Source organism: Rutidosis leptorrhynchoides, chromosome 11 (assembly GCF_046630445.1).
Source record: "Rutidosis leptorrhynchoides isolate AG116_Rl617_1_P2 chromosome 11, CSIRO_AGI_Rlap_v1, whole genome shotgun sequence".
NCBI classification, from domain to species: Eukaryota; Viridiplantae; Streptophyta; class Magnoliopsida; order Asterales; family Asteraceae; genus Rutidosis; species Rutidosis leptorrhynchoides.
The window spans coordinates 211,321,310-211,393,398 of record NC_092343.1 but is presented as its reverse complement, the minus strand read 5'-3'; the positions used below and the strand labels follow the sequence as shown (position 1 = coordinate 211,393,398).

Here is a 72,089-nt window from a genome sequence, read left to right as displayed (position 1 = left end):
ATGCATTTTCCTCATTTTTAAATCGCCACCACCATTTACATAGTAGTGAGATGTTTTTGCTGAAAAGAGAGCCAATGTTTAAACCACCATTATCGTACGGTAGAATAATTTGATCCCATTTTATCCAATTAATTTTATTTTCAGAGGATGACCCACCCCAAAAAAATTTGCGTCTTTTGGCTTCAAGGAGGGTAAGGATGGAGGAAGGTGTGAGAAAGAGAGAGAAGTAATAGAGCGGTATACTGCTTAGAATGGATTTGATGAGTGTGAGTCGGCCACCAAACGAGACCGTTTTGGCAGCCCAGTCGGAAAGTCTTTTATCAAACTTTTCAACTATTGGATGCCAAGATGAGGGGTGTGATGTAGGGATGCCAATGGGGAGACCGAGGTATGTGAAAGGAGTGGTACCGGTAGAGCAATTGATATAATTGGCCATTTCATCGGTTTCAGAGGGAGAAGTACCGATTCCGTAAAGTTTACTTTTTCGGAAATTAACTTTAAGACCAGAGATTTTCTCGAAGCATTTAAGGAGTTTGGAAATGTTTTTCGCATTCCTTTTACTCCATTCCCCGAAAAAGATCGTGTCATCAGCATACTGAAGATGAGTGACGGTGATGTTGTCGAACCCAACTTTAAGGCCATGAATCTGACCATTAGCTAATGCCCGTTTCGCGAGGATGTTGAGTCCTTCGGCGACGATGATGAAGAGGAAAGGTGAGATGGGATCGCCTTGGCGTATGCCCCTACCTGGGGAGAATTCCTTAGTTGGGGAGCCATTGACGAGAATGGAAATGGATGAAGAAGAAAGGCATGCACGGATGAGACTAATCCATTTCAAGCCGAAACCCATGTATTGCATGGAGTTGAACAGAAAGTCCCATTCAATACAGTCGAAAGCTTTTTCGAAGTCGACTTTGAAAATTAGACCTTTGCGTTTTTTCCGTTTAAGTTCATCGATAATTTCGTTAGCAATGAGTACGCTGTCTAATATGTTGCGACCTTTGAGGAAGGCTGTTTGTTCAGCCCCGATGACCTTATGTATGACTTTGGCAAGGCGAGTAGAGAGGATTTTGGTAAGAATTTTGTAGTAGCTACCGATTAGACAAATAGGGCGATATTCATTTAGACCGATAGGATTGGGTTTTTTGGGAATGAGGGTGAAAAAAGATGCGTTACAGCCGTTCGAAATTTCAGAATTGGTCCAAAACCATTCTAAAGCTTTAATGAGGTCGTGTTTAACAAGGTCCCAATATTTTTTGAAGAATTTCATATTAAAACCATCAGGGCCGGGAGCCTTGGAGCTATCACAGTTAATGATAGCATCCCAGATTTCCCTTTCGTGTAGTTCGGACTCTAGTAAGACGTTATCTTGAGGGGAGATATATTGAAGGTGAGGAGCATTATCGAATGGACAGTGGTTGTTAAGATTGTTTGGTTTGAAGAGATTTTTGAAGTAGAGGAATGTTTCGTGTTTTATGACATTAGGATCTTCAATCCAATTACCATTAATGGAGATGCCGTGTATGTTGTTTTTGTTTGTTCTCTTTTTAATGAAGTTATGAAAGTATTTCGAATTTTCATCTCCTTCGAGGGCCCATTTAATTCTTGATTTTTGTTTTAACATGTTAGTTTTGGTTTTTTCTTTGTCGATGTGAGAGAGTTTGTCGTTTAACCATTTATTTTTCTCAATTTCGGACAGGGGTCTAGTTTCGGCTAAAGCTTCCCATTCGTTAATGGCATTAAGGTGATCTAGAATTTGAGAGTCGAGGTTATCGAGTTGTGAGCTGTGTTTTTTAAGTTCCATTTTTACATTTTTTAGTTTGTTACGGAATATACAGTCGGGGCGGTTACCGGTCGTAGGGATTGACCAAGCCCGAGCAATAACGGAATCAGCATCTTTGAGATCGAGCCATGTGTTGAAGACACGAATAGGTTTAGGTCCGGAATCAACGAATGTGTTTCTAAGGATAATGGGGCAATGATCAGAGAGGTCACGATCGAGGGTTTTGGAGGAAATGTTAGGCCATAATTTTAGGATTTCATCGGAGATGAGGAATCTATCAAGCTTACTAAATTTCATTCTTTTAATGCAGATTCGGGTGAATTTTTTCCCTCCAAGGGGTAGATCAATCAGGCCGGAGCTGTTAATGAAGTTGTTAAAGTTATTAGCCCATTGTTGATTAAATTCACAATTCATGCGTTCAAAGGTGTTTCTAACCTCATTAAAATCACCGAAGATGATAAACGGGAACGTGAGAGAGTTTACGAGGGAGGTTAATTCGGCCCAAAATCTGAGTTTTTTGGGGGACGAGTGTGGACCGTAAACATTAATTAATACAATCTTCGAGTCATAACCCGCCCATGACCCGCAGATAGCAAGAAAGAATTCTCCTTCAATAGCATAATCAAAGGAAAATATATTACAGTCCCATATCGTAATGATACCTCCTGATGCGCCAATCGAATCTTTTTGGACGAATTTATATTCAGAATTGTTCCAGAATGATTCAATGATGTAATCTTGGGAATGATCACTTTTTGTTTCTTGTAACCCTAAAATTGTAGGTTTTTCTTTAAGACAAATACGCTTGAGCCAACTAATTTTACCCAATTGCCCAATGCCCCGAATATTAAGAGAGATCGTACACATTTATAACAAAAAAATATAAACGAGAAAAAGGATGAGATGTTACCGAGCATTCCAGCGGATACCGATGCTTTGTCCGAATTCGTTTGTGTCAGTGCTTAAACCATTCGAGGAGCTCGTTGTCGGTTTGTTATTATTATGTCTAGAAGATGTCTCCGAGCCAAGGTTCTGTTTAGATGATTTATCTCCGACAATGGAAGAGGTTTTGCCTTGTTTTGTTAATTGTGAGAATCTTAGTTTTTGGCCACTCCGAGCGAGATGTTTAATGTATAGTATGTTTGATCTTGGGCGGTTTTTTGGGTTCGGTATTGGGGCAACAGGTGGGATGTGACTCACGGGATTGGTTTTGAGGATATCTTCTTTGGAACTCCATTTGAAAGGATGTTCTTTATCTTTCGGGATCAAGGTGGATTTTGTGCGCGCTACCGATTTTGGTTTCTTTTTGGATTTGGCTTTGCGAATGGAAAGTAATTCATCTAGGTTAAAAGGGTCAGAGGAAGTCGAATGGGTATGTGTAGGGGGTGGATCAGGCATTAGGCTAACCGGAGAGATATGGTGGTGTAGATTAGGGGATATAGGTGTACTTGGGTTCGAGTCTGGTATAACAGTTTCTGTAGGGGGAGAAACGTTATTTGTATTCGCATTTGGAGTAACTGGGTTACGGGTTGTGTTATAGATTGGGCCGCGAGGTGAATTGGGCTGGGATGGAGTGTTAATGGGCTCACTTGAGATGTGTGGGCTTGGTATTACATGGTCTCCGATAGGATCAGATTTAGTTTGGGAGTCTGGTGGGATGACATTGGGAGTGGGTTCAGGGTGTGTAGGTACAGGAGTAGAATCATTAATATTAGTAGGTATGTCTACGTTGGGGGTAGGACCGTTAGGGGAATTTATGGGGGAGGTTGGAGAATTACTTTGGAAATTGTGAGTTTCCATACGTTTAGAAGAGTGAGATGTTGAACCATTTTCCGAAAAAGAATTACCAGGGTTGTGATCCGAGGTGTTACCGGAGTGGATGTTGACGTGAGTATGTTGCGAGGGATCGTAATGAGGGTTATCGTCAAGAAGATCATCATCATCATCCATGTTTGATTCCTCATCGGAGATATGTTCGTTGATGTCCGAATCATAATCCGAATTGGATTCAGATGGTAAGTCATCCTGATAATTGAACATGGAAAAGTTTTGTACTTCTTTAACATAAACCGAGACATTCTTATTATCATCATGTATAATGACAGCTTGATCATCGATAGGTTTAAAGTTCATGGTCTTAATGATAACCGTACCATGCGATAAGTCTTGGTTGTTTTCGTTAGTAATGGAGCAATTAAAAGTTTCAACAATTTGGCCCCAATTACAAGCAATATCCCGAAAGGTGGACTCTAGCCAACAAGTGATCGGGACACCGAATATATTGATGCAAGCAAGACGGCCGGAAGTGGTATATTCTTCCGGATCCCACGGGTTAATATCGTCGAGCCAATTCCAAAGTGGGTTTTCCGGGTTATTAAGCATCTCAAGTGCAGGTCGTTTATCCTCGTAAATGAGCATTAGATCATGACCCCCGAGATATTTGATAGTGAACCCGGCAAGATTTTCACTTTGACAAATTTCATGAAAATATTCGAGATATTCTAAATCCTTGACCTTACCGATAACCGCGTGACCTAGTAAATCGATTAGGGGTTCGTTGACATTAACCTTGATAGTTGGAATTTTAGATTTGGAAGGCAGTTTGTTGGTGATCACCTCCATGAAACTTCGGTCGTCAGTAATATTAGAGGGAACAGGTTTGGGCTGTTGAACCTTAACTGGCTTAGTAGTCTGTTGAGTCTTGGGTTTTGGGTTATCAATTGAAGTGGTATCCCATGCCCTGTAAACCTTGAGGAGAAAGTCCCCGGAAACAACTAGACCTAAACGCCTAGCAAGTGAATCTTTGTCGAACTCCGGGACATCTATGAAACGAACAAACCCAAATTTTTTACCACTTTTAAGAGTTTTTTTAGGGATGTAAACTTCGTGGATGTTGCCATAACGTTTGAATATACCCCAGAAATCCACCGATGTCCAGTTTTCGGGGAAATTATGGAACATATACGAGGTGATGCGTGATTTATCAATCGGTTTCATGGATGGAGGGGTGTTAGATTTAGGTTTACCGAATTGCTTGATGAGGCTGACAGAGGCTTCACGTTGTCTAAAGTGATTGTAGATGAGATTTGAAGATGAATTTAGATTGGTGATATTAGATTTAGGGTTATGAGGAGCGGGGATAGAAGTGTTGGGTGGCGGATTGATATGAGATTTGGAAGGTGATTTCTTGTTATTCCGATCGACTGGTACCCAGATACCTTCGTTAAGGGGACGGTACTGGATGTGGTTGGCGGTGGCGCCGGTGGATGTTGGGCGGCGGTCGTTGAGCTTGGGGGTGAAAGGAGAAGTATGAAGGGGATACATGATACCAGAGGAAACAAATACAAAGCAACAGGATATAATATAATAAATTATAGAACATGAACGAATGAAATTAAAAAAAGCAAAAAGGATATACCGGAGTAGTACGCCGGCGGTGGAAAAGTAGAAGAGAGCCGTTCATATTCTAGAGAGCGTATGAGAGAGAATTAGTGAATGTTTTTCAATAATAAGCTTAATATAACTCGTACTACAATAATTATGAACAAAAACTACTATAATTATGCACAAATAACAAATACACATATAAATGCAAGTTTATTCTGTATTTTTCTAGTTGTTTTTGTAATCTGTACTAATTTCCGGTAGCATTCATCGCTTTGATGGAGTTATCGTGTTTTTTATATAATCCTTTTTTCGCCAAACAAAAAAAAATATAAATGGGATAGAAAACTTGCATTACAAAGTCTTAATGAGAAAGCATTCAAAATAATATCCTTATTATGCTTCACAAACATTCTAAAATAAACAGTCAATGTAACCTTTCCCGCTGCAAATTTCCTCAAGAATCCTACACTTAGCACTGAAGGACAACACACACAAAAAAAAAAAAAAAAAAAAAAAAAAAAACGAAGATTAAAATTAGTATATAATATAGAACAAGTCAACATAACAAAAATAAAAAATACATAATATATGATCAGGACAACAACACTTAAGTTTGTATATTCATATATGATCAGGAAACATAACAAAAATAAAAAATGTGTTAAGCAATAAAATCAATTAGCATAAAAAAATACATAATATAGATCCAGTCAGGTAAGAACATCTAAAGTGCATGAAGTCAGGTATATAACAAATAGAAATTCTAAAAGACATATATGAAAGGTATATTTATGTAGCCTGTCAAAACTTTCATTTAAATAAAAGGAAATGGAAGGTGCGACTATAGATAAAATTCATCTCAATAGTAGTTTGTCAATTTTGACCCGTTTAATTACAACAGAGTTAGTAATTATAGGTTTAGTAATAACCAGTAATTTGAAATGGTACCTTATTTTCTTGACAAATAACAGGATCTCAAAGCCAGACTACATCAATAAAATATCAGCTACGATCAAAACATCTAGACATTTCCTTCCATCACCAAACTCCTTACCTGGCACTTTTTATGATAATCACCTACCACACATAAAGAGGAAACAACGATGTAACCATTTTTGTCATACATATGATAAAAATATAGTTTTTAGTTTAAACATGCAACATGAAGTTTATTCAGGTAACTAAAATCAAAAGTCCAAGAATATAGCAAAAAAAGTTATGACTAAACTTATTGATAGAAGTATGATAAACTTATTGCTAAAAGTATAATTTTATGAAGCAAAAAGCAATTAGATTTGGAAGAGAAAAAAATATCACAAATAAAGTATACAAAAGTAAAAATCAATAGAACGAAATTATTAGTAAGAACAATAGAACGAAATGATTGAAAGTAAAATTACTTACAAATAATGATATAATCCGAAGATCAATCTGTATTAACACCTGCGTATAATAACATGAACCGTAATCTATGAACTGAAAATCACTCGTAAATAATAAATAATGAAGAGAAAATCAGAGAATATATATGATTTCGAAGAATTGCGATTCTTGTTCATGGTTTGGTTTGAGTTCATTTGAAATTCGGAAGTCAAATAATAGGAGGGAAATTAAAGGAGGATCAAAAGTAGGATAAGAAAGGATTAGACTTGATTTTGAAAAATACAGTTATTTAGGGGATTTGAGATTAAACTTTCGTTTTTTAAGGAAGGAATCGATTCAGTCAAATCCCTGAACGCGTAGAAAATAATCTTATAATTAAATCCCTTTCAAGTTACATTGTAGTTGCCAGAAATGCGGAAATCAAGAGATTTGACTCAATTGATTTTGCTATTATCTTTGAAAAAACAATTTAGGGCGAGTTTGCAAAGGGATCAACATTTTGAAAAAACGATTTAGGGCGATTTTATTGTTATAACAAATGACATGGAATTAATAAAATGTTTGCGTCTGATTTAAGGAGATATACATGGCGTGAGTTATCTCCAAAGGAGATTTTAATTTGATGATATATTTTTAAAAGGAAATTATTTGATGATATATTTTTAAAAGGAAATTACAGTATTTTTTACTTTTTATATAATGGTGGTGATATTTTCAAATACAAAAAGGATAGATCCACATGTATTTCATGCTATCTTCCAACAATACCCTCAAATAAATTTTAAAATAAAGTCTGTACAATATATCATTTAAGGGTATTTTAGGTATTTTAAGTTGAATTATCAATTAGGAGAGTGGATGTGTTTATGAATAAATAAATAAATATGAAGTTTAACCGCATTTTGCATAAATAAATAAATAACTAATTAATAAATATGAAGTTTAACCCGAATTTTGCATGTATAAAAAGCTTTTTATTTTTTTACATAAGTTTTGTTTAATTATTATTTAAAATAATTAGAAGTTATTTTATGAGAATTCATCACAAAAATTTCATTTGATCACGTTAATTTTTTTATTTTGTTTCTAATTTTCAAATTTAAGATCTAGATTTTACAAATTTATAACTTTTACCTTAAAAAATTATAAATTAACTAACAATAATAGAGTTGTAATCACTTGTATCCATAAATTTGCTTGAAAACAAAGGGACCAATGAGATGGCGACATGTGGCGCGAAAATCACATTTGATTGAAAAAAAAAAAATTCGAAAATTTTTTTTTTTAATTTTTTTTTCGAAAATTTTTTTTTCAAACTTTTTTTCCGAAATTTTTTTTTTTCGAAATTTTTTTTAAAAAAAATCATATGTGATTATGTAAACCCAATCACATGTGATTGTAAACCCAATCACATGTGATTGTAAACCCAATCACATGTGTTTATGCATGGCAAATCCAATCACATGTGATTGTACAATTCAATCACATGTGATTGTGCAGGTAAATCACATGTGATTGTAAAAAAAAAAAAAAAAAATTTAAAATTTCGAAAAAAAATTTAAAAATTTTTTTTTCAAAAAAAATTTTTTGAATTTTTTTTCCAATCACATGTGATTTTCGCGACACGTGTCGCACTCTCATTGGTCCCTTGAATCTCAACTTAATTTATGGACTCAAATGAATATTCCTCAACAATAATAATAATTAGTAATTAATAATAATAATATAAATATAAATAATATTCATTAATTATAGATTTATTGATTCCGTATGAATTGTAACAGTCCGATTTATTAAATGCATTAGAGAAATGAATTTAAATCATTTTAAATAATAACCTAAATTCCCTAATTTTATGGAGCCTGTTTAATGCATATTGTAATGTAATACTAAAAAGTTTTAAGGATATATAAGTCTTTCAATCTATATGTTTAAAATTTATTAGTAATTAAAATTCGTTATGTGAATGGATGGTTAGATTAGTGTGTCATATTTTGATCTAATGGCTAAGATTTAATTTAAAGACTTAAAATGAAAAATTATTTCACAATTTTGCTTTTGCTTTAATAAGAAGGGAGAAGGGAGATAATGTGTATAGTTGTTGATTGCTGAATCAGATTCGAAGAATGTACCATATTAATTGTGAATTTATATATCTCTCGGGTATTACCTACCCGTTAAATTTTTTTTCACAATTAATATTTTGTACAAAAGAATTTTATTACAGTCTTTACGAAAATATATATGTGTATATTTTCGTACAATTAATATTCTGTTTACAAGGTCCCTTGGCTTTATTTATTGAGGCAACACCAAACGTCGATTAAGTGGCGTCTTGACTGCCGCTTAGAGCCTAAATTGATTTTCAGGCAGGCTTTTAAACCCATGAAAATTTGATTCTACCATTTTCATGGCGTCTCATTTTTTATGTATTTATTTATTATTTTATTTTACTATATATATATATATATATATATATATATATATATATATATATATATATATATATATATTTTAAAAGGCCGGAGATCCACTCGGAAGCAATCTCTTTATCCGCCGAATAAAGAGAGGAATGACTTTCTCTACTTTTCTGGGTGGAGAAATGACTTGTTTTTATTCTCGGATAAAAGAAGGATTGTCTACATCTCACCTCCCCCATACACCACTCAAGTGGTATTGGGTACTGTTGTTGTTGTTGTTGTTGTTGTTGTGTTTCTTTAGATGTAACATAGATTTAATGAGTTAATATTAAATTAAACTCATCTGATATATGGTTGAAACTAGAATTGAGTAATCCCTAAAACTTTAGAAATTACATAAGTATTTCTTCAATAATATTATGAATCAATACTTCGTTATTTGTTGATACATGATGATGGTTTTTGTGAAATTCTTGTGAACTTCGCCAGGTACGAATGATGTTATTTGGAAAATTTCAAGTACATCGATGATGAAAGTGTAAAATCAAACATATATTTAAATAATACACTTGGTTTATTATGAGTTGGAATTTATTGAATTGAGACAGAAATTGTAGCTAACGATGGTTAAGTTGCGGACGAAGGACGTACCTCATTGCATATTAGTAATATGAATTAACCGAGTAGTTAAGATTCACGCATAATAGCTTAGTATGAAAAGATTTATTTTGATCTCAAAATTTATATATATATATATATATATATATATATATATATATATATATATATATATATATATATATATATATATATATATATATATATATATATAAAATATACATATAATTTCTTCAGAGGGAGTGAGTTAATACTTCATAACTCGTTGATACAATATACGCGTTATTGATTCGTAATGATGTCCACAGTGATTCTTGAACTGACGGAGTTTGTGATGTTATAGGTGCTGCTGATTCTGATGATATTGACGGCACTGACTGTGATGGTGATGCTACGGTACTATTGATGCTGTTGGTAAAACAAGTCTAGCTTATAAATCACACATCATTCTTGTCAGGGTTTCTACTCTTCCTTCTATCATTTTGATTCACTCGTCTGATATATGGTTAGGGTTAGAATAGATAATCTCTAAGACTTTAGAGATTACATAATCACCGCGGAGTGTTTCTCCAATGAAGTTATGAATCAACACTTCATCATTTGCTGTTGTTGGTATTCTTTGGTATCTACAGGGCGTATGACATTGGTGCTCGTGGGACAGATTGTAAAGTTGAGGTTTACGACGCGGTTGTGGTTGGGGGTGGTAATGGTACTGTTGGCGTTGATGATGGTAGTACTGGTTATGCTGCTGGTGCTGCTGCTGGTGTTTGTAACCTTTGCACCATATTCTCCAAAGCCACTACCCGAGCGCGAAGCTCGTTGACTTCTTCTATTACACCGGGGTGATTGTCGGTTCGGACGAGCGGATAAATAAAATCTAGAATTTGATGTAGTATATAATCGTGACGAGATACTCTGGAAATGAGAGAGAAAATGGTGTTTCGGACAGGTTCGCCGGTAAGTGCTTCAGGTTCTTCGCCAAGAGGGCAATGTGGTGGATGAAAAGGATCGCCTTCTTCTTGTCTCCAATGATTGAGGAGGCTATGAACCATCCCCAATTCATCCAAAATAGATGATGGCTGATTGGTTGATCCATTCCAGTCACACTGCTTTCGGACCTTGAGTGGGATTCCATATCGAAATTCGAGGGACTTGAACTAATGACGAATTACATTTTGTACAATTGAATAAAGGATTTTCTTTTTTCGATATGAAATGATTTTAAGCTATCGGATGATATTCTAATTACACATAATATCTAGATATATAGAGTAAAAGATTTCGTAGATTACGGAGGAATTTACGGAATATGTCAGACAAAGTTTACAGTAACAGATACGTTAAGATATGAATTAGCAGATACTCTAAGATTTGAATTTTCTCTATACACTATTCATGCAATCAATACAATAAGATGTGTCTAGACTAAGAATGATAAGCAGGCAATTTCTGACAAAAATGATAAGCAAAACTATTGATATGCAGACACGGTCGAAGACCAGACTCACTAATGCATCCTAACGACTTATCAGTTAGACACACTAATGCAGACCTGGTTCGCTAAGACCACCGCTCTGATACCAACTGAAAGGACCCATTCATATACATTATAAACGATTCACAATAGTTGATTACATCGTGAGGTATTTGACCTCTATATGATACATTTTACAAACATTGCATTCGTTTTTAAAAGACAAACTTTCTTTACATCTAAAGTTGACAGCATGTATACCATTTCATAATACATCCAACTATAATTGACTTAATAATAATCTTGATGAACTCAATGACTCGAATGCAACGTCTTTCGAAACATGCCATGAATGACTCCAAGTAATATCTTTAAAATGAGCTAATGCACATCGGAAGATTTTTTTAATTCCTGAGAATAAACATGCTTTAAAGTGTCAACCAAAAGGTTGGTGAGTTCATTAGTTTATCATAATCCATCAATTACAAAATTTTAATAGACCACAAGATTTCATTTTTCATAAACAACCTTACACTCACAAGTGTATAAAAATCATTCGTATGATGAACACCTGGTAACCGACATTAACATAATGCATATAGAATATCCCCCGCATACTCGCAAGTATGCCATAAATATTGGCAATCGCAATCACCATTTAAATCGAAGTATTAAAGCATTCCAAATTCCAGAATGGAGTTTGTTAGGCCCATATATCTATCTTTAGGATTCGCGTCAATTATGGGCTATTTCCCTAATTCTTAGGTTACCAGACTTGAAGGGGCGATATTCGGTATAATAATCCAACCATAGAATGTAGTTTTAAGTACTTGCGTCTATTTCGTCAACCATTTATAAAATTAGCGCATGTATTCTCAGTCTCAAAAATATATATTGCAAAAGCATTTAAAAAGGGAGCAAATGAAACTCACAATGCTGTATTTTGTAGTAAAAATACATATGACGTCATTGAATAAGTGCAAGGTTGGCCTTGGATTCACGAACCTATATTAATTATATATATTTATATGTTTGATCAATATCTGTCTAACAATTTAGGTCAAGTCGTAGTGTATCACAATCCTAATGCTCGAGACTAAATATGCAAAAGTCAACAAAAGTCATATTGACCAGAATGTCTTCCAAAATTTATACTCCGTACATGATTATTATATAGTTTAAATATAGTCGTTTTATATATTTAATTATTTTTAATAGATTTTATTAAAGTAAATAATATAGTTCTTTTATTAATAAATAAAATTTTATATTAAAATTTATATAATAAAAATATACTTTTATATATCTTAAGTAATAAAATTTATAAAGTTCATTTAATATCATAAAAATAATATGATAGATATTATTAATGTAATTATATTATACGTAGTAAAATATCTTTGTATCACATATTTATTTGATAAAATGATATTGATAATAATAATAATAAGTAAAAGTTGTATTATTTTGTAATAATTATTATTATTCTACTAATAAAAATAACAATAATTATATTTTCTAAAAATGATAATTTTTATTAATAATAGTACTAAAATGATAATAATAATAATGATGTTTCATATTAACAATGATATTTTTATTAAAAATAATAATTTTAGTAAAAATGATAGTTTTAATATTAATAATACTTTAAATAATAATAATATAAAAATAATGAAAACGGTATTTTTCCTTTAAATCAATATCTTACAATATCTTAATTTCATCATGATACTCATACTCATTATTTCCTAATCGCTTCGTTTAATAGCTTTTAGTCGTCTTTTATATCGCATTCATATTAATAATAATAATAATAATAATAATAATAATAATAATAATAATATTAATAATAATAATAATAATAATAATAATAATAATAATAATAATAATAATAATAATAATAATAATAGTAATCATAACAATTAGATGTTACTAATATTAGTATTAATTATAATAATACTAATAATAATATTAATATTAATGATAATACTAATAACTATTTGAATGATAATAATAATAATAATAATAATAATAATAATAATAATAATAATAATAATAATAATAATAATAATCGTAACGATAATAACGATAATAATAATAAAAACAACAATAATATTTTTTTATTAATAACGACAATGATAATAATAATAATAATAATAATAATAATAATAATAATAATAATAATAATAATAATAATAATAATAATAATAAGATTATAACGACGATAATAATAATCATTTTTAGAAAAATTCAATTGACTATAACTTCTAAACTGTTCATCGAAACCATTCGATATCTAAATGAAAAGTTCTCAAGTTTTCGCTAGCTTTCCAACGACATGCATATCATATACCTTATCTTAATAGCATATAATTCAAGATTCGACATAACCTATCTAATGACAATAACGAACGTATAAGCATGCATAATCCTATATACTCGAGCACTAGTCAGGGATACACTAATAATATATAAAAGTTAAGTTATGAGGGCTCACGTATCAATATTGAGATTCAATATTGCAGGAAAAATACGTAGACGTAACGGGAATGATAAACACTAGTTTGACTCACGAGCAATACTCCCGAACCATACCCATAACCTCCATAGCTATAACCCATAATTTCCTTACCTCTATCCCGCTCGAAAAACAATTTCAAAATCACTCGGACAGCACTCCGTCGTAATATTTTATGTATACTAATAATATCTTGAAATAATACGGAGTAAATATATATATGTAAATCGATTGAGAGAGTTTAGAGAAAAAATATTTTCAAGTTTCTATGAAATAATGAAACCTATTGAAATCTATTTATAATAGATTTTTGAATTATTAAAGTATGAATTATTAAAGTGAATTATTAAAGTATGAATTATTAAAGTGAATTATTAAAGTATGAATTATTAAAGTGAATTATTAAAGTATGAATTATTAAAGTGAATTATTAAAGTATGAATTATTAAAGTTAAAGTAAAGTAAAAATAAAGTAAAGGTAAAGTTTAAGTATAGTAAAAGTATAAAACTATGTACGTATAATACGCGTATAAATATATATAATATTAATTTAAATCGTTATATCTATTTAATAAAATAAAATATAAATATCGTTATCTTTATCATACTGGTTAAGTAATGAGTTGTCAAAAGTGGTTCTAGATATTTATAAAAGTTATATATGTTTTAATAATAAAGTTCTTTTTAAACTGAAAACGTTTTTGTACGTTTGAAACTAAATCAAATAAATATGATAATTTTGTTTTCCAAAACTAAATATATTTAAGAATCATTTTGTTTAAAGGTTAAAATAATGGAAATCGTTATATCATAAAACGTTTTAGAAAAGTAGAATCATATATATTCATAATAGGTTTCAAGTTTTTAAATTATAGTCTGTTGGTGAAGCATGAGATAAAGTTCAATGGTTAAATAAACGTATGATATCATCTTAATGAAAAATTTCGAGTTACTTAACTTGTCGATATCCAATATCTAAGTTATTTACACTCCACGTTCTTACTTATAAATCACTTTACTATTTTCCGAATGTTGTCAAAAAGAATAGATTTCTTAAATCACAGTGGACCCGTAATCATATCACAATGTATCTGATAAATCAATCATTTGATATTATCTTCTAATTCCATCGATAAACATATTGAAACAAATACGTTCGTGTAAAGTATTATACATTTAATACTTTATTAATATTCTCAAGTTATAATATATATACATATATATACATATCTATTTATATATAACGGTTCGTGAATCGTCAGAATTTGGTCGAGGTTATAATGAATGTATGAACACAATTTAAAATTCTTGAGATTTAACTTAATAAACTTTGCTTATCGTGTCGGAATAATATAAAGATAAAGTTTAAATTTGGTTGAAAATTTTCGGGTTGTCACAATGTGTGTTTCATAATGGGCAAAGTATAGAATTCATGTTGATCCATCTTTTATCGAGTTTCATCCTTGTTAGAATCCTTTTCATGAATAAGCACCAAATGAAAATGTCAATTTTTTGAGGAAATGCCTTGTTGTGTATAGTTCAACATTTGATCATGCATCTGCGAGCTTGATTTAATCAGTTAGTAGCGATAAATCCTTGGTTGTGAACCGTTTCGATACATCTAGACTCCAGTCACACGTGTTGGGCCTGTCAGTTAAAGATAAAACATTAATTAATTGGTTAAGATTTGATAGTTCATCAATCACTCGGCCACTAGGAGTATGAATCTAGTTGCAGCTTTCGATAAGTTGATTGTTATTGCGTGTGATTCTATCGAGCACCGTTGGGTCCTTATTTGATTCAAGATTGTATAGTCGTTGAAATGCAGATTTGAAGCTGCTGTTTCCTGCCATTACGTTGCTCCAGAAGCTTGTTTGCTTGCCTCTTTCGGTAATTTTCATGAATGACGTTGTGAAGTTAAAACTGGTATCATCCACAATTTTCCCTGTTTTGATGATATCTTTTTATAATGAGGTACCTGTAATTGACCTGCAAGGAGTAGAAACAACAAGCCTACCTCCATTTCCATATATTCTATTTATAACTTTGTCCCAGAAAGCATTAGGTTCGTTTTTATATCGCCACCACCATTTACAAGTTAAATAAATATTTTTCGCATTGAGTGATCCAATTTTTAAACCCCCTTTTTATATGGCAATAAACCCTATCCCATTTGACCCAATAATGTTTTTCGTCTAATTCCGACCCACCCCATAAAATGGCGTCTTAACGACACAACAACAACAACAAACCCAATCCCACATGCGTGAGGTATGGGGGAGGTGAGGTGTAGACAACCCTTCCTCTATCCTAGAATAAAGAAAAATCATTTCTCTGCCCCGAGTGAAACACTCACAAGAGTAGAGAAAGTTCTCTCTCTCTTTGTTCGACGGATAAAGAGATTGCTTCCAATAGGACATCCAGCCCAAAAAGTAGTAGGAAAAAAAAAATCGAGACGCCATGAAAATGGTAGGAGCGAGTTTCCATGATTTTTACATCAAGCCTGGAGTTCAATATAGGCTCTAAGTGGCGGTCAAGTCGCCAATAAATCGACGCTTGGTGTTGCCTCCAATAATAGGGCCGTATATATATGTGTGTGTGTGTATATATATATATATATATATATATATATATATATATATATATATATATATATAATAATAATAATAATAATACACATAGTACAAAAAAAATGTATATATATATATATATATATATATATATATATATATATATATATATATATATATATATATATATATATATGGGAACGTACCTTAGGCTGCTGAGCAAGGCTCCATACATATCGAGAAAAACAACACTAAAATAACATAAAACATACATATCTACAGACATAAACCTACATACTGACACCCAACCATACATACATATATACATACATACATACATACATACATACATACATACATACATACATACCCCCATACATACGTACATACAAACAACCGTATCAAACAATAAATAAAACATACACACAAGAAACAGTGCACGAAATAAAGAAAAGTAATATAAAGGGAGCTTACTAAGGATAGATTTAACCATGGTTAGCCTTCCACCGAAAGAGACCGTTTTGGATTTTTATTCGAGGGACTTTTCTTGGATTTGTCGATTACCGATTTCTATGACGATAATATATTCATGTTAGATCCAATTGGAATACTGAGATAAGTGAATGGAAATGATCAATCTCTTCCACTTCCACTTTGTTGACACCAACCCCGAAAAGATTTCTTTTCCTATAATTTACTTTATTTCCCGATATCTCTTCAAAATAATCTAATAATGATATTTGATGTGTTTCGTTTACTCCACTCATAAAAAAAATTGTGTCGTCTGCATGTTGAAGATGTGAAACTAGTATCTTTTCCTATCCAACTTCAATCCCCTTAAAGAAACCATTTGTGATTGCTCTTTTAGTTAAGTTGTTTAGTCCTTCGGCCGTAATGATGAAGAGAAGATGGGAGATCAGATCTCAATGGAGGATTCCTCTTTCCGGATTGAATTCCTCTGTGGGTGAACCACTTACTAAATCGGAGATGGAATACAAAGTGAGGTAGGCTGATATCCTTCGAATCAGTTTGGAACTAAATCTCATGCTATGCATTGTGTTAAAAAGGAACTTCCAATCTATACAAGCGTATTCCTTCTCCAAGTCAACTTTAAAAATGAGTCCCTTTTTCTTCTTTCTTTTGAGTTCATCAATTACCTCATTTGCTACTAGCACACTATCTAATATGCTTTTACCTTATTGAAATGCCGTTTGTTCATAGCCTACGATTTTATGGATTACTTTCGACGGTCGCATTGAGAAAATTTTCGTTATTATTTTGTAATAGCAACCAATGAGACATATCGGACAGAATTCGTTGATGCCAATAAGGTTCAGTTTTTTAGAAATTAAGGTGATAAAAGATGTGTCACATCCTCTTGAAATTTCCATATTATACCAAAAACCAGTCAATTGCCTTGATGAGGTCATCTTTGACTAGCCACCAATACTTTTTAAAGAATTTCATGGTGAAATCTGCCCAAGCGATTTAGAATTGTCACAACTTTGGGTAGCCTCCCAGATTTCCTTTTTCTCGAACTTTGCTTCGAACATCATATTGTTGGATGGTGATATATATATTCCAAGTGTACTTCTGAATCGAAAGGACATGTGTTATTTTAAGAGCCACCTTTGAGAATATTATTAAAAGTATCTCTAAGCCTAGTTTTTGATATTCATCGGAAACCCGACCAAATACTATTAACTTGTTAATCCTCGAATGTTGTTATTATTGGCTCTTCTTTTAATGAAGTTGTGAAAGTATTTTGAGTTCTCGTCACCCTCAGTGAACCATTTGACTTTAGCTCTGTTTCAACATTTTTTTTTTGGATTTTTTTTTTCAAACCATTTCCCTTTATCCCCCATCCATTGGTTTCTTTCATTTTCGGTTGATGATTAAGTTTCAACCAACACTTCCCATTGTGAAGTAACAGTACACAAATCTTGGATTTCTCCTTCGAGCCCATTGAGAATCTTGCGGTTACTTTTAATTCGATCTTGACTCTATTATGTTTATTGCGTAGGACACATTCTTGTCTATTAATAGGTGTGGGAGTGTACCAAGCAGTTTCGATTATATTATCTGCATATTTTAGCTCAAACCATAAATAAAAAAATTTGGTAGGTTTGGGTCCAAAATTCGAGAGGAATTCCTCGAGTATAATTGGACAATGATTGGAAGTCCACCTATTTAATGTTTTTGCCGCAAAATTCGGCCAAACTTAGGCCCATAAAAACGATCAATTTTGCTAAGTTTAAGACTGTCATCACTAATTCTGGTGAATTTTTTTTTCTCCGATTGGTATATCGAATCAACATGATGTGTTTATAAAATTGTTGAAGTTAATGGCCCAATATTTATTGAAGACGCAATTAAATTTTTCATGGCAATATCTAACTTCGTTAAAGTCACCACAAAGTAACGCTGGCATATTTTTGTAATTGAAAAGACTATTCTAAAATCTCACTTTCTTTTCATTGGCGTGTGGACCATAAACATTGACAATGGCAATTTTCGTGTTATACCCACCCCAATAACTCTTGACAACTATATAAAATTCACCTTTGATAGCCTCGTTTACGATAAATGAATTAGAGTCCCAAATAAGGATCATACCTCCCGAGTTTCCATTTAAATATTTCTGGATGTATTTGAAATCTGGTGATCCCCATATTGCTTCAACCCAACCGTCTTGACTTTCACGCATTTAATTTCCTGGGGAGCTAAAGAAGCGGGGGATTTTTACGTCGTAGTCTTTTAAGCCAATCGAAATTATCGTTTTTCCCCACACCTCGAACATTTAGTAAAATAACATTCATTGAGAAACATTTTAAATCGATGTCAGTAAGAGACAATTATCGTCCCTTGTTCCAACGAATACCCAATGACTTGCCAAAATATTTGGTTCCAACACTACTATTTTATGTGTTTTTTGAAGCTGCTTTCTGCTTTGAGTCAACAACTTGTTTTCTTGCTGCTACCGCTTGTCTTTTTTTTTTTTTGAAAAGCAAGAAGGACTTATATATCACCACGAAAAGATACACGGATGACCAAAGCAACCAAAGGAAAACCGAATTACAACAAAGAAACACGAAAAGGAATTAAATTACACTAAGAAGATTTAAACTACAAAAGGCCCTAAAATAGAAATTGCAAAGGTTGCAATTAACATGCTAAGGGGCAAGAAAACCATTGAAGCCAATCCAACTTGTGACCTTTAAACCGCCGCGAGATCCATTCGAAGGATAATATTTGAATCTCATTTAGTAAAGATGGAACAGTCTCGAATTTGTTCTTGAAAACTTTTGCATTTCTATTTTTCCAAAGAATGAAACATACAACCCAACCAACCGCTTACCAAATTACTCTCTTATTGTCGTGAGCTAAGTTCCCAAATGTGCCCTTGAAAATATCTTCGAATACGAATAAAGTCGAACTATATCCCCACCAACTTAAAACTTTTGACCAAACCTCCATTGCAACTTGACACGAGAATAGAATGTGTTCCGCCGTCTCAATACCTCCATCACAAATCGGGCATCTAACACTATGAAGATCAATACCCCGTTTATCCAATTCGAACCTTACCGGTATACGACTTAATCTTGCACGCCAAATAAAAACCTCAACTTTTTTCGGGATCAAACCATTACGTAAAGACTCCGAAGGGGTAGAATCACGCGTTAACAAAATGTTATCTAGTAAAACCGAACACGCCTTAACACTGAAAATCCCATTCGAATCCAGCGACCACCTCCACTCATCTTTTCTGCCTTCGACCAGCAAGCTGTTACGGGCCAGATCAGACAACGTGGATAGTTCACCTCTTGTTCGGCCCAACGGTTGATAGGCCCACTCACCATGCCCATTGATGTCGAATTCATCAAGCTTATTACAGATGTTAATTTCTTTGTTTACTTCAAGTCGATACAGCCTTTTGAACTTATCTTTGAGCCTAGCATTACCCATCCAAACGTCATCCCAAAAAGAAGTATCTTTTCCGTCCCCAATCTTGCGAATGAAGGAGTTCGAGAAAGGAACCCCTAAATGATCCACTTGTTTTCCTGCATCACAAATAATATTCCAAAGGCTACGTTTAGTTTCCGGGCAAGCCCGTTGCCAAGCACAAGACCTCCGTAAGTGCCATAAATACTACGGATAACGGTAACCCACAATTTGTTGGTTTCGGTTTTAAACCTCCACCATCACTTACAAAGAAGAGCTAAATTTTTGGATTTTAAAGACATGATATTTAAGCCTCCTTCTTCGTGAGGAAGAAGGATTTTTTCCCATTTAACCCATGACATTTTTTATTGCAACCCGACCCACCCCAAAGAAATTCTGTCTCACACGCTCAAGAGAGTTTAGCACACAAGGAGGGGCACGAAAGAGCGAGAAGTAGTAGAGAGGGAGACTAGAGAGAACCTATTTTACATTAGTTAAAAGACATCCGCTAACCGTTTGTTGAATTTCTCGATAACTGGGGACCAATCATTCAATTTCCTCATCTTATTACCCACAGGCATGCCCAAATACATGAAAGGCAAGTTACCGGCAAGACACGAGCACCAAGACGCAAGCGTTTCAACATCAAGTTTACTAATGCCGATTCCAAAGAGTTGGCTTTTGTTGTAATTAACCTTCAAACCCGAAGCCCTTTCGAAACACTCTAATAAATACATTAAATTTCTAGCGTTACACCGACTCCATTCCCCGAAAAAGATGGTATCGTCCGCGTATTGCAAATGGGAAATAATCGTTTTATCTTTGCCAATCTCCACACCTTTATACATACCTTTCTCCACCGCCACCTTCGTTAAAATATTGAGCCCTTCCGCCGCAATGATAAAAAGAAAAGGCGAGAGGGGATCGCCTTGCCTAACCCCCCTTTTAAGACAAAATTCCTTAGTCGGAGAACCATTAATAAGAATAGAAATGGACGCTGAACTTAAACACGAAAAGATCCACTTACACCATTTACTACCAAACCCCATGCAATGCATTACTTCAAGTAGATAATTCCAACTTAGCGAATCAAAGGCTTTCTCGAAATCGACTTTGAAAATCAAACCGTGCTTTTTGTTGCGTTTGAGATCATCAACTACTTCATTTGCGACCAAAACACCATCAAGAATGTATCTTCCACTCAAAAACGCACTTTGCTCCGAACTGACAAGATGAGGGACCACCTTACGGATTCTAAACGACAACATCTTTGCAACTATTTTATAGTAGCTACCAATGAGACTAATCAGACGATAATCGCTAAAGGATAACGGGTCCGATTTCTTTGGAATAAGCAAAACAAAGGACGCATTACAACCTTTCGATAACTCCCCGAACGTCTAAAACCAATTAATCGCGTTAACTAAGTCCTCCTTGATAATTGGCCAAAACTTTTTAAAGAAGCCCAAATTAAAACCGTCCGGCCCGGGGGCTTTCGAACTACCACAACATTTGATCGACTCCCAAATTTCATCTTCCGTAAAGGGGGCTTCTAGGATCTCGTTTTCGGCCGAGGATATAGATTTACATAACAGCCCCGAAAGGCTCGACCTATTATGGTCGTGCTCCTCAAAGATATTCTTGAAATGATTGTACGCCACATCTTTGATGGTATCCGAATTTTAACACCAAGCCCCGTTAACATTAACCCCACGAATATTGTTTTTATTGAACTTTCTCTTTAAGGAATTGTGGAAGTATTTCAAATTCTCGTCCCCATCGGTCATCCACCTTACTCTAGCTTTTTGTTTCAACATACCTGTTTTCGTTTTTTCTTTTTCCAACCAAGACTTTCTAGATTCAAGCCACTTTACTCTCTCGTCAACATTTAAAGACCCCGATTCAGCTTTGAGTTCAAGATCCAATGCAACCTTTTTAACCTTCTCAAGATCACAGTCAAGATTACCAAAGCGAGTTCTGCTCCATGTTCTGAGATCCTATTTTACTCTTTTTAACTTATTTCTAAACACACAATCTTTTCGAGTACCTGTCAGAGGATCGGACCAAGACTCGGCAATAAACTTTTCAATACCATCCACTAAAAACCACTCGTCAAATACCTTAAACGGTTTGGGCCCGAAGTCAATATCACCATCAGACATCATAATGGGACAATGATCCGAAACACTCCTATCAAGTGCCACCACTTTCCAGTCAGCCCAGTAGTTAAGGAAGTCACCCAAACCAAGAACCTATATAGCTTGCTCATTTTTAACCCATCGTCACTAACCCTAGTGAATTTTCTACCCCCCCAGAGGCAAATCAACCAAGCTATTTCTATCTATGAACCCATTAAACCTCTTAGCCCTTATGTCAAAGAATTCGCAATTAAATCTTTCCGATTTATCCCGAACCTCATTAAAGTCCCCGCAAATAACCCACGACACATCATCAATAGTTAAAATCTTATCTAGAGAATCCCAAAACTTACATTTGTTGAGATCATCAAGAGGGCCGTAAACATTGACAATAATCGAATCGTTTCCAGAGTGTAACCATTTCCCCCGAATAGCAATGAAAAAATCACTTACTAATTCACTAGTGGCCTCAAATACATTTTTATCCCAAGTTAGAAGTTGACCCCCCGATTTTCCCACCATTTCTTTTTGTAAGAAGCCACAATCATTGGAACCCAGAGCCCAAAAAACCAATTATCGGGCAAGGTATGACATTTAGTTTCTTGCAATGCTAGAATCGAAGGCCTTTCACTAAAGCAGAGGTGTTTAACATCCCCGAATTTACTATCTTTCCCGGACCCGAAACCTCTAATGTTCAAAGATATAATCTTCATTAAGCAAAAAAGATACGAATAAAAAAAAAGTGAGCACTTACAAACCATTCTTGGTCCATTTTAGGCCAAGATTAACACCGAAATCCTCCACTCCAATACTACTTTCAGAAATCAATTGATTGACCTCATTCTTTTTGCTGTTTCTTGAAGAAGAAGACTTACTTTTCGAATTGGATTTGGCCTGAGACACTGCCCTATTAGATTTTGCTTTTGATCTTTTACTACCACACGTCACACAATTAATACCCGCAAATTCCGAATCACCTTTGCCTTTCCTGTTAGCTTTTTTTGCGTGGAGAATTTTGGAAGAAGCTTTCCAATTGCCCAAAGAATTCCAACAACAATTTGAAGAATCCGAAGCATACGAACCTTCTTTCCTCACTGTAATCGAAGCCTTTTTCTTACCAGTAACTCCCGTATCAGTAGCCTTGTCGCGTGAATTTGATTGCATAGGAACATCGTGCCCAACGATGTAATCCCTCCCCGAATCACTATTTTCTGATCGGCCAGCACCAGGAAGCACCACCGGATTAATAACTTGAGTTTTAACATCAGGTAGCTGCCCAGTTGGGGGTCCACGAATTGGGCAATCGCACCCGTCATCATCAGAAGAACAATCTGTATGGCCCAAGTCTTTTATGGTAACATTATCTCTTGGATCCACCGGCCCAACAATATTATCATGGGACAAAGGCCCGTTACAATTGTCAACATTCACGAAAGTTGTGATGCCCCATACAAAACCATCGTGTACGAATCATCAATAACATGATCATTACAAGGTCAAATACTATATGCTGTTTCAAAATAAGTTTGCATTCATGAATAAAGGTGACGTCTTAACCAACGTCAAGTATTTAACAACCAAAAGTATGCTTCTACGAATAGCAAACAATAATAGTACGTGACCCATAGGTCGTTACAAATACATCGTTTCAAAACTAATATAGTTTGAATGCAAATTAAACGTTTCATGCGGTGATATCTCTAATAAGCGCAGCGGGAGTCTAAAAAACATGACAACTACAGCGGAAGCAAGCAAACCTTAAGCACCTGAGAAAAACATGCTTAAAAACGTCAACACAAAGGTTGGTGAGCTATAGTTTAAGTATAACAATAATGTAAGGTAGGCCACGAGATTTCAGTGCTTCAAACAGCGTTTCAAAACAGTATGAAAAGTATATGTTTAACCGTGGGCACTTGGTAACTAACTTAACGTAAATAACACCCCCTAAAAGTACATTTAGCGAGTGCGTAAGTTTACGAAGTATTAAACACCCGTTAAATGCTAGCGCTACTAGCCCGAGTGGGGATGTCAAACCCTATGGATCCATATCTAAGATTCGCATTCACCAGTTCAAAGACCAATGACTAAACGTTACCGAGCAAAGGGGAAAGTTTATGCCGTTGTATAACCCACACATATATAAAGTTTAAGTACTCGTGCCTAGTATGTAAATACGTAAAATGCGCATGTATTCTCAGTTCCCAAAATAGTTAAAGTAAAAAGGGATGCTATAACTCACAGTGGAAAGTAGTAAAAGTCGATACGCGGGAATAGTAAGCAAGTAGTTTGGTCCGGAAGGTCCTCAACCTAAGTCAAAAGTTACTAAGTCAGTAAATCATTCCAAAAGGTTTAAAAATATGTAAATTAGGTCTTAAGTACCACCATCATTCATCATTAAACAAAAAGTGTAAAGTAAGTTTTAAGTCAAGACTAGGGTTTGAAATAAAGGCTGATTTCATTCAGTCGCCACGACATCTATACAAACTGAAATGGGGTGAGACCAGTGGCCATGGTTCCATATATGAGTACCCTAGAGGCTGACCAATTTCCAGAACCAAAATCGTCTTCGTTTAACCGTGGTGACAGTTTAAGTGCGAGTAGGTCAGAAATTTCAGCACAACGTTAATAGGGTGTAGTGACTTTCGGGAGGCCATAGATCCTAAACCGTAACTCGGATTAAGATGAGGTCTAAATGAAAAATCATCTAATCGAACCGAACTAACTGAAAATAAACTTTCCAGTAGCCCAGGTAGTCTGATAAGTTCCAGAAACAGTAAGTAAAAGTGTTCCGGTGGGTTCTTGGTGCTTGATGCTCATTACGGTTCTCATCCTTGATGCGTATAGCTTCAAGTGTACAACTCGTTGATGGGTTTGCATCATAATAACCAAGGTTTGACCATCATAACACTAGTGTAAGTCTAAGATATGTAGCACAACTCACTTAAGAGTTGTATGTAGTTTGATGAACCAAAGTTACATCAAGATCTTAGATCCGACACATACATGAGTTCTACTAGTAATATTAAGCTACAAACTTGAAAGTAAACTAAATAATCAAGATCATAAGTTGTAGAACTTAGATCTTAGCTAGATCTTAAAGATCCTCAACTAGAAAGTCTAGATCTAGTGTTCTTAAGTTAGATCCTAAGTTACAAAATTTGGATCTACACTTTAATGAAACCATAAGTTATGAAACTTAGACTTTCAACTTGTAACATGTATATAAGCTTATAAGCTCTTGTTTACAACAAATTTAGAAGACCATAAGCTATAGAAACTTAGATCCAACACAAGTATATGAAGTTGTAACTAGAAAGTTAAACCTCCATGTTCTTGAACTTATAAAGTTAACTTTTAATTTCAAGAAATATGAGATCAAGATTAACTAGTAATACTTGACCAAATTAACAACATCACAACTTTAAAGTACATAAAATGAAGAGATAAACTAAATCTACAAGTAATAAATTCATGGTTGTTCATACTTAGAAAGATTCAAGCCAAGGCTTGATCCTTAAGAAAGTAAACCTTAAGTTTACAAACATGAACATAAGTATGATAATGAAACTTATGAACTTTAAATCTTTAAAACATTTAAGTGTAGAACCATAAACTAGAAAGTTTAGATTCTTTTTCTTGGTTCTTTACAAACAAAAGATGAAAGTAACCAAGATTACATGAAGATACAAGTTAGAAAACTTGATCTTTAACATAAACAAGTAACAAGTAAGTAAACAACAAACAAAGAACAAGTAAATGATGATGAAGATTTTGGTTTCATGAAAAAAGAAAGGAAAGTAAAGCTTGTTACTTACAAAGTTTGAGAGAAAATGTGAGAGAAAGAGAAATGTAAAGTGAAGTGTGTGTGTGTGTGGAATGAAGAATACTAGTGAATAAGTAATACAAAAATAAAAATAAAAATTTGAACTCCCCCCAGCCCTTCTTGGCCGATGGTTTGCAACAGAAAAAGGGGAATCAAATGGTGCTTTCAAGTGTTGGAGAATGGAGTGAGCTTAAAATGATATTAAAGTTAAATGCATGGGAGCTTGGTGCAAGCATGCTTGTGACAAGTCTTCTCATTATTAACTTAATTAATCTAAGGTTAACATTAATAAATTACTAGTAATAAAATGGGCTCACAACTAGTCCATTAAGTGTGTAGGGTGGGCTTCAAAGTCCATGTACATTAATAAAGGCCCAAACTCAAGTATGTAACAATTAAATAAGCAAAGCCCAAATAATTAACTAGTTACATTAGTTAACTAAAAATGATCAATATTAATTGATCATGAATGTAAATAATATTTGAAAATATTATTCGTGAAAAGTACGTGTGTCACAAAGACAAGTCGGACCATGAAAAGTTAAATACGGTAACAAGTAACACGTATAAGAACACGTTTATTAAAACACAAGCATTAATAAAAAATATTAATAAATATACGTTGGAAAATTCAGGGTCGTTATAAAAGTAACCGGGTCAGTGTTATCAACAACAACATTAGGCCCAAGTAAGCCATCCAGTGGTACAGTCCCAACAGGCCTACAAGGTGAAACCACCCCATCAATACCCACCGTCTTATCATTAACTGACCCTATTGTGTTACCTAAGACACCAACAGCTGCAGACACCTTGGGACCCAAAATCTTGGACTTGGACAAATTAGAAGCACTAGTTGTTTCTTGCACATTGGACGAGGTATTATCATCATTATTTGCTTTATCAAAAAGAAACCTAATCCCTATGCAAGAGGACCCGTCATCTTCCACCGGAAAAGAGGACCATCCCTGCTCACCACCACCTGTCGGACCAATCCTAGATCGGATTTCACCATCCTCAAGCTCATCAGAGCCCTCATCACCGGAGAATGTATCGGACACATCGTCGTCATTATAGGACCCCCAATCTGATGATGAAATATTCTCCAAGTCAAGTTCAATTTTCTCATCACTTTCAAGAACACTAACATGTTTGCACCAATCTCCAGCCACCAGTTTTACGACATCATTAACGTGTTCATCATTGAACGTGTGCACAAGGACTTTTCCACAAATTAAATTTTGTCTGCCATGATTTAGATTGCAATTTTTAAATTCAAAAACCATCCCCCACCATTTGGAAATCGAGTTAAAAGTTTTGCAATTCCAGTATGTAAATGGAACTCCTTTAATTTCCAACCAAATTAAACGACTCGGATTGAAGTAGCTGCCATCCCAAAATTTTAATACTTTAAAGCACTTTTTAAAATGGGAATTGCAACCACTCATAATGTTACCAGCAATACTAATATTATCACAAACCAAGAGCACATGCAGACCACCAATATATTTAATGTGAATCCCTTTATACCCATTTGCCAACCCAACGGTTGTAAGAAGATTTAACGTGCCAATATTCTTCAGTTCGCCGATGATAACCCGTTTCTTCATTTCCTCATTCGATGAGGTGCTATCGATCTCAATAGTACGCACCTTTCCAACTTCATTGGTTTTCCACACACGTCTAGTTTTTGTTATCTTTGGCCTTGAATCTCCCCTTCTCGAATCATAAGCTGCACCCCTCCCGGAATGTTGCATGAACTGTGCCGGATTAGAGTTTCTCGTGTTTCCATATACCTCCTTTAGCGCCGGAAAATCATCCCCCAGAATAGATTCAGCCTTATTTGATACCTTAGGCACCCAAACAGAACCTTCAACCCAGGTCACCGAATTGCTTGAAGGTCCGCCAGAGGTCGAAAATGCTCCAGTTGTCACCGAAATTAAAGAACATAAATGATGTTAGTCGTACACCGAAGAACCTTGCGTTAATCGGACCCCTAAGATTACCCTCACCACGATCTCTCTGCTCCGTCGAACGTACCCCATGTGCCTCAATCTCAGAATTTTGTTTCTCTCTCCTCACCTTTTCTCTCTCACACACACACATTTTTTTGATTTTTGAAAAATTAATTGCTACCGCTTGTCTTGGATGCAAGACCATTGATTTTGATTGATTGTGACTTATGGTTTTTTCTAATACTTCTTGTCAAATGTTTAACATGTAGAATCTTTGATTTTCCTTGCCAATTGCTGGTTCCTGCTCACTTTTTGACCTTCTTGTGTTCGATTGTTGTTTTTGAGATTATATTGTCACGTGCTACCCGTTTAAAACTTAAGTCTATCAATCTCTTTTCTTTTGTTTTTTGCTTCAACATGATTTTGGTTAACGATGGATCACTAAATATATTAGAAGGTTTGATCAAGGCTTTCTCAAAGTGTGAATTCGTGGGTGAATCTTTAGATTGAATTACGATGGGTAGAGAAGGTCTGGGATTTTGGTTTGGTTTGATTGCTCCATTGATAATATCAGTTGGGGATAAAGGTTTGTTTATTGGATCAATGGTATTTGTTGGGTTAGAATGATTATCATTATTAGGCTTCACATTTTTCGTTGGTGTTTTGGCATCGAACAATCCGAATCCAAATAATGGTGAAAAGTCATGAGTATTTATAAGACCACTTCCTATGGGTTAGTTATCCGTCATTACCCGCTCATTACCCGTAGTTACCCGTAATGAACCATAGGCACGGTTTAGTTACCCGCATTAGTTACCCGCACTCACCATGGATATAACGGATGTGTTTAGTTAGTTATAGGAATTGTGGGTCCCGGTGGCTTTTTATTGTTGGACTTGATGCTTTATTGCTTGTACGTTGTATATTAAGAGGAGTATTGTTTTAGCCATGATAGGGAGTGTTTAGTTATGAGTTAGTTATAGGATATTAGTGTTGATGTGGCGCTGATGTGAAAGGTTAAGAGGATGAATAGTTTAGTTACGATAGGGAGTGGCCTAAATAAGCCAGGTTTGTTGACTTGGTTTATTGAGTATTCAATCACAAAGAAAATTGTTTCCTTGGTTAATGTGAGGCTAGCTTTTGTCAGCTACTGTGACAGCCTAGTTATGGGCCTGGATGAAATAGGTATATTGTGTTATTTTTATTATTATAATTTAAATACGATATTTAAATTATGAGTAATTTATATGATTTAATTATAAGGAGTGAAATAATAAATTATGAGTTGATAATTTATTATGTGAGCGTAAGAATGTGCTCGTGACGATGATCACAGAAAATATTTGTTTGTGTGATTTGGACCTCGTTATGATTGCTTAATGAGGTACACTGTGTTTTAGATTACGAATATAATACATGTGTTAATTGAATAAAATGACTAAGTCTTACAAAAGTACACGTGTAATCTTATGGTTTAGTTTCCTATTAAAATTGCATGACTCAACCCTTGCTTTAATTTGATTTGATGTTAATTTTTGTCAGCAAACTATACATACATATACGTGGATGCTTATGGTTGATCTTATCATATTAAATAAAATAGAGACTAAATAATTGTGTTTTCATTTGACATCATTTTCCAGCTTAGGAAAATAATCACACACATATGCGACACACAGGGACCAACCAACTTAATTTGGTCTCTTGCTTCTTATACTAATTAGAACCACACACATATTAACACCCTTAATTTTATACTCTGATCTATAAGATTATTATTACTAAGGAAGAAAATACGTGCTTGGCTATTCTTGTGAATTAGCAATCTGAATCAAGGTACGATTTCTATTAAATTGACTTTACAAAATTTTAAGGGTTTTGTGATATTTGTCTGAAATAGGAACTAGTCACTTGAATCTTCATGTATAATGTTTATTTATCAGATTGATAATTGTTACAATTTGTATGTGAGGTATATATGATATATTTATGTTTGTTATGATTGAAACATGTTAAAATCATGATCTAGGATTTTATCCTAAAATTGTGAAAAGTGTTTTTGGTACTTGTTTGATGTATATGATTTAATTTTGCTATGAATTAGATTAAGAACTAGTGAAGATGGTAATTAAGTTTTAGGGTTCATGTGGGTATAAATTGGAGATTTTTGTACTTTGATCCTAAATCTTGTGTATAAGTATTAGATCTTAGTGATTTTGAGTAAGGAATATGTGTATATATGTTTTGTGAATATTTTCTGTTAAATGTGAAGCGCGATTCAACACTTGAACACTTTACTAACTTGAGATATTTGTGATGATTCTCAGGTGATAGACGAAAAGGTGAAGACTCAGTGATATAAGACAACTGAGTGCTTGTGCTTCCAGGTGAGTGGGATTATCTTTATGGATGTGATTATACAGTGACAAGTATAGTGATAAGACTGTGTAATGAGTATGTGACCAGTGCAGTGACTATATGTGATTATGTGCGCACCCAGTGAACGTCGAGGTGTTTTGTGCGACGTGCGTCGAGGTGTTTTGTGCGACGTAAGAGGTCAATGCTATTTACCTTGGTGTCGGGTAGTAGTATTGGGTCCAAGCGTTAATGATTGGTGGTATAGTGTGAATGACGAGTGCGTCACGTCTGGAAGACTATACCAGTGATTCAGTAATGGGAGCTATCTGTATATTCCAGCTTGATCAGCTACGGGTTGCCGGTCCTCTTGTTTATGGCTTTAAGTGATTAGTGACCAGTGCCTTTAAGTTGTGCTTGATGCTTGTAGTGATATCCACCTAGATATTTCCATTCACTTAGCGTTATGCTAATTCCCCCACAGTGTTTTGCCCTGCAGGTGTGTATTAGCAATTTTTTGGTGGGTTTTGCAAGGCAAGTGAAGATATTTGACACAGTGTATAACTCTGATGTTTTATAATAATCTATATGGTCAACTGGTTTGTATTAATAACGTAACACCTGTGATTTCGTGTAATCATATTACTATGTAGTAATATACGATGTGTAAACTTTAAAGTCTTCCGCAGTGAGTGTTAAAAAAAAATGTGTATGTAAAAAGTACGGTGTTACAATTTGGTATCAGAGCGTAGGTTTGGCAGTATGCACACTGTGTAAGTGACTTACTCCCAAACTTATGAAAGTGTCGTGTCAAACATCCGAGTGGGGAATAAGTGAATGTAGAGATATGTGCCTAGGTGATTGTGCTTAGTGATAGATGCTAACAGGTTATCAACTAAGATTTTGTGAGATGATATGTTTGCAGACAGGTATGGCTGACCAGACCAGAAATAACAATGCCCCTGTGACTCCCGGACCCGGAATATTTAGAGCGCCATCAGTGGAACATAGTCCCGAAAGTGATCCAGATGAATATGTTCATCAGCTAGAAAGTCAATTACATGAAACTCGTGAAAAGGTAAAGGAATTGGAGGCCCACATCAGGCATTTAGCTGTGGTGTCTGAAGCTAATGATCCACCGATACCCCCAGGGTTTACTGGTACTCAGTATACATCTGGCCCATCGGGTAGTGCTTCTCAACCATTCCAGTCTCAACCTCAAGTTATACCTTAAGTGCCATATCAATCTTCCCAACAATATCAGTACCCTCTTCAATATCAGTACGCTACAACGAATCCATTTCAAACTCCTATGTTTCAGCAAGTGGTGAAGGAGAAGAAAAAGTGTACGTTCAAGCAGTTTATGGACTGCAAGCCCTCTGAGTATACGGGTCATCGCGATCCGATTGTGACAATGAATTGGCTAAGGGAAGTTGAACGGGCACTGAAAGCCTGTCAATGTGAACCAGAATTGCGGGTAACTTATTTTCATAACCCGTCCTAATCCATCCGAACGAAGTCCATATCGATTATAAACGATTCATAATAGTTGATTACATCGCGAGGTACTTGACCTCTATATGATACATTTTACAAACATCGCATTTGTTTTTAAAAGACAAACTTTCAATACATCGAAAGTTGACGGCATGCATACCATTTCATAATATATCTAAACTATAAATGACTTAATAATAATCTTGATGAACTAGACGACTCGAATGCAACGTATTTTGAAATATGTCATGAATGACTCCAAATAATATGAGCAAATGCACAGTGAAAGATTTTTTTCATACCTGAGAATAAACATGCTTTAAAGTGTCAACCAAAAGGTTGGTGAGTTCATTAGTTTATCATAAATAATCATTTCAGATAGTATATTAGACCACAAGATTTCATTTTCATAAACAACATTCTCGTATCAGGCATTTCGCAAACTGCATAGAGATAAAAATCATTCATATGGATTGAACACCTGGTAACCGATGTTAACTTAATGCATAGAATATCCCCAAAACAGAACCTCTCGTCTGTATAATAATCTCGAAGTACTAAACCATTCGTACCCCGAATGGGACTTGTCAAGGTCCATAGATCTATCTTTAGAATTCGCGTCAATCAGGGGCCATTTCCCTAAATTCTTAGGTTACCAGACTTGAAGGGCGATATTCGGTTTAATAATCCAACCATAGAATGTAATTTTAAGTACTTGTGTCTATTTCGTAAAACATTTATAAAAGCAGCGCATGTATTCTCAGTCCCAAAAATATATTATGCAAAAGCATTTAAAAAGGGAGCAAATGAAACTCACCACACTGTATTTTGTAGTAAAAATACATATTACGACATTGAACAACTGAACAATGCAGGGTTGGCCTTGGATTTACGAACCTATATCATTTGTATATTTATTAATATTTATAGTTGTAATTGAACACATATATATATATAAATAAATGTATTAGTTATATCATTTTTATGTTAATAATATGTATATGTTTTTATATGTTCATTTTGTATATAATAAAAGTATTAAATTTTTGTTATGTTATATGTGTTAAATATATATATATATATATATATATCTATGTATTTCATTTGTTTATCGAAAACAGTAGTTCTATTTACACTAAATTAATATTAGTAAAAATCATGATAATAACATTAATAATATACTTATGTTAATAATAACTTTATTAGTGATAATAACAATGATATTAATAATGATACTTGTAAAAATGTTACTTTTACTGTTTAAGATAGTTATGATATTAATGATTTACTAATAATAATAATAATAATAACTTTATTAAAAATGATAATATTAATAATAATAATGATATGGTTAATAACGATACTTTTGTTTAATAATAATACTAATTACTTTAATAGTTACAAAAGTGATACTAATACTAAAATAATGATAACTTGTATTATTTTCATATTAATAATCCTAATCATAATGATAATAATAATAATACAACTATTAGTGATAATAATAATAAAAATAACCAATTTATTTATAACACTTAATAATGATAATACTATTACTTATAAAATGAGACTAATACTAATTTTAATGAAAATAATAATAAATTGTGTTATTTTCATAATGACACTAATAATAATAATCATAATAATAATAGTAATCCTTATATTACTTAATGATATTATTTAGTAATAACAAAAATACTAATAATATTAATCTTATTATTTATGATAACAACAAATATTAATACCAATAACAATAACATTAATAATCTCAATAACAATAATGATAGCAATAATCGATAAATTGAGAGAACAGAACTTTCTTCCTTTATTTTTCTATAAAAATCGATAAATTGAGAGCTGTAAAAGGTATTGGAAAATGATAGTTGATACTGTAAGGTGGGATGGATTACTTATCAATTGAATTTAGTCGATTACTATACAAATTGTAGTCGTCAATAATTATACAGGAAGTAGAATAAATAAAAAAAATATATAAAGTTGATCGTGAGTGCTAGCTGAATCTTGGAGTGTTCTGTTGATTGAATTGGTAAATGGTACGAATTCTAAAAAGCAGAAATAGTTCGACAATTATAGGAAACAGATTTTGGTTCCTAGTTCTTGTATATGGTTTTCTTTTATAATTGATAAATAAATAATTAAATAGATTAATATTATTAATAATAACTTTATAAATCATAATGATAATAATTAGTAATAACATTAACAATTATGATAATAATACTAGTCATCATTAACAATATTAATGACCAATTGTATTATTTATATGTTATTATTAATAATTACTTTAATAATAATGGTAATTATATTTTTAAAAAAAATAATGTTAATAATAATAATAATATTATAATATAATATTTATAATAATAATAACACCAAAATAATACAAGTAATGATGATATAATAAAAATGATAATAATTAATAATAATCATCATAGTACTATACTAATTACTAACGATAATAATATTATTAGTAATATAACAATTTATATATATATATATATATATATATATATATATATATATATATATATATATATATATATATATATATATATATATATATATATATATATATATATATATATATCAAGTTTCATATTAGTAGGTTATATTTATAATTACTAGTTTTTGATATTAATGTTGAAAGTAATATTACTATAACAACTATTTTTTTAACTTATACATATTATTATACATTATTATTTATGTTATATTTACTAATTATATAATATATTCATTTGAGTGTTACTATTGTGTAATTAATATCTTTTGAAATCATAAAATTAATATATATAAACACATTTTAAATACACGTTGTATGTTATTTATATATCTAACAATCAATATTCCATTTCACGTTCTTTAAAATAATTAAGTCCTTTTATATCAAAAAACGTTTTCAAACGTTTGAAATTAAATCCATTGATTATTATGAAGTTTAGTCTTCCACTAACCTTTGTCTAATTCTCTTTATTTGACACTTTGTCCTCATATATATATCACTTTACTAATTAGTCCAAATATCGTTTAAAAGGATCTATTTCTCAAATCAATGTGGACCTCGTAACAGAGACCCGTATTCTTATCATAATGTATTAGATAATTCAATCATTTGATTTTATCTTTTAAATTCCATCGAAAAATATATTGAAACAATTACATTCATATAAAGTATTATGCATTTAATATTTTGTTAATGTCTTTAATTACTACTTATATACCATATGATTATATATATGCATATCAAGTTAAATATAATAGTTCGTGAATCGTTGGAAATAGTCGAAGGGTAATTGAATACATGAACGTCGTTTCAAAATTTTCTAGACTCAACATTACATACTTTGCTTATCGTATCGAAATCATATAAAGATTAAGTTTAAATTTAGTCGGAAATTCCCGGGTCGTCACAGTACCTACCCGTTAAAGAAATTTCGTCCCGAAATTTGAGTGAGGTGGTCATGGCTAACAATAAAAATGTTTTCATGATAAATACGAGTTGATAATTGGAGTTTTATCATTATTGAGTAATGCAGATAAAATAATTCGATTATTCGAAGCGTAAGTGAAGTTATCACAAAAGATTGAGATAGAGATTTAACTTTTGATGTAGTCAGGGTTGAATTTAGAAAATAAGGTGCGTCTTAACTTTTGAAGTAGAGGGTTGAATTTCGGAATTCAAGGGATTCAAAAGAATATATTGGAAATCTATAAGATCTGATTCTTCGAGATTTAAGGAAATTAGGATCTCTTTCACTAAATGTGATGATATGTCTCGATTTTCATTATAAAATTATCTTTTCCGTTCCATTAGTTTTCACCACTTCTATACTCAATTCCTAAATTCAAAAGATTGTGAAAATGCTTAATCCAGTTCTGATCCATGTCCTTATCCTGACTATCGCAACAATCATTCTCCTTTTCCAACTTCCATCGAGGGAATCTGTTTACTTCTGCTTCGCCCTTGGGGTTATAATGCTTTTAATTCTCCTGTGTCTTTATGTTGCGATAAACATTGATATACACGGTTTGTAATTTATGTGTTGTTATCGGGTTTTATAGCTTCCATTATATTTCGATGTCCCTGCTTCTGTTTCCTATAATCATTGTCATCCACAGTTAATGCTCTCTCCTATTTGCTGTGATTTATACCCCCATTTCTATTTTGGAGCTTCATGCTTTTGTTTTCTTTTCCCGACTTTAAGTCAACCGAATAATGGTCCAAAATTCATAGATATAAATTTCAGAATGAACATAGTTAATGTTCTAAAAAAGAAATGGTAATAGCACAATCTGACTTGTCAAATTACCAGGATTCAAGGGAAAAAATAGAACTATCAAGAAAATATATTCTCGATACGTTTGGGGTTAAAATAGGATGTAAGATTCGTGTAACATGGCACATGATGACCTTATAGTATGTGAATCATCATGTTCCATTAGAAACTCAGCATGACTTACTGTAATATAATCACGTTGATCAAGTGTCATTATATTATACTAACTCATGCTTCAGCTCCCAACATTACTTCAAAAACATTCATAATTTAAACTTGAAGGTTTACAAAAAATAGAAACTAAACAGTTTCCTTTAAGGTGTAATACAGATGACGTGAAAAGATATCTGATTTCAGATAAGGATAGTTATGAAAATATCTTCAGAAATATCGAAGATATTTATGACGATATTTTGGAACTTCTAAGATCGAAGGTTGATGGAGAAAATTTATCCATAAGATTTAACATGCGTACGGAGCAAGATATTTTCTAAAGATTTCATCGGATACTGAATCATCTGGATTCTTTGAATATAGGGTTTGGTTCTTGTATTTGTCCTCGGCCTCCTTCATGGTTTGCTCAATCAGTTTTCCAGTTTCAAACTTTTTCTGAGCTTTACCAAAACACTATTCTTTATCATCAACTTTTGACGGTTTCGGTTGTCTACAATTTCTGCTGCTTCAATTTTTATTTTTTATTTTTTATTTTTTCAAAGTTCAATGTATTGATTCGTAGACTGGGTGCTTTTCAGAATTTCAGAATGAAAGACCATAATTCTAAGAGATAATGGTTATATGTATACATATAACTGTTGATGTAGATATGCTGTGAGTTTTCAAAGTACTGATTGCTGATTCCTGATAATTGGTATGGCAATTATTGTTACAGGGTATAGATGATTACATGATGGGGTTTCAATGAATATAATGATTTTTCGGAAAGTCCAAATTCATTGAAGTTGCTGGTAAATTTACCGCTCATGTGGTGGAATATAGACGGTTCCCCGGTAACGATGACGACAGGCAAACTTATATATCGAGGTTATAATAAGGTTGTTTCGAACGAGAAGTCGAAGTTGACTTGTTGGAGCTGTGACAAAACTGGCTACTTGGAAAGGGATTGCAAAGTTATTTTTGGCAATAACAACGCCGAAGGAGTTAGTACAAATATGTGTTAAACGTTTACTCAATTTTCGAGAGTTTTCAGATGCATAACTATATGCATCAATATCTTCTTACGTAGATGAAGTGCGGTTGGTTCATCCTCTCAATTGAGGTGTTTTCAAGAATCATGAAAGGTTTGAACGCAGATTGTAATCGTCGAGTTACAAATGAGGTTTAAGATGAAATCAAGTGGCAAACTTGAAGAATTGTTTAATTTCATATGTTATAATCAATATTTTAATTCATTTTAATTGTCCAATGTTGGTAGTCCTCAGTTGATAGTCCACAGTTAGCAATTCAATAATTCATATACAGTTTAATATATAATATTCGAATTAATTAATACGTATCGTGACCCGTGTACGTGTCTCAGACTCGATCATAACTCAAAGTATATATATTATTATAGAATAAACCTCAACCCTGTATAGAGAACTCGATCATTACTGCATATAGAGTGTCTATGGTTATTCCAAATATTATATATATATATATATATATATATATATATATATATATATATATATATATATATATATATATATATATATTTATGCGTCGATATGATATGTCAGAACTTTGTATACGTGTCCAGATATTTAAAGTGCGTAAAAATAAATAACATAAATTAAATGATGATAAATAAAGTGCGTAAAGTAAATAACAAAAATTAAATGACGATAAATAAAATTGCGAGAATGTAAATTGTGATAATTAAATTGCAATAAACAAAATGTAATCAGTTAGCTAGGAACAATTAGCTAGGAACAGTTAGCGTGGATTCTTAACAAAATTTCTCATAGTTAATTTGTTTGTTTCTAACAAATTATATTTTGTCAAATGTTTTCTTCATTATGCCACTTGTTGGATTCTGATAAATCAAAATCCAAATATGAAATTGGATGAATATGGTTATTCTGTGATGAACGGATACGTATATCGGTGGATATAAATAGGATAGTAAATGACCGTTGAATCAGATTTGAAAGAATGTACATTGTAACTTATTAATGTGAAATCTAAATATTCCTCGGGTATTACCTACCCGTTAAAATATTTTCACCATTAACAGTTTGTATGAAAGAATTTTTAATTACAATCTTTGTGAAAATATACTTACATATATATTTTCTTCAGATGTAATCATGGATTTAATGAGTAAATATAGTATTAAACTCATTTGGTTTACCGTCAAAGCTAGAATACATAATCTCTAAAACTTTTAGAAACCACATATTCTTCGCAGAATATTTCTTCAGTGAAGTTACGAATTAATAATTCATTGTTCATTTTTGTTGGTACTCCTTGGTATCTATGGTGCGTATGACGTTGATGTTCGTGTGACAGATTGTGAAGTTGAGGTTTGCGATGCGGTTGTTGTTGGTGGTGGTAATGGTACTGTTGGCGTTGGTGGTGGTGATACTGGTTATGCTGCTGGTGCTACTGCTGGTGTTTGTAACCTTTGCACCATATTCTCCGAAGCCACTACCTGAGCGCGAAGCTCGTTGACTTCTTCTAATACATCGGGGTGATTGTCGGTTCGGACGAGCGGATAAATATGATCTAGAATTTGGTATAGTATATAATCGTGACGAGATACCCTAGAAATGAGAGAGAAAATGGTGTTTCGGACAGGTTCGCCGGTAAGTGCTTCAGGTTCTTCGTCAAGAGGGCAATGTGGTGGATGGAAAGGATCGCCTTCTTCTTGTCTCCAATGATTGAGGAGGCTACGAACCCATCAGATGAATTGATGATGGCCGATTGGTTGATCCATTCCGATTATACTGCTTTCGGAGCTCAAGTGTGTTTCCATATCGGAATAACTGTCGGAATAACTATCAGAATAGTTATCGGAATCTGAAGGACTCGAACTGGTTGAGGGATTCATCTCGTACAATCAGATGAATGATTTTCGATAAGAAATAGATTATAGGATGTAGATTAGTACCCTGCAATACATAATTTACATATGCATATATAATACTAAAATCCCATAAGTTACGGAGGAATCTACGGAATATGTCAGGCAAAGTTACAGTAACAGATACGCTAAGATATGAAGTAGCAGATACGCTAAGATATGAATTTTGTCTATACACTATTCATGTAATCCAGGCAGTAAGATATGTCTAGATTAATAATGATAAGCAAGAGATTCCCTAAGAATGATAAGCAGGTAATTTCTGACACGAAATGATAAGCAAAACTTCTGACATGCAGACACAGTCGGAGTCCAGACTCACTAATGTATCCTAACGTCTTATCAGTTAGACAAACTATTGCAAGACCTGGTTCGCTATGACCACCTCTCTGATACCAACTTTCATAACCCGTCCTAATCCATCCGGACGAAGTCCATATCGATTATAAACGATTTATAATAGTTGATTACATCGCGAGGTACTTGACCTCTATATGATACATTTTACAAACATCGCATTTGTTTTTAAAAGACAAACTTTCAATACATCGAAAATTGACGGCATGTATACCATTTCATAATATATCTAAACTATAAATGACTTAATAATAATCTTGATGAACTCGACGACTCGAATGCAACGACTTTTCAAATATGTCATGAATGACTCCAAATAATATGAGCTAATGTACAGCGAAAGATTTCTTTCATACCTGAGAATAAACATGCTTTAAAGTGTCAACCAAAAGGTTGGTGAGTTCATTAGTTTATCATAAATAATCATTTCAGATAGTATATTAGACCACAAGATTTCATTTTCATAAACATCATTATCGTATCAGGCATTTCACAAACTGCATAGAGATAAAAATCATTCATATGAATTGAACACCTGGTAACTGACGTTAACTTAATGCATAGAATATCCCCAAAACAGAACCTCTCGTCTATATAATAATCTCAAAGTACTAAAGCATTCGTACCCCGAATGGGACTTGTCAAGGTCCATATATCTATCTTTAGGATTCGCGTCAATCAGGGGCCATTTCCCTAAATTCTTAGGTTACCAGACTTGAAGGGCGATATTCGGTTTAATAATCCAACCATAGAATGTAATTTTAAGTACTTGTGTCTATTTCGTAAAATATTTATAAAAGCAGCGCATGTATTCTCAGTCCCAAAAATATATATTGCAAAAGCATTTAAAAAGGGAGCAAATGAAACTCACCATACTGTATTTTATAGTAAAAATACATATTACGACATTGAACAACTGAACAATGCAGGGTTGGCCTTGGATTCACGAACCTATATCATTTGTATATTTATTAATATTTATAGTTGTAATTGAACACACACACACACACACACACACACACACACACATATATATATATATATATATATATATATATATATATATATATATATATATATATATATATATATATATATATATATATGTATTAGTTATATCATTTTTATGTTAATAATATGTATATGTTTTTATATGTTCATTTTGTATATAATAAAAGTATTAAATTTTTGTTATGTTATATGTGTTAAATATATATATATATATATATATATATATATATATATATCTATGTATTTCATTTGTTTATCGAAAACAGTAGTTCTATTTACACTAAATTAATATTAGTAAAAATCTTGATAATAACATTAATAATATACTTATGTTAATAATAACTTTATTAGTGATAATAACAATGATATTAATAATAATACTTGTAAAAATGTTAATTTAACTGTTTAAGATAGTTATGATATTAATGATTTACTAATAATAATAGTAATAATAACTTTATTAAAAATGATAATATTAATAATAATAATGATATGGTTAATAACGATACTTTTGTTTAATAATAATACTAATTACTTTAATAGTTACAAAAGTGATACTAATACTAAAATAATGATAACTTGTATTATTTTCATATTAATAATCCTAATCATAATGATAATAATAATAATACAACTATTAGTGATAATAATAATAATAAAAATAACCAATTTATTTATAACACTTAATAATGATAATACTATTACTTATAAAATGAGACTAATACTAATTTTAATGAAAATAATAATAAATTGTGTTATTTTCATAATGACACTAATAATAATAATCATAATAATAATAGTAATCCTTATACTACTTAATGATATTATTTAGTAATAACAAAAATACTAATAATATTAATCTTATTATTTATGATAACAACAAATATTAATACCAATAACAATAACATTAATAATCTCAATAACAATAATGATAGCAATAATCATAATAATAATAATAATAATAATAATAATAATAATAATAATAATAATAATAATAATAATAATAATAATAATAATAATAATAATAATAATAATAGAATTAAAAATAAAGAATATACCCTCTTTAAAAGTTTTTATAAAAAGAATGCTCCAACTCGGAATTGAACTCGAGACCTCTCGATCACCAACATCACTCACTAACCAATACACCATAATTGTTTTTCTGATTATTGTACCCCGTAATAAAATAAATACTTTATCTTTATCTGAGTATCTCTTTCATCAGACTTCATCGATCAGGAACCCGAACCATGATTTAAAACAAGGATTTTAAATTTAAAACAAGATTTGAAATTCATTTGTAAACGACCTGTATTAGATGCTTGTTCAATTAAAAAAAATAAAACCAAAAAAAAAGTAAACCTGCTGCCGTCGTGTGTTTATCAAAAACAAAACTTTGAATTTGAATTGTAGAACGTTTTACATAATTGTTATAACATGAAATAGGGTTGAAATCATTCATGTAAACTTTTTAAATCATTAATTTTAACATAAACCTTAAAATGAAGTCAATTTTGGGGATGAACACGTATCTTTGACTTTTTAGAAAATACCTTTGACTCGTGAATTCGTTCTTGTTTTGAGAAATTAAAACTTGAAACTTTGCAGATAGTTTTAGTAAGATAATCCTAACAAGACTGCATTTTTAATTTTTAAAATTGAAATCGAATTCGAATTTTGACCATACGAACTCAAGAACAGAGAACAAAACTTTCTTCCTTTATTTTTCTATAAAAATCGATAAATTGAGAGCTGTAAAAGGTATTGGAAAATGATAGTTGATACTGTAAGGTGGGATGGATTACTTATCAATTAAATTTAGTCGATTACTATACAAATTGTAGTCGTCAATAATTATACAGGAAGTAGAATAAATAAAAAAAATATATAAAGTTGATCGTGAGTGCTAGCTGAATCTTGGAGTGTTCTGTTGATTGAATTGGTAAATGGTATGAATTCTAAAAAGCCGAAATAGTTCGACAATTACAGGAAACAGATTTTGGTTCCTAGTTCTTGTATATGGTTTTCTTTTATAATTGATAAATAAATAATTAAATAGATTAATATTATTAATAATAACTTTATAAATCATAATGATAATAATTAGTAATAACATTAACAATTATGATAATAATACTAGTCATCATTAACAATATTAATGACAAATTGTATTATTTATATGTTATTATTAATAATTACTTTAATAATAATGGTAATTATATTTATAAAATAAATAATATTAATAATAATAATAATAATATTATAATATAATATTTATAATATTAATAACACCAAAATAATACAAGTAATGATGATATAATAAAAATGATAATAATTAATAATAATCATCATAGTACTATACTAATTACTAACGATAATAATATTATTAGTAATATAACAATTTATATATATATATATATATATATATATATATATATATATATATATATATATATATATATATATATATATATATATATATATCAAGTTTCATATTAGTAGGTTATATCTATAATTACTAGTTTTTGATATTAATATTGAAAGTAATATTACTATAACAACTATTTTTTTAACTTATACATATTATTATATTATACATTATTATTTATGTTATATTTACTAATTATATAATATATTCATTTGAGTGTTACTATTGTGTAATTAATATCTTTTGAAATCATAAAATTAATATATATAAACACATTTTAAATACACGTTGTAAGTTATTTATATATCTAACAATCAATATTCCATTTCACGTTCTTTAAAATAATTAAGTCCTTTTATATCGAAAAACGTTTTCATACATTTGAAATTAAATCCATTGATTATTATGAATTTTAGTCTTCCACTAACCTTTGTCTAATTCTCTTTATTTGACACTTTGTCCTCATATGTATATCACTTTACTAATTAGTCCAAATATCTTTTAAAAGGATCTATTTCTCAAATCAATGTGGACCTCGTAACAGAGACCCGTATTCTTATCATAATATATTAGATAATTCAATCATTTGATTTTATCTTTTAAATTCCATCGAAAAATATATTGAAACAATTACATTCATGTAAAGTATTATGCATTTAATATTTTGTTAATGTCTTTAATTACTACTTATATATCATATGATTATATATATGCATATCAAGTTAAATATAATGGTTCGTGAATCGTTGGAAATAGTCGAAGGGTAATTGAATACATGAACGTCGTTTCAAAATTTTCTAGACTCAACTTTACATGCTTTTCTTATCATATCGAAATCATATAAAGATTAAGTTTAAATTTAGTCAGAAATTCCCGGGTCGTCACACTTATGCCAGCCGACTGTTAAAGAATCGAGCTATGGTTTGGTGGGATACAATTACTGCTCCGTTGTCCGAAGAGCAACTCAATCAGGTCACGTGGGAACAATTTTCTGCAAAGGTCCAGGAGCAGTACTGCACCGCATTTGATATCAATCGATTGAAGCAAGAGTTCATGCAAATGACGATGACTGAAGAAATGACAGTCGATGAAGCGTTTGAGCAGTTTATGGACAAGTTAAGGTTTGTGCATCAATGGATACCTGACGAACAATCTAGAGTTCAACGGTTTGTAGAAATTTTGCGACCTGAGTATCGCACGGTTGCAAGACTTGCTACTACCTTGTCACAAGCGCATATGTTAGCAAAGGTAACTTAAAGTGACATAAAGGCGGCCAAAAGTGTGAAAATGAAAGTGTGTCACAAGTGAAACCAGTGGCAAGCCAGTCTAGCTAGCAATCAAAGAAATCAAGTCGATTTAAGCCAAAAGGGCAATCTAGCCAGGGTGGATCAGTGTCAAGTGGTCAGAAGACATGGTGTAGAATGTGTAAGTCTTCACATAGTGGGCAGTGTTCAACATTAACGAAACGGTGTTTGCGTTGTGGGATAGTGGGACATGAGCCTTAGGATTGTTCATTTAAGAATAATGTGTGTTGGAACTATCATAAAGAGGGTCACAGATCTGCAGAGTGTCCAGGAGCAAGAAAGAGTTATTCTGGGGTGGGGTCTGGGTCAGGGGTACGTGCTGTGTCAGCTGGGGGATCATCTGCTTCCTTTGTGGGGCAGAAGCGCAAGAATCCTCCACAACCTGAAGCTAGAGCCTTTCAGATGTCAGTAGACGCTGCCACTGCTACTGACGATGCAATCACCGGTATGTTCTTAGTAAATTTTGTACCAGCTCGTGTACTATTTAACTGTGGAGCAAATTGCTCGTTTGTGTCAACTACATTTTGTGCTAAGTTAAATGTGCCTGTCAGTGTAATAAATGAACCCTTAAGCGTCGAAGTGGGTGACGGTAGGATAGTTCCAGTTACAAAGTTTGTGTCTGGAATTACTATTGACATAGAGGGTAGTCTTTTCCCTGTGACTTGTTTAGTGATGCATATACCAAGCTTTGACGTAGTGTTAGGCATGAATTGGCTTAGTGACCATAAGGCCAGTATTAAGTGCGATAGGAAAATTATCTCTTTTCCGATGGCTGGTGGGAAACGAGTAGTAGCTCGTGGTGATCGCGGCGGGTTCCGTTTTCCATTATTGTCGATGATGAAAGTTCGAAAATCTTTGTCCAAGGGATGTGATTCTTTCTTAGCTTATGTGATCGATGTAAAGAAGGAAAAGAAAGTAGTGTATGATATTCCTGTGGTGTCTGAATATCCAGAAGTGTTCCCAGATGAATTGCCAGGCTTACCGCCGATCAGGGAAGTTGAATATAAGATCGAGTTAGTGCCAGGGGCTATGCCGATTGCTAAAGCTCCGTATAGATTAGCTCCTTCAGAAATTCGTGAAATGATGTCTCAAATTCAAGAATTGTTGGACTGCGGGTTCATTCGTCCGAGTTCTTCGCCGTGGGGTGCGCCAGTGTTATTCGTGAAAAAGAAAGATGGTACGCTTCGAATGTGTATAGATTATTGTGAATTAAATAAAAGAACAGTGAAGAATAAGTATCCGCTTCCGAGGATAGATGACTTATTCGATCAGCTTCAAGGAGCTTCGTACTTTTCGAAAATAGATATGCGTTCGGGATATCACCAGGTTCGTGTTGCTGAATCTGACATTCCTAAGCCTGCATTTCGAACTCGTTATGGTCATTATGAGTTCTTAGTGATGCCGTTTGGGTTAACCAACGCTCCAGCAATTTTCATGGATCTTATGAATAGGGTGTGTAAACCGTTTTTAGATAAGTTTGTTATCGTGTTCATTGATGACATCTTAGTATACTCCAAAACCGAACCCGAGCATGCTGAGCATTTAAGACAAGTGTTGGAACTCTTGAAACGTGAACAACTATATGCAAAGTTTTCTAAGTGTGAGTTCTGGTTACGTGAAGTTCAATTTTTGGGTCATATTATCTTTGCAGAAGGTATAAAAGTGGATCCGTCTAAAATTGAAGCTGTGATGAATTGGAATTCACCAAAGAATCCGACAGAAATCAAGAGTTTTCTAGGATTGGTCGGTTACTACCGACGGTTTATTAAAGATTTTTCAAAGAATGAAAGTTCTTTGACAAAGTTAACTAGGAAGGATGTGTCTTTTCAGTGGGGTAATGAACAAGAAACTGCGTTTCAGACTTTAAAAAGTTTGTTGTGTCAAGCGCCAGTGTTAGCCTTACCCGAGGGATCCAACGACTTCGTTGTGTATTGCGACACGTCTTTATCCGGTTTGGGCTGTGTATTAATGCAAAGAGATCGGGTAATTGCGTATGCGTCTCGATAGTTAAAACCTAGTGAAAAGAATTATCCAGCGCATGACTTAGAAATGGCTGCAGTAGTGTTTGCATTAAAGTTGTGGAGGCATTATCTTTATGGTACGCATTGTGTTATCTGCACCGATCATAAAAGTTTACAGTATATATTTTTGCAAAAAGAGATGAATATGCGTCAGAGACGGTGGCAATAATTAATTAAGGATTATGACTGTAAGATCAGATATCATCCTGGCAAGGCTAACGTCGTGGCTGATGCGTTAAGTCGTAAGAAATCCGCTCACAGTGTAAAATTTATGCGAATTGAGATTGTGTCTGATTTAGTGGATCGACTAAAGATAGCTCAACTAGAAGCATTACAAGATGAACATTTGAAATCTGAGTTAATGGTGAAAAGAAGAGTAGAATTGATGAATGATTCTCGAGGATTAAAAACTTATCGTGAACGAGTTTGGGTACCGTTACTTGGAGGATTGAGGGATTTAATCTTAAATGAAGCACATAAATCGAGATTATCTGTGCATCCCGGTATTACAAAAATGTACCATGATCTGAAAGTGTTATATTGGTGGCCAACTATGAAAGCAGACATCGCGCAATATGTGGAAAAGTGTCATATTTGCGCCCAAGTGAAAGCGGAACACCAGAAACCGTATGGGTCTTTGCGTTAATTAGAGATTCCAGAGTGGAAATGGGAACATATCACCATGGATTTTGTGACAAAACTACCTAGAACCCAGAAAGGAAATGACATGATTTGGGTAATAGTGGATCGTTTAACCAAAAGTGCGCATTTTCTAGCTACCAGTGAAATAGCTTCGTTAACCAAATTAGCTCAGTTGTACCTAAATGAAATAGTATCACGACATGGGATATCGTTGTCTATTGTGTCAGATAGAGATTCGAGATTTGTGTCCAGTTTCTGGAATAGTCTACAAGAGAATTTGGGAACTCCTGTCAACCTTAGTACAGCTTATCATCCTCAGACTGACGGTCAAAGTGAATGAACTATTCAGACTTTAGAGGATATGTTAAGGACTTGTGTGTTAGAATATGGTGGATCGTGGGATTATCATCTGCCATTGATCGAATTTGCTTACAACAATTTCATCATTCAAGTATTGGCATGCCGCCTTATGAAATGTTGTATGGTAGAAAGTGTCGAACTCCATCATGTTGGTTAGAGGCAGGTGAGAAACAGTTTGCGGGTCCAGAAATTGTGCAGCAGACTGCGAAAAAAGTGGCTATCGCACGTGAAAAGCTGAAAGCTGCTATAGATCGACAAAAGATGTATGCAGATCCTCGTCGATGACCAATGACGTTTATCGTGGGTGAACGTGTGTATTTGAAAGTGTCACCATGGAAGGGTGTAATTCGGTTCGGCAAACGAGGAAAACTAGCTCCAAGATACGTTGGTCCTTTTAGAATTCGTCAAATGTTAAACGATCAAACCGTAGTATTAGATCTTCCTCCAGAGTTAGCTGGTATTCATGACACGTTCAACATCTGCTATATTCGTAAGTGTAAAGTGAACGATGAAAATCAAATTCTTCCGCTCCAAGATCTGAAAGTAGACTCAAGTAAGAAATTGGTGGAAGAACCAGTGAGGATCGTCGACAGAAAAGTGACTAAGTTACGTAAAAAGCAGATTCCCATGGTGCGTGTGGAATGGAAGCATAGTTTAGGCACCAATCTGACATAGGAGACCGAGGAGTTGATGACCTCTAAATACCCTCATCTGTTTAACCGTGACCAGATTATCCGAGGACGGAATCTTCTTAAGGGGGTAGATTTGTGACTGCCTAGTTATGGGCCTGGATGAAATAGGTATATTGTGTTACTTTTATTATTATAATTTAAATACGATATTTAAATTATGAGTAATTTATATGATTTAATTATAAGGAGTGAAATAATAAATTATGAGTTGATAATTTATTATGTGAGCGTAAGAATGTGCTCGTGACGATGATTACAGAAAATATTTGTTTGTGTGATTTGGACCTCGTTAGGATTGCTTAACAAGGTACACTGTGTTTTCGATTACGAATATAATATAATACATGTGTTAATTGAATAAAATGACTAAGTCTTACAAAAGTACACGTGTAATCTTATGGTTTAGTTTCCTATTAAAATTGCATGACTCAACCCTTGCTTTAATTTGATTTGATGTTAATTTTTGTCAGCAAACTATACATACATATACGTGGATGCTTATGGTTGATCTTATCATATTAAATAAAATAGAGACTAAATAATTGTGTTTTCATTTAACATCATTTTCCAGCTTAGAAAAATAATCACACACATATGCGACACACAGGGACCAACCAACTTAATTTGGTCTCTTTCTTCTTATACTAATTAGAACCACACACATATTAACGCCCTTAATTTTATACTCTGATCTATAAGATTATTATTACTAAGGAAGAAAATACGTGTTTGGCTATTCTTGTGAATTAGCAATCTGAATCAAGGTACGATTTCTATTAAATTGACTTTACAAAATTTTAAGGGTTTTGTGATATTTGTCTGAAATAGGAACTAGTCACTTGAATCTTCATGTATAATGTTTATTTATCAGATTGATAATTGTTACAATTTGTATGTGAGGTATATATGATATATTTATGTTTGTTATGATTGAAACATGTTAAAATCATGATCTAGGATTTTATCCTAAAATTGTGAAAAGTGTTTTTGGTACTTGTTTGATGTATATGATCTAATTTTGCTATGAATTAGATTAAGAACTAGTGAAGATGGTAATTAAGTTTTAGGGTTCATGTGGGTATAAATTGGAGATTTTTGTACTTTGATCCTAAATCTTGTGTATAAGTATTAGATCTTAGTGATTTTGAGTAAGGAATATGTGTATATATGTTTTGTGAATATTTTCTGTTAAATGTGAAGCGCGATTCAACACTTGAACACTTTACTAACTTGAGATATTTGTGATGATTCTCAGGTGATAGACGAAAAGGTGAAGACTCAGTGATATAAGACAACTGAGTGCTTGTGCTTCCAGGTGAGTGGGATTATCTTTATGGATGTGATTATACAGTGACAAGTATAGTGATAAGACTGTGTAATGAGTATGTGACCAGTGCAGTGACTATATGTGATTATGTGCGCACCCAGTGAACGTCGAGGTGTTTTGTGCGACGTGCGTCGAGGTGTTTTGTGCGACGTAAGAGGTCAATGCTATTTACCTTGGTGTCGGGTAGTAGTATTGGGTCCAAGCGTTACTGATTGGTGGTATAGTGTGAATGACGAGTGCGTCACGTCTGGAAGACTATACCAGTGATTCAGTAATGGGGGCTATCGGTATATCCCAGCTTGATCAGCTACGGGTTGCCGGTCCTCTTGTTTATGGCTTTAAGTGATTAGTGACCAGTGCCTTTAAGTTGTGCTTGATGCTTGTAGTGATGTCCACCTAGATATTTCCATTCACTTAGCGTTATGCTAATTCCCCCACAGTGTTTTGCCCTGCAGGTGTGTATTAGCAATTTTTTGGTGGGTTTTGCAAGGCAAGTGAAGATATTTGACACAGTCTATAACTCTGATGTTTTATAATAATCTATATGGTCAACTGGTTTGTATTAATAACGTAACACCTGTGATTTCGTGTAATCATATTACTATGTAGTAATATACGATGTGTAAACTTTAAAGTCTTCCGCTGTGAGTGTTAAAAAAAATGTGTATGTAAAAAGTACGGTGTTACAGCTACTTTCTTTACTACTACTTTCTTCACGGAGTCATAGCAACCCAACAGTTTTGGTTGACTTGGTTTATTGAGTATTCAATCAAAAAGAAAATTGTTTCCTTGGTTAATGTGAGGCTAGCTTTTGTCAGCTTCTTTCTTTACTACTACTTTCTTCAAAGAGTCATAGCAACCCAACAGTTTTTATAGCTTTTATTTATATTATTATTATAATTATAATTATAATTATAATTATAATTATAATTATAATTATTAATTATAATTATCATTATTATATTACGAGTATTAATATTATTATCTTTCTTCGTTTAGTACATGTATATCATATTTTTTTTTTCATATTAATAAATTTTGGTATTATATGTTTATACTAGTGAAATAACCCGTGTGAAACAGTTTAATAATATGTTTTAGATCAGTGGCAAACTAGTTTTTTTTTTCACCGGGGGCAAAAAAATAAATAAAACGGTAGCAATTTTTTTGAACAAAATATGGAGGTTTTGGGGCAAAAAATTGAAGTTTTTAGGCAAATTATGAAGGTTTTTGGGCAAAAGTTAAAGGTTTTTAGACAAAATTTGAAGGTTTGAGGCAAAAGTTGGAGAATTTTTGGCAAAATTTGAAAGTTTTGAGGCAAAATATGTAGGTTTTGAGGCAACAAAAAAAATTCCACCGGGGACAAACTCGAAAAACTCAAAATATTTAGACTGAAAAAAAATCCACCGGAGGCAAATTTTTATGATTTTTTTTTAGGATAATCCTTATTTACGACATCATTTTAAAAAAAATTTATATGGTACTATAGATAGATGTATTAAAATTTAACATGTATAAGGGCCTATTTTCTTTTTGTCCAGAGTCTTCTAATAGTTTTTCGTTTGCGTTTTAAATTTTTACGTGTACACTTATTTTTTAATTTTACGTTTATTGTTTGTGTTTCCGTTTAAGTTTTACTTTAACAATTTAGGATTACGTTTACAGTAAAGCGTAAACCGTTAGCGCTGCACGTTAAGTAATACAGTGAAGGCGCGTATAATTTTAGTTGTAACTCCTACAAAAAAATATTAACAATATTATTACGGAGTATTATTATAATAATATTATTTATTAGATAAAGTATAACTTAAAATATTTTAAGAACCAAATAGTAATCTACGTATGGTTTGCATTCCTAAAGAACATCAAATTGATACGATAGTATTATATGTACAGATATTTATCTTTAAAAAATTTAGACGATAGTATAGTACGTTACATTATAACATAGATACAATCAGGGGCGGACCTATATAGTGTTTAGTGGTGACACGGGACACCACTGAAATACGCGATTTGTGAATTTTTTTTTGGGTTTTTAACTAGTGACACTACTGGATGGTGTACATTTTTTTGGGTGACACCATTAAAATAAGACATCTAGTAGAAATTTTTTTAGAGATATTAACCAGTGACACCAGTGACTACCCATCCTAGATCCGCCACTAGATACAATTTCCTATGGAAATTTAGTTTTATATATATATTTTATTTATAAGTAACATAATAATCTATTACTACCTAAATATTGACATCCTGTGTCATAAATTAGCTACATTAAATTATATTTCAATTATCTATTATTACCTATATAATCTATAAAAAAAAATACATATAAATTCAGTTTTTTTAAAAAAAAAAAAAAAAACCTTCATAAATAAATAATCTTAAAAGTGACCCCAAGAGTCATAACTCATAAATAAGCTTATTTAATCATGTTAGTGTATTAAATAGAATTCCTATTAAATTAGATTAAATAAATGAAATAAAATAATATATCTATATATAAAAAATGAATAATAAATAAGCTTACTTAATCATGTGTTAATGTATTAAATACAATTTTTAAATTAAATTAAATAATTGTAACAAAATAATATATATATATATATATATATATATATATATATATATATATATATATATATATATATATATATATATATATATATATAAATGAATATAAGATTTAATATTAATTTTATGAACCGGATTAAATCAATATTAGTAACTTACATATAATATATATTTATTATTTATTCAATATCAATTAAATGATAAATAAAGAATTAAATAGTAGTAAAATAAATAATAAATATATGGTAAACCAAAAATGAACAATAAATATACGAACCTTTCATCTTCTTACTAAATTAACTTATTTTTTACTAGCCTATAAATATGTATGTCATCTTCACTTTTCAATAGGAATCATACAATGGGAAGATCACATCATATTATTACTAAAAGATGGATATTCAAGATATGTATAATGAGGTAAATATATGTAATATATATTCAAATATGTATATGTATATATATACGTAGATAAATGTACATATATAACATTGATTTAATCATGAAGTATATATTTTCGGAATATATATATATATATATATATATATATATATATATATATATATATATATATATATATATATATATATATATATATATATATATATATATATATACTGTAATTTGTTTTGTATCCTACATCTCCACTTTTCAGTAGCAATCATACAATGAGAAGATCACGCCATATTACTAAAAGATGAATATTCAAGTTATGTATCATGAGGTAAATATGTGTAATCTATATTTTCTTTTATGATTTAAAATATTATTTAATATATATATATATATATATATATATATATATATATATATATATATATATATATATATATATATATATATATATATATATATATATATATATATATGTGTGTGTGTATTTGAATATGTATATATATATATGTGTGTGTGTGTGTGTGTGTATATATATATATATATATTCAATAATATATTATATCATATATATATATATATATATATATATATATATATATATATTAATTATAACTTTTGAGTTTCTCATTAAATTGTTATCATTCATCACTTATATCATTTTATATGTTTATATGAATAAAACATCACTTTATATTTAAATATACGGATCATCAAAAGTCTCTCATTGATTATTTTAATAATATATGTAGTATGTAAATTATTTACTATTTAAAATATTATTTAAATATATATATATATATATATATATATGTGTGTGTGTGTGTGTGTGTGTATAATATTGATATATAATTATATATACATATATATAATTAAATATAATGCGTGTTTGTTTGTTTTTGTAGCTACTGAAGAAACACTGAATTAAAAAAATGTCAAATGTAGACTTTCCAAGAAGACACGTGCTTAGTTCTATGTTGGATGAATTCGTTCGAAGATTCTTTTTTTAATGTTTATAATGTGATTATTATATTGTATAATTGTATTTATATATTTAAGTTAATTTAAATTTCTTATATAAATTTTCTTACAATTCTATCCTTTTAATTATTAAATAGTATAGTATAAAAATATATATGTTAAAAAAGTTCAAATCAATTACCAGGATTCTTAACCCAATACCCTAAACAAATCTATGTATTCATTCGCTTTTTGGAGATTCGTAGAAGATTAGCATACATTTTGTCTACGTCGGCACTTAGTTACCTATTTTGATGTTCGTGGAAGTTTTTGCTTATTTATTACGATTATTATGGACTTTTTTTTAAAAGCATTATTATGGACTGTTAAGAACTCTTTGTTTCATATGGTCGTTATTATATATGTCCTCCCAATAAGAACTATTACGTACGAGACAACCACATACTTTACTTTAAAATAAAAAATGCAAAGCGTAAAAATATTCGTGCAACGCACGGGCAATGCTTCTAGTATTATAATATGAGGGAAATCAAAAGGTATAATCATCATTTCTATAATTATGAAGTAATCATTACTAATCTATTACTAGTTGACTTGGTTTTTCAATCTTGCTACCTTTGTTTATTTATCTAAACCCAAAGTCATTTTTCGTAGGGTTCAGTCTTTTGGACCAAGGTGATCTAAACAAGTCAACTTTTTTCTAAAAATTCGTGCAAAATTTATAGGTGTTAAGACAAGAGAGAGGCTAAAATGTAATGGAGTATTTAGAAAAAATAAATGCACACTTCCAAAGAAGAAACTTGTTATTGTCACGTTACCGTTTTTCTTCTTTTCTAAAAGCAAATAATAATATCATTAAAAGGTAATATCACTATTTTTTTCGGAGGAGAAAATAATAATAGCATTCCCTATGTCGTGTATAATCTATATTCAAATAACAATGAAAAGAATAAAAATTACAGTATATTTAGTTTGTTATATAAAAATAATATCCTCAAACATTTTTGTCATGTGAACGGTTGCTTAAAAATTATATATATACACTATGAATTATAGTATAAATCGCAACCTAAAACGTATGTGTAAACGTAAAGGTGAAATTTTAACGTAAAAATATATTTTAAAAGTTAAATAAAACGTACACTTAAATTGTAAATATAAACGCAAAAGGTAAAATACGTAAACGCAAAAGGTAAAATTTAAACATAAAGTAGTATTAATAGTATTTAACTTTTTTAATATTCTTAATATTAGTTTTATTTATTGATATATTTATATTATATTCACATATTAATTATGAGGTAATCATTACTTTAATATATATAATATTTTAATTAATTTTTGAGTTATATCCTTTGGACCAGCTTGGTTTAAAAAGTAAATGATTAGTCAACAAAAAGTTATTAATTCACTCAAAATTTCAATTTCAGCTTTTCTATTCAATAAATGAATTTAAAATGGGGCCCACCTCTACATGGCACTCACACTATGTCAGTATTCTCTCTATTACGTGGCAGTATCATTTAATAAATTTTCTTTTATTATTTTTATTTTCATATTACTAATAACACTCCTATTTTATTTAATTCTATTTTTTGCCAATAAAAAATAACACACTCCTATAAATATAAAATAGTACATGTAGTTAAGTTAATATTGGTAATAAACATAAAAATCAACCAAATGCTTCATAATTCATGCAATAAGGTGTATAATGTTAACATACACTTAACTACACAATATTTAATTATGTACGTATATTATGACACGTAATTCCAGTTAGAAAAAGGGGAAGAAAAAATGACAAGCAAATAATAAACGAAAAAAACGCAAAGATGTAAACGTAAACATGTAAATGAAAAATGGAAAAAAGGTAAACGGAAAAATTTAAACATAAATATTAAAACGTAAACTAAAAATGTAAGTGTAATTGGACCGTGTGAAGTATGAACCTTGAAAAAAAAAATTGAGTAAATGAGAGAACTGAGTTGGGATAGAAAAAAAAAAAATTAATATGAGAGATAAAAAATTGGAGAAGAGAGAATCTCATATCAATTTAATTTTAAAATTGTTAATTATTAATTAAGAAAATAGTAATAAAAGACAATAGAAATTAAAAAAACATAATTATTACTACAATAATTAAATAGGGTAGTGATGGTCCAAAGAAGTCAAAGGTTCGTTTATTTACATAAAGCCTTTTTCGTATTGGTTTGGACATGCTTACGAGTAGAGTCTTCCTGGGTTGGGGTCACGACAGGCTCATTACTATTAGAGTCCACAGGATTAATGTTATTGGGTTTATCAGCATGATTTATTGTGCTAGAGAATTTTAAGGATTCAGTATTAGACACGTGTGTTCCAAACGAAGAGTCTTCTAGGCTTACTTTGTTTTTTTTTTTTTTTTTTTTTTTAACAACGATTGGGATCAACCGAGGGGGAATAAATCACTCGTTGCGATCATCTCCCATTTTCTACCTGAGTGGTAGTGGCCTGCCTCTAACACACTTGAGGTCAGGAGTTCGACTCCACTCCAGGGCAACAATTAATGCAATTCTATCCATGTCATGTAAGGATCCACCCATGACATCTTTCCCACATTGTGTTGGGGGTAAAGGGGAGGGGGGGTTTTACTTGACCGTGTCCTTGGATCGGTTCAAGGTTTCCTCCCGGGCAGCGATAGGGGACGGGTTAATATCACTGCATCGGCATAGTCAAAACGGGAGATGATCGTAACGGGTGGTTAAGTCCCCCTCAGGTATCCCAAAATCGCTGTTCTAAAAAACTTTGTTTTACCCGTCATTTTTACAGTGATGGTGAGGGTGTTGGGATTATTGACTCATTATTGACTCATTTAATGTGGGATTATACTACTACTGTTACTATTTATGTATTCGAAATATGGGGTTTTAAAAGTCAAAATTGAAGGCTAGTTGTTAATGGTACTACTGTTCATTAGTTATGTCATTAGTTATGTCAAATGAATATATTTTAATTTAATTTAATTTAATAATTTAATTTTAATTTAAGTTAATTTAATTTAATTTAATTTAATATATATTGGAGTGTGATGGTTACGTTTTTCTGTATATAAGACTACTCGTTACCTTGTTATTTTTTTGTCCGGACAAAAAATTGTACTTTTAAGAGGAGGGAAGGTTTTGATTATGGCGTGACAATGTTAAATTTTGAAGTTGTGTTATGATTAGTGTTAAATTTGAGTGATAATGGTTTTGGTGTTGTGATAAAATATGATTGAAGTTGAGTGAAAAAAGTAAATAAGTAAAGTGAAAATGAGGTAGGGTGTCTAAATTTATCATTTCCCATTATAAATAAAATTGACGATCTCTAAAATGTTAAATTTGACGCCTCGTAACAAGTGTTAGAGGCGTCAAAATTTGTCAAGTAACATACGATTCCAAATTTAACGTTGTTGTAATAATCGCTCAAAGAGACAATACACTATCAACCAACTATTATTTTAAATTTGATAAAATTTTGTCGTTGATCCTTTTAAGTTTGTATTAAACAGAATAGGAGAACTTAAACTTTTTTATTGATTTTGTTGACCTCGAACTATTATATAATTTTACGGATGATCCTAACACTAACGATCGTTAATATTTCTCTGTTAACTCAACACATGTGCAAACCATGTGATGGTATTTTTATCTTTTCTTTCCCAATATTTTTTATTTTTCACTCTTTTGGAGCTTTCTAACCATGAGTAAATATGTTCTTAAACAAAGTTCAAATTCCACTTACACATCAAATCAAACTAAATTGCTAATGAAATCAACAACCAAATTACTCAACTAAAATTACTCAACTAAAAGCATAATTAAAACCCTATAGTTAAAATCAAAACTAATTCAAAAAAGCTGGTGCTTCAACATTTGTAAAGTCACATTCTTTTCATCATCTACCCATACGCAATCGAAAATAGCGAAATATCATAATCAATATCTCATCGAACTATTCATAACATATACTCGTATATATTCTTATGATCAACCATCACAAACCCTAGATCTATCTTGATGAACAATCACTCCAAAACCTTAAATCGAACCCTAAACCATGACAGACTTACAAATTCACCTAATTAAACACAACATTATATGCATCATAATATGCTAATTACCAGAATCATAGCCCCGTCCATAAACCACCATCTTCCCCCCGCTACTGCCGCAGTTAACTATTCATTAGCACCACCATCTATCTCTGGCGCCACTACAGCTGCTCGATGTTGCTACTGCTTCTATTGAACCACCATCATTTTTCATGTGTATGTATGTGTTTATGTATATGTATGTATGTGTTTATAAGTTCTTTATGAATATGTATGTGCGTCTTTTTCATGTGCATCCGAAACCTCAATTGTTTATGAAATATACATGTATGTATGTATATATAAATATGAACTGTTGCCTGAGTTTCATTAATTTCATGGATTGAATAAGAGGGTGGTAATTGTGAGGATTTGGAGAGTCGTGAATTGAATCGGTTTATGATTAAAGACAAAGTAGAGAAAAATTGAGTAATAAGTTAGAAAAAACTAAGGATGAAATGAAAGTATACGCCGATTGAGAATATTGCACACAATTATGTGTCGTGTATATTCCTTATATATTGTACAGAGTAATAACAAACTACCTTAAAAGGTTGAGATACAGATAATCTTGAAATACAATAGATGATATACACAATCAAATAAAATGAAATAATATAAACAAAGATATGGGGCAATATATTCCGTTACCCCCGCAAGCGAAGAGGGGGGAGGCCCAACACGTAGCTTGATCGAAAGTCCTCAAAAAGAGGCCTCGGAAGACTCTTCGTAAAAATATCAGCCAGTTGCATATGTGTAGAGACAAAGTTGGTATTGAGCTTGCCGGAAAGAACTAATTCACGTACAAAATGATAATCAATATCAATATGTTTAGCTCGCTTGGAGAAACAGGATTGTGACTTAAAAATAAGGCACCGCGGTTATCACATAATAAGGTAGGACGTCCGGAAGGTAATACGTGGAGCTCACGAAGAAGATGTGTGATCCAAACGATCTCAGAAGAAGTGTTTGCTAAAGCCCGATACTCAGATTCACAACTAGAGCGAGATACTTTTGGTTGTTTCTTTGCACTCCATGATACGAGATTACCACCAAGAAAAATAGAATAACCATATGCTGACCGACGCATTTCAATACAATGCGCCCAATCAATATCAGAATAACCAAGAATAGTGGGTGCCGGCGCATGCAAACAACTGAGTCCATATGATAACGTGCCTTTAACATAATGCACTATACGTTTAATTGCCTGAAAATGATCCTTCCTTGGAGCATGAAGAAACTGACTAACCTGATTAACTACATAGGAGAGATCAGGTCGCGTAATTGTTAGGTATTGAAGAGCACCAACCAAGGATCGATATAAAGAGGGATCATTGAACGGCACTCCTTGACTCGTGAAGTCGGCAGATGTAGATAAGGGAGTAGCAACAGGCTTGATGTCCAAGAGCTTAGCGCGTGTAAGTATGTCATGGGCATACTTTTGACTCAAGAAATTACATGATGTATTATATGAAACCTCAATTCCAAGAAAGTAAGACAATTTCCCAAGATCAGTGACTTGAAACTCACTATTAAGTTTCGAGATAAAGAAACGAAGCAAAGTGGTATTGTTGCATGTGAGTATAATATTATAACACCCCAGATTTTTTTTATACAGCGGAAGACCAATTTAACTAGTATATAAGTTAAAAATGTATATATACATATATAATCCACTTAATGAAAACATGTTAATAAATAAACGACCGGGTGTTATATTAAAACGTAAATACAACTTTAATAGAAAAGATGCGACATCAGAGTTTCCGGCTTTGTCAAACATATCTTCCAACATCCCATCTTCGCCCTGATAACTAGCATACAACAAATCCATAACCTGCAGGGAAGATGTGGGGGATTAGCACGAAGCTAAGTGAGTGCAACTAACTACATGCAATAGTATACAGGAACCATCATACTAATCATGTCACATAGTCTAACACATAAACATCACCCAAGTGCCGTCTACAGAGACTCTGGCGGCTCGGCCAAACCATTAACCACCAGCTAATAGGACTGGGGGCTTACCAGAAGTTCCTCCACCACCGTATGTATATACATAATTCACACGCGACGGACGCGTCATTCACATATATATACACCACGGCTGTCTAGGCCACCACATGAGGAACCCAACCCGCAGGTTGATCTCTCCTACCGAGGCTACCACACAATAGGGACGCACTGGGCTCCAGTAGACAAGCATCAACTAACATGCAGTCATCACAACAACTAACTAACCACAACAATAAGTATATCTAACAAGCATGGCAATCATAATATAACATGCTTCTATATACTATATTCTTCAGTTAGTCCCACTCACCGATACCGACATCACTCGGTAGTCTAATGTCACCGAGTCTTCTCCTCGTCTGTATCACCTGAAAACAATACTCACAAGTTAGTTATAATATTATTATCATCAAAATATAAACGGGCAGCATAACGGCTAAAAATCAACACTTAGTAAAATTTTACACTTCCAAAGACGTCGGTCGACTGTCAGAGACAGTCGGCCGACTGTCTACACTCACTCGGCCGAGTGTCTAGACACTCGGTCGATGGTCTCTCACAGACACACTCAGCCGATGGTCGAGTCAGTCGGTCGATGGTCGCGTCGGTCGGTCGACTGTCAAGAGACAGTCGGCCGATTGTGTTTATCTGCAGAAGCTGAAGAACAAAGTGACGGGTTTCACCCAAAATCGACCAATTCTGGCTCTAGAGCTCGATTACGCCCTCAAAACTGACCAAATCGAAGATACTAAACATGTAGAAACATAAACCCACAAGATTTGGACTCAAACAACATCAAATCTAACCATTTTGACCCAAATTACACACTTTGTAAAAACTAACACAAAACTCCATTTTTCTCAAAGATTAAAGCATGAAGGCTTGTGATTCTTACCTTGTTAGAATCAGTAGACAACAAAGAACACGATTCTAAGATCAATTTGAGCCCAAGAACAAGTTTTGATGATTAGGGTTTGGTGAGATGGAGATGAACGTACGGAAGTAATATTTGGGGAAGAATCTAGAAAAATGAAGATAATTCTCCCCACCTACACACTTAAGGGTTAAAAAAACCCATACATCACAACACACGGGTATTTATCAGTTATCTGAATTCTTTCGTATCTCATTTGGTAACCCATACGAAGTCCAAATTAAATAAACAAACCTGTTCTGTGACCCTTGTCACAAACTGGTCCTATCCACAACATTAAAATAATACAAAATATAAAATTAGAATAAAAGCATATAATAACACCACACAACCTGAGGGCAAAATAGTAATCTAACAGCTAGGCCCGCTTCGAGGGTGTTACAAATCTACCCCCCTTAAAGAGATTCCGTCCTCGGAATCTACTAAGTCATAGCCAACACGGGTCACAGGTAACAAATACCAACACAATTGGTCACACCGGTAGCTACACCAAAACACATCCTAAGATAACAAACATTACCAAGGTTCATTAGTTTTTCTCATCTGCCAACCTATAAGCGAAAATCATTAATTTAAAAACTCACCGTCACTAAGTTAATGCTAACCCTTTCTGTTACGACCAACTCCAATCATGCAACACAACATTCAGATAATTTATCCCGCAATTGTCTATAGCATCACAATTATCGCTTGAAGTGGTAACCAAGTACCAACAATCTACTGTTTAACAAGGGTCGTGCACGTCATCATTTATCCTAAGCTAAGCTAAGAGGATAACGATCAAGCAATTCAACACTAGATGCAATCAACATTCATGCAAATACAAGACAACCCAAAAGTATTATATAGACCCATCATCAACTTAATTGACTTCCACAAAAAGTTTCACGTCAAATTGTCACTACACCCCACTTTCTGAAGATAGCAACGGTTATACACTGTCAATTTCATTGAATAGGACTGATCCATCAAATTTCGAGATTACCCATAAAGTTAACCCATTAAATCTTATATTCAGTTTATTCTAAGTCATCAGTGTGTTGTCAACGTGTCACATGAAGACGCAACTCAGTTAAGCCCACAATTCTACATCACTAAATCAACAAAGGTCATGGGTATTACAAACCACCAAAACGGGCCACAACGTAACCTAAGTCAAATCATGTCCTATGGTCATATGCCTTACAAAGCTCCGTCCATTCTCGTAGGTCAAAAGCTAACTTATCGGTCTAAGGCCAAACACATCATCTGATAGTCTACTATCCAAGTGTCGAGACCCGCTATATGCCGATCTGCAAACTTACTTACTTACATTACACGATATCCGAATCGTTCTTCACATTCTGGTCTAGAAAACAGTCTTTACCATGAGCTAAAGAAGTTCAATGCTGACAACCTACTGCTATCTAATAACTGAAAAAGTATAATTTCGTCTGAATTCCAAACTTGATCTATCAATAATCTTACGAAATACCACGAAAATTCCATCTCATGTCTAGCTTTTACACACTAACTCTCGAGTCACTACTAATGACCCACAACATTATATCTGTCAATCATGATTTGAGGTTATTCTCGAGTCACTTTCTTCGAATTTCCTAGATCAACTCACTTTAAAACACTGAATAATGGCTATCATTTACCTTAGAATACACAAACTTAGCTAATTTCATCACTACAACATAGCCAAATCAACTCGGATTACACTGATTTACCCAAATTCCGTAATTTAATACTTGTTTCAATCCTGATATTTAAGAATTTCGTTGAAATTCGCTTATCTGGTTCAATGTTCCCCAATTATTCAACGACTAAATCGTTATTCTGATCAACTCAATCATAGTAGAAATGATTACCAACCCAATTTCAAATCAATTCAATCATTACATCAAAAATCTTGAGTAAAGATTAATCGTCCACCCATTCCAAAAGTAGATATCTAAATTTTAATTTCCTTAAGTAACATCAATACACATGCCCAACACCGATACAGTTACATCAAATAGATCGTTACTTGGCTAAAGTGCTACCAGAACCCACAATTAAATACCTAGTTCAAAATCGATTTCTAAGGGTTTCGTCATAAATCACTTATCTAGGTCGATACTTACCCGAAATTCATCACTTAAAGCATGGCTTTATTCATTTCTTCATTAGAAGAAACACTTACAAATGCAATATTAAACCAACATTAATCATTCGAACATGGATTTCAAGTCAACGATATCCACTACCACAAACAATAAACATCCATCTAGCAATTAAGTCCGTCAAATGACATCAATACATGTGTTTGACACCGCTAAGGCTATCTCTGCATCATCTTTAATTTGCTTAGAACTTCATCAGAACTCAAAACTAAAGCTGATTCGATCATCAATAGCCTAAGTCCAGATATTGTTCAACTAGCATTACTATGTCGAAAAAAATCAACTCTCGGTCAACAGTCATCGAAAATCGCATTAATCATCAAACAACATCCGATCTAACACTTGTTACATCTCTTCCGACTCTCAAAACTACGGTATGATTTACTATAACGTATTTCCGTTGGCCAGACGTAATACATCATTCTAAATCACACTTTCATTTCGAGTATTTCGTAACAAGATCTTAATAGAGTTCATCAAAACAACACGGTCTATCTTCTTAAGTCACCGGTAGTTATAAATCTCCACTATATCCCAAACTAATAGATTTTACAATCTAAGGCTGTCAAAACTGCAAAAGTCTTGAAAGAAAACACCTAACTCGGTTCTAATTCGATCTTAATTCTACTAAGTCCTCTTTAGTAACCACGTTAGTAACTCTGATCCAACATCCAATAAACTATACCTACTTACTTCGTCTTATTTGCAAATGCTATTATTGTCCGTTCTCGACCTTATATTAAAATCTTCAAAAGACAAAATATTCACAATGGTCACTATCGAACTACCAGATCAATGCTTCTATCTTAACAGTAATATGATCAATGTTTTAATCTCGTCTCCCGACCTAGTCAAGATTCATCATAATTCAGCTTGAACTGAATTTCTATTCTCGTTAAGGTCTGCTCTACTTCCAAGAAAGTCACTAAACGAACGTCTTACATACTGACATCTAATGAGTCATATCAATTCACAAAAAAATCAACAACTTCTCGGGACAACTCTGCAGGTCCTACTTAGCTAGTCAGATCCTGCAACAGTACATCCAGGCTAATAATACTCCTCACATAACGACAAAACACGGTTTTCCTATTTTTCAGTCAAGACTACATGAAAAACTCCATTCAAACTTACTTCCAAAAGGTCACCACTAACTCACATTAGTCTATGGTAGGAAAACGATTCTTCAAAGTCTTACTACGGCCACAATCATCTAAACCAAAAGTCAACATCATATGTGACACGTAAACCACCTACATATGACAACAACAAACATGGTCCGGATCCTCTTATCAGAAGACAAGGAAACTACTACTCTATTTCAATCCTTAAGGACCACTACGTGTGTCCCGTCGATCCATGGGAAAGAATTACATTTCACCTAAGTCCAACACAACAAGTCCCGTCATACTATAATATCATAGGGTCCGTCATCTACTGGTTCAGTCACGGTCGCCAAGCATGAAGACTACACTTCACATAGTTACATAATAGGGTTCGAGACTTTCACTACTCATCAAGGGGTCACTACCCTAATCAGTCTTTATGGGTCACTACGTGTGTCCCATCAGTCAACGGTCAGGAAATGACTTCATATTCGTCTTGGTTAATACTACAAATTATTCACCTCAATTCTTCCAGTCTAGGCCAACAGTAGTCTCACGTATAGTATAACAGGCCATATAACAACAATTCACAAAAGCATGACACAATATTCCAAAGGCCATGTCTATAAAGTCTCATAGAACATAGTAGTCAGTCTAGAGGAATAAAATCCCGATAGTAGCAAGGGTAGTTCTAGACACAGTCACCGTAACTGTGTCCGTCAACAGTCATCTACTTCTATCTTACAAGTACAATTAATCAATCGCAACTTTAAACACTAATCGTCACAGATTATCATTACAACAGTAAACACCAAATTGACAAAGGCATGAACTCAATCTACAGGTTCAATAATAATAATAGTTATAGTAATGTAACAAGAATGTACCTTTATGAATAAGAAGACATCTTCTGTATCTATCAACACCTCGGTCGCACCCGTACCCTTAACCCTTATCAACTCTGCAACTGAATCCTCATCATTGGAGCCACGTTAACTAATACGCATCAAGTCCTTCATCCAAATTGGCATCAAATGCATCCACCGAAGTTCTGTCAGTACTGAGGGTCAACAGGGCACCAGCAGGGTGGAATCGATCTTCATACCTGTCTTAACACAACATCTCACACAAAAAGCTTAGTAGATAACCTGTTAGTTTCCGCTAACTAACTCGTCAATACCTTCTTCACTCACTTAACCCACCCCAATATATGTTTGACTCTACACACGGTTTGGGAACATGTCACTTCCATGCACATGCTGCCAAACCTACGCTCTGATACCAACTTATAACACCCCAGATTTTTTTTTATACAGCGGAAGACCAATTTAACTAGTATATAAGTTAAAAATGTATATATACATATATAATCCACTTAATGAAAACATGTTAATAAATAAACGACCGGGTGTTATATTAAAACGTAAATACAACTTTAATAGAAAAGATGCGACATCAGAGTTTCCGGCTTTGTCAAACATATCTTCCAAAATCCCATATTCGCCCTGATAACTAGCATACAACAAATCCATAACCTGCAGGGAAGATGTGGGGGATTAGCACGAAGCTAAGTGAGTGCAACTAACTACAGGCAATAGTATACATGAGCCGTCATACTAATCATGTCACATAGTCTAACACATAAACATCACCCAAGTGCCATCTACAGAGACTCTGGCGGCTCGGCCAAACCATTAACCACCAGCTGATCGGACTGGGGGCTTACCAGAAGTTCCTCCACCACCGTATGTATATACATAATCCACACGCGACGGACTCGTCATTCACATATATATACACCACGATTGTCTAGGCCACCACATGAGGAACCCAACCCGCAGGTTGATCTCTCCTACCGAGGCTACCACACAATAGGGACGCACTGGGCTCCAGCAGGCAAGCATCAACTAACATGCAGTCATCACAACAACTAACTAACCACAACAATAAGTATATCTAACAAGCATGGCAATCATAATATAACATGCTTCTATATACTATATTCTTCAGTTAGTCCCACTCACCGATACCGACATCACTCGGTAGTCTAATGTCACCGAGTCTTCTCCTCGTCTGTATCACCTGAAAACAATACTCACAAGTTAGTTATAATATTATTATCATCAAAATATAAACGGGCAGCATAACGGATAAAAATCAACACTTAGTAAAATTTTACACTTTCAAAGACGTCGGTCGACTGTCAGAGACAGTCGGCCGACTGTCTACACTCACTCGGCCGAGTGTCTAGACACTCAGTCGATGGTCTCTCACAGACACACTCGGCCGATGGTCGAGTCAGTCGGTCGATGGTCGCGTCGGTCGGTCGACTGTCAAGAGACAGTCGGCCGATTGTGTTTATCTGCAGAAGCTGAAGAACAAAGTGACGGGTTTCACCCAAAATCGACCAATTCTGGCTCTAGAGCTCGATTACGCCCTCAAAACTGACCAAATCGAAGATACTAAACATGTAGAAACATAAACCCACAAGATTTGGACTCAAACAACATCAAATCTAACCATTTTGACCCAAATTACACACTTTGTAAAAACTAACACAAAACTCCATTTTTCTCAAAGATTAAAGCATGAAGGCTTGTGATTCTTACCTTGTTAGAATCAGTAGACAACAAAGAACACGATTCTAAGATCAATTTGAGCCCAAGAACAAGTTTTGATGATTAGGGTTTGGTGAGATGGAGATGAACGTACGGAAGTAATATTTGGGGAAGAATCTAGAAAAATGAAGATAATTCTCCCCACCTACACACTTAAGGGTTAAAAAAACCCATACATCACAACACACGGGTATTTATCAGTTATCTGAATTCTATCATATCTCATTTGGTGACCCATACGAAGTCCAAATTAAATAAACAAACCTGTTCTGTGACCCTTGTCACAAACTGGTCCTATCCACAACATTAAAATAATACAAAATATAAAATTAAAATAAAAGCATATAATAACACCACACAACCTGAGGGCAAAATAGTAATCTAATAGCTAGGCCCGCTTCGAGGGTGTTACAAATATCGTCAACATAGATGAGTAAGTAGATAACATTGGAGTCCTTTTTAAACATAAAAAGTGAAGTATCAGCTCGGCTACAAAGAAAACCGAGTGTAGCAAGAAAGGAGCTTAACCGTTGAAACCAGGCTCGAGGTGCTTGTTTCAAGCAATAAAGAGCCTTTTTAATCTGCAAACATGATTCGGAAATTGAGGATTCATAAACCCCGGGGGTTATTCCATGTAAACCACATCAGATAAATTTCCATTTAAGAAGCCATTTTTAACATCAAGTTGATGCAAAGGCCACTTGTTCAGTACCGCAAGTGAAAGAATGATGCGTACCGTTGAAGCTTTTACAACGGGACTGAAAGTGGACGTATAGTCAATACCTGGAACTTGAGTGAAACCTTGTTCGACTAGACGAGCTTTAAATTTGTCAATCGAACCATCAGCATGAAACTTAGTTAAGACCCACTTAGAACCAACAATATTTGTTTGCTTTTGATATGGCCGAAATGGACGGTTTGTTTATACGATGTCGTGAGGCTGCAAGACGTCAGAATCAGCTTCCAAGAGGGGGAGTTAATGAAATGTCCCATTCATATTGATTATAAACGTTCCATATTAATTGATTTTGTCGTGAGATTTTGACCTCTATATGAGACGTTTTTCAAAGACTGCATTCATTTTTAAAACAACCATAACCTTTATTTTATCGATAAAGGTTTAAAAAGCATTACATAGATTATCAAATAATGATAATCTAAAATATACCGTTTACACACGACCATTACATAATGGTTTACATTAAGAATATATTACATCAAAAATAAGTTTCTTGAATGCAGTTTTTACACAATATCATACAAGCATGGACTCCAAATCTTGTCCTTATTTTAGTATGCAACAGCGGAAGCTCTTAATAATCACCTGAGAATAAACACGCTTAAAACGTCAACAAAAAATGTTGGTGAGTTATAGGTTTAACCTATATATTATCAAATCATAATAATAAACCACAAGATTTCATATTTCAATATACATCCCATACATAGAGATAAAAATTCATTCATATGGTGAACACCTGGTAACCGACATTAACAAGATGCATATAGAATATCCCCATCATTCCGGGACACCCATCGGACATGATAAAATCGAAGTACTAAAGCATTCCAAATTCCAGAATGGGGCTTGTTGGGCCCGATAGATCTATCTTTAGGATTTGCGTCAATTTGGGGGTCTGTTCCCAAATTCTTAGGCTACTAAGCTAAAAAGGGGCATATTCGGCTTCGATCATTCACCCATATAATGTAGTTTCATTTACTTGTGTCTATTTCGTAAAACATTTATAAAATTTGCATGTATTCTCATCCCAAAATATTAGATTTAAAAGTGGGACTATAACTCACTTTCACAGATTTTTACTTCGTCGGGAAGTAAGACTTGGCCACTGGTCGATTCACGAACCTATAACAAATATGTACATATATATCAAAGTATGTTTAAAATATAATTACAACATTTTTAATACGTTTTAATGATTTAAGTTTATTAAGTCAGCTGTCCTCGTTAGTAACCTACAACTAGTTGTCCATAGTTAGATGTACAGAAATAAATCGATATATATTATCTTGGATCAATGCACGACCCAGTGTATACACGTCTCAGGCTAGATCACAACCCAAAGTATATATATTTTTGAAATCAACCTCAACCCTATATAGCTAACTCCAACATTACTGCATATAGAGTGTCTATGGTTGTTCCAAATAATATATATACATGGGTCGATATGATATGTCAAAACATTTGCATACGTGTCTATGTTATCCCAAGATTACATAATATATTAGAATACATGTATAATAAAATATAAGTTAGCTAGGATATGGTTTGTATAGAATTGTTACAATATTTCCCGTAGCTACAACAATCAAAAAAATATCCAATCTTGTTTTACCCATAACTTCTTCGTTTTAAATCCGTTTTGAGTGAATCAAATTGCTATGGTTTCATATTGAACTCTATTTTATGAATCTAAACAGAAAAAGTATAGGTTTATAGTCCGAAATACTGGTTACAAGTCATTTTTGTAAAGGTAGTCATTTCAGTCGAAAGAACAACGTCTAGATGACCATTTTGGAAAACATACTTCCACTTTGAGTTTAACCATGATTTTTGGATATAGTTTCATGTTCATAAGAAAAATCATTTTCCCATAAGAACAACTTTTAAATCAAAGTTTATCATAGTTTTTAATTAACTAACCCAAAACAGCCCGCGGTGTTACTACGACGGCGTATATCCGGTTTTACGGTGTTTTTCGTGTTTCCAGGTTTTAAATCATTAAGTTAGCATATCATATAGATATAGAACACGTTTCTAGTTAATTTTAAAAGTCAAGTTAGAAGGATTAACTTTTGTTTGCGAACAAGTTTAGAATTAACTAAACTATGTTCTAGTGATTACAAGTTTAAACCATCGAATAAGGTAGTTTTATATATATGAATCGAATGATGTTATGAACATCATTACTACCTCAGGTTTTGTTGATAAATCTACTGGAAATGAGAAAAATAGATCTGGCTTCAAAGGATCCTTGGATGGTTGAAAGTTCTTGAAGCAAAATCATGACATGAAAACAAGTTCAAGTAAGATTTCCACTCGAAATATGATTGTTAAAGTTATAGAAATTGAATCAAAGTTTGAATATGAGTATTACCTTATATTAGAAAGATATCTTACTATAAATAAGAAAGATTTCTAGAGGTTGGATGATCACTCAAAGTGGATTTGCAAGATTGGAAGTAAGCTAGCAAACTTGGAAGTGTTGTTGGTGTGTTCTTGAGTAGTTATTTTGTAACTTGGTTTATGTATGGATTTATGAACTAGATTGAGCTAGATTTTGATGAAGATGATGAAGAACACTTAGAACAAAGGAAGAACACTTGAGAGAGAGTAATTTGATTCAAGAAAATTGCAAAGTGAATGTGTTTGTGGTGTGCCATATTCACGTGAAGTATGGAGTCCATATAGGCTCCATTAGTTTGTTGTTTTGTTAGATATTTCTTACTAGATGTTAAATGATGGTTCTCACATGTGTTAGGTGACTCACATGGGCTGCTAAGAGCTGATCATTGGAGTGTATATAACAATAGTAAATACATTTAGGAGCTGTGTATTGTACGAGTACAAATACGAGTGCATACGAGTAGAATTATTGATGAAAATGAACGAGGATGTAATTGTAAGCATTTTTGTTAAGTAGAAGTACTTTGATAAGTGTCTTGAAGTCTTTCAAAAGTGTATGAATACATATTAAAACACTACATGTATATACATTTTAATTGAGTCGTTAAGTCATCGTTAGTTGTTACATGTAAGTGTTGTTTTGAAACCTTTAGGTTAATGATCATGTTAAATGTTTTTAACCCATTGTTTATTATATCTAAAGAGATGTTAAATTATTACATTATCATGATATTATGATGTATTAATATATCTTAATATGATATATATACAATTAAATGTCGTTACAACGATAATCGTTACATATATGCCTCGTTTCGAAATCATTAAGTTAGTAGTCTTGTTTTTACAAGTTTTAACGTTCGTGAATCACCGGTCAACTTGGGTGGTCAATTGTCTATATGAAACCTATTTCAATTAATCAAGTCTTAACAAGTTTGATTGCTTAACATGTTGGAAACACGTAATCATGTAAATATCAATTTCATTTAATATATATAAACATGGAAAAGTTCGGGTCACTACAGTATCTACCCGTTAAATAAATTTTGTCCCGAAATTTTAAGCAGTTGGAGGTGTTGACGTATCTTCTGGAAATAAGTGCGGGTATTTCTTCTTCATCTGATCTTCTCGTTCCCAGGTGAACTCGGGTCCTCTACGAGCATTCCATCGAACCTTAACAATTAGTATCTTGTTTTGCTTAAGTCTTTTAACCTCACGATCCATTATTTCGACGGGTTCTTCGATGAATTGAATTTTTTCGTTGATTTGGATTTCGTCTAACGGAATAGTGAGATCTTCTTTAGCAAAAAATTTCTTTAAATTCGAGACATGGAAAGTGTTATGTACAGCCGCGAGTTGTTGAGGTAATTCAAGTCGGTAAGCTACTGGTCCGACACGATCAATAATCTTGAATGGTCCAATATACCTTGGATTTAATTTCCCTCGTTTACCAAATCGAACAACGCCTTTCCAAGGTGCAACTTTAAGCATGACCATCTCTCCAATTTCAAATTCTATATCTTTTCTTTTAAAGTCAGCGTAGCTCTTTTGTCGACTTTGGGTAGTTTTCAACCATTGTTGAATTTGGATAATCTTCTCGGTAGTTTCTTGTATTATCTCCGGACCCGTAATATTTCTATCCCCCACTTCACTCCAACAAATCAGAGACCTGCACTTTCTACCATAAAGTGCTTCAAATGGCGCTATCTCAATGCTTGAATGGTAGCTGTTGTTGTAGGAAAATTCTGCTAACGGAAGGTGTATATCCCAACTATTTCCGAAATCAATAACACATGCTCGTAGCATGTCTTCAAGCGTTTGTATCGTCCTTTTGCTCTACTCATTAGTTTGTGGATGATAGGCAGTACTCATGTCTAGACGAGTTCCTAATGCTTGCTGTAATGTCTGCCAGAATCTTGAAATAAATCTGCCATCCCTATCAGAGATAATAGAGATTGGTATTCCATGTCTGGAGACGACTTCCTTCAAATACAGTCGTGCTAACTTCTCCATCTTCTCATCTTCTCTTATTGGCAGAAAGTGTGCTAATTTGGCGAGACGATCAACTATTACCCAAATAGTATCAAAACCACTTGCAGTCCTTGGCAATTTAGTGATGAAATCCATGGTAATGTTTTCCCATTTCCATTCTGGGATTTTGGATTGTTGAAGTAGACCTGATGGTTTCTGATGCTCAGCTTTGACCTTAGAACACGTCAAACATTCTCCTATGTATTTAGCAACATCGGCTTTCATACCCGGCCACCAAAAATGTTTCTTAAGATCCTTGTACATCTTTCCCATTCCAGGATGTATTGAGTATCTGGTTTTATGAGCTTCTCTAAGTACCATTTCTCTCTTATCTCCAAATTTTGGTACCCAAATTCTTTCAGCCCTATACCGGGTTCCGTCTTCCCGAATATTGAGATGCTTCTCTGATCCTTTAGGTATTTCATTCTTTAAATTTCCCTCTTTTAAAACTCCTTCTTGCGCCTCCTTTATTTGAGTAGTAAGGTTATTGTGAATCATTATATTCATAGCTTTTACTCGAATGGGATCTCTATCCTTTCTGCTCAAGGCGTCGGCTACCACATTTGCCTTCCCCGAGTGGTAACGAATCTCAAAGTCGTAATCATTCAACAATTCAATCCACCTGCG

At 33.0% G+C, this 72,089-nt stretch overlaps 3 protein-coding genes across 3 annotated transcripts; 1 reads left to right on the top strand and 2 right to left on the bottom strand.

The window, feature by feature from the left end:
• Positions 1 to 19,510: 19,510 nt before the first annotated feature.
• LOC139875386 (uncharacterized) lies at positions 19,511 to 22,761 on the bottom strand. The gene is made up of 5 exons (XM_071862722.1): positions 22,409 to 22,761; positions 22,108 to 22,291; positions 21,898 to 22,041; positions 20,615 to 21,501; positions 19,511 to 20,288 (listed from the first exon to the last, which is right to left on the bottom strand). The coding sequence occupies exons 1-5, from the start codon at positions 22,759 to 22,761 to the stop codon at positions 19,511 to 19,513; spliced, it is 2,346 nt and encodes a 781-aa protein (XP_071718823.1).
• A 24,899-nt stretch (positions 22,762 to 47,660) lies between these two features.
• On the top strand, positions 47,661 to 48,047 carry LOC139875385 (uncharacterized). The gene has a single exon (XM_071862721.1). The coding sequence runs from the start codon at positions 47,661 to 47,663 to the stop codon at positions 48,045 to 48,047; it is 387 nt and encodes a 128-aa protein (XP_071718822.1).
• A 10,202-nt stretch (positions 48,048 to 58,249) lies between these two features.
• Positions 58,250 to 61,897, bottom strand: LOC139875384 (uncharacterized mitochondrial protein AtMg00810-like). Its single transcript, XM_071862720.1, has 2 exons — positions 61,776 to 61,897; positions 58,250 to 58,988 (listed from the first exon to the last, which is right to left on the bottom strand). Exons 1-2 carry the CDS (start codon positions 61,895 to 61,897, stop codon positions 58,250 to 58,252), a joined length of 861 nt encoding a protein of 286 aa, XP_071718821.1.
• Positions 61,898 to 72,089: the final 10,192 nt, after the last annotated feature.

What these genes read in the sequence shown, in the direction of transcription:
- LOC139875384 (XM_071862720.1), bottom strand. Translation starts at nt 61,897, where the DNA reads ATGGAATTTTCGTGGTATTTCGTAAGATTATTGATAGATCAAGTTTGG. An exon ending in TTGAACTTCTTTAGCTCATG is followed by an intron (nt 58,989 to 61,775) that starts GTAAAGACTGTT and finishes GAAACTTAATAG; the next exon opens with TGAGTTTCAAGTCACTGATC.
- LOC139875386 (XM_071862722.1), bottom strand. Translation starts at nt 22,761, where the DNA reads ATGGTGGGAAAATCGGGGGGTCAACTTCTAACTTGGGATAAAAATGTA. An exon ending in TTAGAAATAAGTTAAAAAGA is followed by an intron (nt 22,042 to 22,107) that starts GTAAAATAGGAT and finishes GATCTTGAGAAG; the next exon opens with GTTAAAAAGGTTGCATTGGA. An exon ending in ATCGAGAAATTCAACAAACG is followed by an intron (nt 20,289 to 20,614) that starts GTTAGCGGATGT and finishes GCACTTACGGAG; the next exon opens with GTCTTGTGCTTGGCAACGGG.
- LOC139875385 (XM_071862721.1), top strand. Translation starts at nt 47,661, where the DNA reads ATGACGTTTATCGTGGGTGAACGTGTGTATTTGAAAGTGTCACCATGG.